General features: G+C 38.0%; 1 protein-coding gene across 4 annotated transcripts; it reads right to left on the reverse strand.

Annotated features, from left to right (window-relative positions):
• Window positions 1-11,992: 11,992 nt before the first annotated feature.
• Window positions 11,993-48,942, reverse strand: TMEM161B (transmembrane protein 161B). Of its 4 annotated transcripts, XM_062512608.1 has the most exons (13): window positions 48,857-48,908; window positions 44,040-47,262; window positions 41,102-41,205; window positions 36,529-36,609; window positions 32,303-32,400; window positions 30,507-30,663; window positions 25,111-25,262; window positions 24,533-24,593; window positions 22,719-22,859; window positions 19,584-19,697; window positions 18,325-18,499; window positions 16,181-16,277; window positions 11,993-15,321 (listed from the first exon to the last, which is right to left on the reverse strand). In XM_062512608.1, exons 3-13 carry the CDS (start codon window positions 41,173-41,175, stop codon window positions 15,047-15,049), a joined length of 1,425 nt encoding a protein of 474 aa, XP_062368592.1. In that variant the 5' UTR covers window positions 41,176-41,205; window positions 44,040-47,262; window positions 48,857-48,908; the 3' UTR covers window positions 11,993-15,046. The 4 variants fall into 4 exon arrangements, with proteins under 4 accessions (XP_062368592.1, XP_062368595.1, XP_062368593.1 ...); XM_062512611.1 differs by lacking the exon at window positions 44,040-47,262 and having other exon boundaries at window positions 48,857-48,942; XM_062512609.1 differs by lacking the exons at window positions 22,719-22,859; window positions 44,040-47,262 and having other exon boundaries at window positions 48,857-48,929.
• Window positions 48,943-72,089: the final 23,147 nt, after the last annotated feature.

Here is a 72,089-nt window from a genome sequence, read left to right on the forward strand (position 1 = left end):
CTTTCCTGGAGCAGGCAGAGGAAATCCATATGGTAATGGTGCTCCTAAATTCCCAGAAAGGAAGGTATGATGATAAGTTAAAACTATGAAAGGGTGAGGAATACCTCTGGTGATGTGGAGTGACCAGTCAACCTAAAGAAGACAAACAGTAGGAAATAATTTTGACAGAAGAGAGAAGTAATGGAAGAAGGTCTCTTGAGACTGTAATTTGTAGAACCTGTAAAGACATGATGTTGGGAGCTCTAAAGTAGCGCTGAAGAAGCTTAATTACTCTGATTTGTTGGAATAAGAGACAACCTGGCACAGCCAGAACATTATTTTGCAATGCATCTGCCCATCATCCTTAGCAGAGAGACAGCAGGAATCTGAGGGAAAAAATACCTGCAGCATGTCTCATATTGTTGCATTTTCTCTGACAGCAGTTCCAGTAAAGACCTTTTTTGTTGTCCTTGATGCCATATTACATGAATTCTCACCCATCCTGACATCACTTCTTCCTTCCCTCCCCAGGACTTGCACTGTTGTTACACTGTGTTGTGTTTCCATGATGGGAATGAGATTTCACAGTGCTATGGGGGCAGCCAGGGCACAGGGCAGGCACAAGATGACTGAATGGTGGGAAACTTTGCACACCACAGTAAAGAACAATGACCCTTCCTTGTCTTCCAACTGCCAAATCACTTGCCCCTTCAGGTAGAGGTCTTGAGAACACTTTAACTAACTCAGCAGGCCTTCCTCACCACTCAGCTCCAATGCCTCAAACCTCCTGGAATTTACAACTTCATGACTAAAATTTATGAAATTATCTGTGTGTGCATGTAAGACTGCTTAATTGTGTTTGACTTATTGCTGCTTTTCTCTTTAACACTCCTCTTAGTTAGTCCCAAAATGTCAGATGTGTCCACGGAAACAACTAAAAAGTCTGCCAGGCCAACAACAGTATTTCAAAATTATAGCTATACAGGGTATGGTGTATCTGTGTTAATTCACAAATGTGTCCTTAATATATGTGTTTTAAATAGGGAAGTCTAAAGAGACATTATTATGGATAGACCTCAGTGAATACTAATAATTTTATGTATGAATACTATTGATGCTTTTTTTGCCTTTTTCCCTTGTGTGAATGTTCCTATCAACTTTGAAGGAAGCAAATTACTGTCACTTGCTTCCAGGCAATCAACCCTTGAGAAAACAAATACAAATCTCCAAAGGGGCAAACATAAGGTTAGGGAGGTAGGACTAGATAATCCCGGCAGAGATCCCTTGCAACCTTACTGTGATTCTGTTCATTATCTTGGGTTTATACTAATACAGAAAACAAAATACAATTTGAAGCACAGCTGAGAAGATGTTGGATTTCAGAAGTTAAAAGCAACCCACAAAAAAAGGGCACGTATAATTCCAAATGTGAAATGAGGGGGAAAAGAAAATCAAGTTTTGCAATAAACTTTGTGTAAATTCTTTAGGAAATCTTACTTTATTCTGTGTAATATTGACTAGAAAACACACTATTGACAGGATGCTATTCACAAATGGAAGATCTTTATTCTTTGGACAATGTCTAGTCCGCAGTTAATGGGTTACTTTTCATGGGGGGAAACAAAGGAGAATTCATTTGTGACTTGCAGTGGGCTAAACACTATTACATCTATAACCAGTATCAAGGTGCTCCTACTTAACCAACAGAAGACCAGTTAGACACAGGCCCAAGTATAAAAATCTTAGCAAAATAAGACCAGGGCACCCACACACATTTAAGAGCTCACTCTGAGGTGGACATACTGGAACACTTCACCCAGTTAAACTCTCCCTCCCTGTTCCTAACCACGTAATGGTCTAACATTTACCCCCTAAACAAACTATTTTCATTGCTACTTCAGATTCATTGCAATATTACTTGTTCAGGAAACTTAATTTTAAAACATTTTCAATTGAATGACCTCCTAGAAGTATATTAACGTGATTTCATTATTTTAAAATTTCTTAAAAGAGAGGTCATTTGCATAGTGATAATTTTTCACATGCAAGAGCAGTGGCTATTTTTCAGCATTCATATTCTTCTCCTTCCTTCCCACCTTGCATTTAATTTTTATACCCGGTAGCAGACAGGTTGAAGAGACAACACAACTATGAAATATAATCAAGTAACTTTAAAAGAGTTTAAGACACAGTTTAAAAGTTAATTTTATTTTTTAAGTCTATGAGGCACTTGTGTGTTGTCATTTTCTCAGATATAAGATACATATAGTATGCTATATATAATCTGTATCTATAAATACACACACATATACATGTATATATATATATACACACAATATATATAACTATTGTATGTTGCAATTTTCTTAGATATATATATATATATATACACATATTCCAATAAAATTTGCCAAAAATAAACCCTTCACTCTAGGTAGTTGAATCAAAAGGTACAGAAGTAAAAACAGGATTTGTAGAGACTGAATGCGAATTGAGGAAATACGTTTTATTTAAGCAGCATATCCTGCCAACTTCAAAACATACTCCTCAGTATTTCAGGTTGATGTTTACATAAACTAATTTGTTTGTTAAAAAGCAGAAATACTACTAAATCCACTTGAGCAAATAAACCATCTTTCAGGGAGTATCTTCCTGTCCTATTGAAGAGTTGCTCCATTTAGCATAGCTCTGCATTGCAGGCAGCAGCAGCTGACTTTGGGCACATTTATCTCTATTTCATGTGCATCACAGGTACTGCCTTCTTAGCAAATGCTGCCTTCTTTGGTATAGTTTTTCAATGGAGAGAAAACATCTACAAGCTTTTCGTGTTGATTAGCAAATTAAGAGAAAACAGATTGAAAGCAATGTGATAATCAAAATATGGTAAAAAATAATGGTAAAGCATGATTGAAAGTAACTTTTAATTGTGAAACAAAAATCCTTTTTCTGTAAGTTTAGAATAACTGTGTTTTGTATAGACAAACAACAGGAACTTACAGAGCTGCCAGAGATTGGAGATTTTTGCAAAAGGAAGCAGACCTGGATTTTATAATTTCTCAAAATGAGAAAATCATGCTATTGTGTGACTTGGGTATTGTTTTAAATCTTGCAACAGCTCTTCCTCTAAAATGTCTAAGAAAAGTGACTTTTCTAGTGGGAGTGAAGAGAAGTTATAAGTAATAGAGGATAGGAGAAATAGTAACATGGAAGGAGAAAATCAGAGCAAGAAGAAAGCTGCATTTCTTTCATAACCACACTCAGAACAAAAGCAGACAAACAGCACACAAATAAGAGGAAACTTAAAAAGAATCTACAACACGAACACAGGAAAAAAGCAAAGAAAGCTGAGAACGTCTAAGGGATAACAGAAGTAAGAAGGAAAATTTATAGCTGTCAGTTAAGAAGGAAATTAAATAAATAAGTTGCTGTGATGCCTGGATGATTTTTTACCTTTTATCTACCTTTTATAAAACACTTAAGTATTCTCAGTATTCTTAACATGCATAGTTATGATTTCTTAAGTCTGATAACTTAGCATAGTCCTAGTATTTTGTTAGGCCAGGAGACAAAACATCCTAAAGGCCTCAAAGTAGGAAGCTGGAAAACCCTACACTATCTTGGGAAACCAAGGTCTGCTCTAGAAGATATCCTGCAAAGTAGAGATTTGGCCCACCCAGGGGGGAATTCCTCAGACAGGGGAATATCACACTATCCATCCAGGCTTCCCATAGGGGCATCCTTGTTAGACATACTAATTTGTAAGGTCTATAAATTGTACACTTGATTTATTGTCTGTGTGCGTTGTGGTGCACTCCACTGTGGTGAAACTGTGAAACATATGGATCCTTATTAAAATACCAAAGTAAAAACCCCTTATCCCTTAACCGCATCTGTCTCTCCATTTTTTCAGACCAGGAAAAGGCATCAACTGGAATACTCTTGTTTATTTTTCAAAATGGCAGGCTGGGATACAGGAAAAAAAATACAGGGATTATTAAGACAAATTAAATGTCTAGATACAATCAGGATTGCTTAAGGAGAGTCACTGGCTACCATGGAGTTGGTACTTATATATATCAAAAGACATATATGTAAACTTACACATGTGTGCATGTGTGCATGCACTCCTGTGATGGCAACACATTTCAGTGTTTTCATTAAGATCTTGGAGGTTGGACTAGTTGACCCTTAAAGGTTAAATTTAGCCCAAACTATTCTGTTGCTGTAAGATCCTAGTATGTTTCTGTAGGAAAAAAAAAAAGTTTAAATAAGTTTGAAGTAACTTTGATGCATTGGAGAAATGGTCTAAAACGAGTATTTCTTTAAAAAGAAACACAACAAAATGCTAAGTACTATATTTGATAAAAATGAAAACACATATACATACAAAAAGGAAAACAATTGTTTTGCCATTAGTACTGCCTAAAAGGAGCTGAGAATTATCAAATATCCAGGTAAGAATCAGAGCTACAAAGTTGTTGTGAAGCAATAAGTAAAGTTAATTGTGATTGGCATTAATAAGGCTGCCTAACTATCATTTGAGAGGTTATTATCTTGGGGGGTAGCATAAGGGGTGGCATGACAAGACCACAAACACAGTACTATTTTGTATGAGTATACACAGGGTGAGTAATGGTTCTGTAAACCTGTAATTACAGATTCACATAAGAGCATTTCTGCCTGGTGGCCCTCTTTGTGGGAAAGGATAACAAGGGAATGGGATGCAAAGATAAATGGTAAGCATGTGCCTGGGCTGGTTGGCCCGTCCATGGCAGGACACAGCTGGCACCCCAAGAGGTTGCTCCACTGAAAACACTCCTCAGCTTAAAACTGTGCTCAATGGAGTTCAATTCAGCAGCATTTAGAAAATGAATTTTCATAGAAAGTTTGTCTTTCAAGACACCGTCTTTAGACAGAGCAAAACATTTGTGTTACCTTACTTTATATGTAATTTCAAATTTATATTACCTTTTTACGGTATGTCAGGAAAATGTTTACATCTTTTACCACTAACTTTTTGAAAGCATTAAAAGCAATGCAATATAAAAAAATTACACAGTCTGTGCTAAAGAAATTAGATTTGTGCCTTTAATCTGGCAAACCAGCCACAGCTGTACCAATCTGAAATTCCAATCCTAAGAATAAACACTCTCTAAATAGTGGTTTAGTTGTTGGTCCACGGTGTCCTAGGTTTCCCAGGTTTTCACATGAAAAACAATACACACCACCTCACCCTGCAGTTTTACAGCATTAGTCCTACTTGTTCTGCAGTACACAATTATCATCTCCAGTCTGCCCCTTTTGCTTTTTAACGTGACACTCATTCCTTATACGGAGGATGGTGTCTCACAGTATGCACTGAAATGACAGATAACCACACCATACTTTCCTGTGGAAAACAAATCCATGCCCAGAACAAATGCTTTCACTTTGTAAATCGCAGTACAAATTCCTTGATAAATGACTCAGCTGATGTTCCTCCCCATGTCCCCTTTCCCAATTCTGTGAGCTCATGCTGTCTGTGAAATGACAGCAACAGCTTAATCCCACTCCATGAAGAAAGAGAAAATGGCAATCCAGAAAAAGATACAGATGTTTGGGTTGAAGATTTTTATATTGTACTCTTCTTGTCAGGCTGATACCAAAATATGTGTTCACTAAAAAATGACAACAGATTATATGACCAAAACTTGGAGGTTTGTACTATTCACAATATAACCCAAATGAATGGGAAGCAAATGGACATTGCTGGTGCTTGAAGACCAACCTAATTCCAACTAAAAGCCTGGATTCTTTAAGTTTCTGGCAATGCACAAATTCTACACTGTATATGCTATGTATCTATAGAAATGACCACTTTGGGAAGTCATACAAATTTTATACTTGATGAAAAGCTGCTTTAAAATTTGACAGGTTAGAGGAATGTGACAGGGGTTGGCTATCGAGAACCACTGAAAGTAGCTTGTAAAGCTCACAATTCAGAGAGAAAGATTATTTTCCTGTCTGCTTTAAAGAGACATGTATCATGTTCCCATTTCATGAACTGAAAAGCTGACCTTCCCTCAGATTCATCAGCACTACACCCCCTGGAAAGCAAAACTCTAATCTCAATTCCAGAGTAAGTATAAAAAACTATTTTCTTTCAATATGGATTTAGATGGAACATGAATATTCCTCTAAAAGAGTAATTTTCCAGTCCATTTCATGGTCCACCAGGTAATAGTCTATTAAGGAGGCAAGCAAAAATAATTCTGTTGCATATTATTTGAAAATTTGTCATAGAATCCAAATCCAACCAGCAACATCTTCAACATTTTCTTAGCCCTATCTAGACCAGACAGCACAGACAGGTACCAGATGGTTTTTCTCTTGTCTGGAGGATACTTCCAGGGTTTCCTCCCCCACTTGCACATACTCAGCTAAAATAAACATTTTTAAAAAAACCCCGAGTATTCCCTATGGAACTGCACTGAATCATGCATGTTGGCACATGACAGCTGAAGACCTTTTAGGTCCTTTGAGTTACACAGTGCGGACCTGGTGGATTCAAAAGCAAGATTTTATATGACTCTTGAAATCCAACGCTTGCTTTCATTCCAGAAGCAAACTGCCAAGACTTTCACTGTTGTATTTTGGGCTAAACCATTCTACTGCAAAGTCCTGGATTGTGGATTCTACAGGCAGCCTGAAAGCTTCAGGCCGCATGGAGAAAGCAGAAGCCTAAGCTGTCTTCTGAGACAAACTCCCACTGTAGTTCCTTTCTTTCCTCTTAACCATAACTTTAAACCTCACCTTTGTTACACTTTCAGGAAGGGGTCCCACAGCTCAAATGCCTTGTAGACTTTCAAATACCCATTCCAAATGTCAAGACTCTTGTCTTGTTGGCTTTTCTCAGCACCATGCCACACTTTGCTTCTGCAACGCAATTGATGGCTATTGCTGAAGAGGTCTTTGGTACCACTTTGGATTTAGGCTAAAGAAGGATGTTTTCTCAAGGATTTTTTTTTTTTTTACAGCTTTGGAACTATTGAGCAATTTTGGCATAACTCATTTGCATTCGTTGCACACATGGAAAGAAAATGCATGCGTAACCAAATCTGATATTCCAAAAATCAAATTCAAGATGTGTGACAAATCCTCTGAGTGTAAAACCAAGAATTTCCTCCACTTACCGTGGTGCATTGCCAATCCTTCTCCAGAAATGGTTCAAAAATTTAAATAGTGAAATACACAAAAATCAAAGCACTCATATGAAATCTCTAACGGTTCTTCATGTTTAAACTGCTGTTCACTTGGACAAGACACTACCTGCATTTATACTCAAAAAATTATTTATTCTACTGTGCCCAAAAGGAGGGAATAAATATGTACTCAATTATTTCTAAAAGTAAAAAATTTAGACTAGTAGCATAACTGATAAGAAGCCTGGTTATTACATGCTCTTTGGAGATTTTTCAAATTGATAAAAAGTAGTATGTATCACACAAAGTAGGAAAAAAATCACACTGGTAGACAATAAACATTTATTGATCTTTGGCTTTAAAAATTGTCCTATTTTGCATATGGGAAATACTATATAAATAATGGAAGGTTTTTTTAATCCTTTATAGTGGGCAGATGCAAGGCATGCAGGGTACATGTACAGATGCTAAAATACTACAGGAACATCACTGCAGTAGATACTGTATGTCTAACATAGGTGAACGCTTTACAAAGGCAAGCAAGTTGATGGGGCCACTTGATAAACAGCAGATTAGCAGCTTCTCTCAGCTTTGCTGTGGTATTACCATGAGCAACTAATAGACAATTTCATTTTAATAATGTGTATGAAAAATTACATTTTAATAATGTAATTATAAAAGCAGAGTTAAACTGTAACACTTCAACAAAATGAATAGGGAATAAAAAAGTATAACCTTGCTTCAATTTTGTGAAACTTACTGTTTTTAGAGAAATTCAGGCATTTGAATGACAAAACAATTCTTACTATTTTTGCATTAATAGAAAATGCTGCCTGAGTCAGGCAAAACCAGCTTCTTAAATGCTCTACAGTAAAAAATGTAACTTTTTAGAAACAGTGTAAGGAACTATTTAGCAAGCTTACTGTATCAGGTTTTCCCAGTGTCCTATATACAGTACAGATTTCTATAGCCACTTTTTAGAGCTAAAAGCTCAACAGGCTGTGACAAGCCTTCCTCAGAAGAGGGTTTCCTTTGGTAGATTTGAACCAGCAACACCATATCAACTTACAAGCACTTCACATGCAGAATGTATAATTAACTCAGGAGCAGGGGCCTGCTGCTTTCTCACTTTTTGAATTTCCTTGATTAACCAGCCATGCTCTATATTTAGCTCTTGCATTCCTGAAGTTGGACAAGCAGTTTTAAAGTAAGGATGGTTTCACTATTGAATACCCTAGCAGAATTCTACAAAATTCTACAAGGTGGAACATTTTGAAACTTTTTTGTCAGTTAGCCATATCACATTTGATATTCTTTGTGCTCCAATCCATAAGGATTTAGTGACCTTCAGGGTCGCCTTTCTGAGCCCAAGCAGAACAACTTACCTGGCTGAAGTCAACCATGTGCCTGCATAACTGGGCTATAATTAACACCCAGGTGTCACTACAAAACTTTGTAAGTCAATCCATTCCAAATCTTGTAAATACTCACCCTCAGTCATAAAGAAAACGAAGCAGAGGTGGTAGGTGGCAGGGGGAGGGGGTATTAGCTTAAATTAGGGGTATTCAATTATCAGTCAGGGCAAAATTGTTAGATTACCATTTAAGTAGGAGGAATGGAAAGATTTCTTCAAAACGTTATTTGTCTTGAATATGTAATAAACATGGACGTTACATAAGCCAAAAACCATATGAAAACAAAAATTTCACAGCAAACCCCATTTCAAAGGCTACCAGAATCACCCATTAGGCACTTTACAGCGTACAAAAATAATGCAATATTACTGGAGGTTTTTTATTAGCTGTAGTAGCTGTACCCAAGTACTATCCACACCACTAAAAAAAAAAAAAAGAAACCCAAAACAAGCAAAAAAAAACCCAAACCCAAACCCAAAATGAGCTTTTTCAACCTGTGCTGTGCTTTTCTGAACACAGATCCTAATGATCCTTTAAAAGTACAGGAACCAATTTATAATGCAGCTAACACAACACCAGATCCATATAGTGCAAACACCACTTGACACCATCCTCACTGCGAAGCAAGACAGTCTTAGTACTTGCAAAGCTGTAACTATAAAAATCATATTTTAACAGTATTGTAGCAGTGAGAGGAAGCTATAATTTACATATATAACATCAGAGTCTTTCCCATTTGGCAAATACTGAAATGAAGGGAGTCTTTTTGTCTTAGGTCTTTGTTCTAGAGTAAGACAGAATTATACGCTTTTCACTTAAATACAAAAAAAACCCCACAAACCCCTACTATTAACTGAAGAACAACACTGAATTTGTGTGTTCCCAGCAACAACGAGGCAAGTAAAACATTTAAAGTAAAATATTTACAACTTGGAAGATGCTCCCTGTGCAATTTGTAACATGTCTACCTTATGAGAAATTTTAGGCTGAAATTATTTAATAGTGTCTTTGCATTAATATTTGCTCACATAAATGGGAAGACTGAAACATTAGATGGCTTTTTTTTTTCTATTACAGAGTATTTTTCCACATGTATTCCTCCTAGAAAACCTTACAATTAGTTAAAAATGGAAAAAAAGGAATGACTGAAGATGGGAAAGATAAAAACTGCTGGCACATCATGACATGGATATGAACTGTAGTTATGGAATACAATTTTTGGTGCTTTTTTCTTCATCCTGTGTTTTTATTAAAAAAAACTGTGAATATGCATTCTGGAAGCTTAGAACACATACAGGAGACAGAGTTACTATGAAGAGAGGAAGAAAATAAGGCTGATTGATATTAAGCACAGGAATTTTAAGCCAGGTTTTAAAAAATATGTTGCAGCACAGTATAAGAGTAATGACCTACTATTAAGGAGTTTGTAAAGAGCTACTCAAAGCTCCTTTGAGATGTGTATTTTATGGATAGTAAGTTCATATGGATTGTATGTTGGTGAGAAAAAAATGCTGCAAGTACAAATTCTAATGGTTCTTGACTTATGTGTAATCACATGGAAAAATTCTGGTATTTACAGGTGGATTTTGGACTTTGATATAAAACTGCATACCTGTTAATACTTCAGCCTGAACATCAAGTTTTCTAAAAAAAAAAAAAACTATGTAGAAGTTTTTGACTTCTAGTTGCAGGCACTGATATTAATTTAAAAACCAAAAATATGATCCATGGTATTAGGATTAAAAATAATTTCCATTAAAACACCATTGAAATCAAAGGTATAAAAAATACATACACACTGGCATGCAAAACAACATCCAGTGCAATATTACTCTCCTGGCAGTCCACAGCGAGAGACTGGAAAAAGTTACGTGCAGCATATACAGATGTCAGTAAAAACAGCCTGGAAATGACATGTTTGCTTAATGATCTCATCTAGAGGAGGAAGACCTTTCAGTATAGTAGCCAGGAGTGCAAATGATAACATGCCATCCACTTCACTGCATGCGCTGCAGAGGTAAAAAAGACAGGCCTTCCTAAAGCAGTTGCACAAAAATCACTCTGAAGCATGGACCAATCTGCACCAGCCTGCCCACTGAGATCAGACACCTGGCTTCTGAGCATCTGTTGCCTGGATGCTCTTTAGAGGCGGTATCCGTGAGGTCAAAACATTGCTCTTTATTTGCCATTTGGGATTTAGGCTGCAGATGCTAAAAATAACAGTTTTACTCATAATGGGGGAGATTCACATTCCTTTAAAGTCAGCTGAAATTTCTGTACTTGCTAACCACTACACAGAGTGAGGTTATGCTGCCTAAATGTGTTGATGTCTTGGTAGCATTTTTGTTAAGACAAATTTGACTTTACGATCCAGGGAAGAATGCACATCTGTTTAAACACCCTGCAGTACTTGTGATCCAAATGAGGAGAAAAACAACTGCAACAAAAAATTTTCTGTAAGTGTCTTCTGTACGAGAATGTTCTCTTGTACTGATGCTACTATTTAATCTGTGGATCCTTTATGCAAGTGAATTCTGGAAGAGGAGAAGACTGCGCAGCTAACAGAAACTCAAAAACTGGCAAAACCTATAGCTTGAGAAGGAATCAAAAGAGGCCAAGTGCAGCCTGAGAATGTCACCTACAATGTGTAAGAATAGGCTTTCTATTATCTGTTCTCCTGTTCTTAATCAACTTCCTTAGCTCAGAAATAGCCCAAGTAATGTTTGGACCCCCCTGAACTTGCTGAAAGACTTGGATTTATCGCTATCTTAACCCTTTGTCTAAAGTGATATACATAATAAAAGTGCAGAGTTTAAACAAATGTTAACAATTTTCTTCACGTTTCAGATGGAATTTGAAGTTACTTGAGCTATTTCAAGGAAGAATCCTTCAAAAACAGATACATTTAAACTAAATGGAAGTCAAAACACGGTCTTGAACTCATTTAGCCTGCTTGGTTCTGAGTAGGGAACATAGGGAAAGTCCTGTAGATTGGCAATGGAAATCACATCACTAAGAGAGGAAGGGAGATCTGAATTTAAGAAAATAGAAACAGACATAGATTCTTTGCGAAAGGAACATTTCCTTCTAAAATCTCCCCAAAACTAAGGGAGGTCTCACTGTGGCCTCCCATTACGGGAGGTTTATAAAAAACTTTCTTGCATAGGCAGAGAGTGATGACAAGGGGGAACAGTTCTAAACAAAAAGATGGGAGATTAAGTGTTGGGTGGAGACTCTTGCCTGCAAAGGTGGCGAGGCACTAGATAAGGTTAGCCAAAGAAGCTATGGCTGCCCATCTCTGGAGGTGTTCAAGGCCAGGCTTGATGGGGCTTGGAGCAACCTGGTATTGTGGAAAGTGGTCCGTTCCAGATCCGTTCCAACTCAAACCATTCTAAATTTTTTTTATTAAATAGTGGGCAAAAAGCAAGACAAAAAAAATCTTTAAAAGAACTGAGTAACAGCTACCAACCTTTCAGCCACATTTTACTTGCTTTTCCACTTCTGCATGACGCTTTTCCCCCATCGCTAAATTCTGATAAAGGTCTCCATGAAGCAAACACACAAAAAAAACATTTCCCAGCTGCTGTTTCAAGGAACTAAATACAGAAGTGAGCAGATATTCCTTTGAACCTTACACAATATACATGGAAGTCAGGACTATCAGGGTTACTACTTAACTTTAAAACCCATTTTTCATCATATCGTGTACTTGTTGGAAGCACTGCTCACAACCTTCGCAATATGGTCCCTCTGGTTCCACTGTCACCACACACTTCAAAGGCTTTTACTGCCAGATTTTAGTTTTAAGCCATAAGCCTTCTGGACCCAAGTCAGGATTAAATGGATCCAAAGAAAGCCCATCTCCCAGTCAGTGGGAGACCAGAAGGTTCAACCGTTCAAATCTGCATAACAATGGTCTGTAGAACAATGGAACAGCACAGTGGCACAAGCAGTGATCTTCGTGTTTGTAACACCAGGTGCCTATTGTTCATCAGTGTGAAGTCTGAACAGTAAGGTGGCATGAACTCTTAGCAAAAGCTTCGTGAAGTTCAAGCTACTTTTGCTGAATGCATTATTATATAACTGCAGCTCACTTTTGCTTATGAGCTTTCAGAACAACTATGTCAGCAGAAACTGTTGTTTAACACTGTTTTGAAGTATTCTCAAGTATCCAAAATTTACTCCTTCAGATTGCAACAACAGGTTACATTTTCTATACAGTGAACATCATCAGGCAAGTTCACTATCAGAATCAAACTGTTTTGCATTGCTCTATTTTTCTGAACAAAAGATTGACATTGAACACCCAACTCTAACCTAAAGGCTGTCCTTATTAATTCTATTAGTAATTATGTATCTTGTAGAAATGACATATCTTGAATTAATACAAAAGTGAATCCAGTATTGTTGATTGCTTGTCATTCAATTATTCATGTGAAAGGCGCTTCCTAGGAATGCTTTGAGATTTGAAACTATGAGGTCAAATATTATTATTTAGGTCAATTCACAGTCAAGCTTTAGTTCGTTAGTTACAAAAAGTTGGTGTGAAAAATAACCAAAGCTTGCAACCCAAGTTGCACTGAAATACTGCAATGAAACCAGCAGCATCATGCAAGGTGTCCTCAGACATCCCAAACACATGCTGAAGGTACTAGGCTGGTGTACACAAATCTTTCCCCAATAAAAGCAACTTAATAAACTACTAAATAACTTAAAAGGCTTTCAACACAGTAAGACAGTTTATCACCAGTTTCAAATCTTGATTTTCTACATTCATTGAGTTTGTTTTCCCATATGGTAGGTCTGCTACATATTAAATATTTAGTTAAGCTTTTCCATTTATAAATGCTTATTATATGCCAAAGCTGTACACAAATTCAAGACAAAAAGAACAGTAACATAAAACTAGCAAGTATTAGTTAAAAAACCCACTGACCTCTGCGAAGTGTAATATTAACTGTTTTAAAAAGCTACTGCATATAAATCCCCATTCCTGTTTTGCAAATAGGCAAAACATCTGAAAAACTGTCAATAATTTTATGATTGGAATCTAGCTCTCCAGTTAAGCAAAAATGGTAAAGTTAATACTTTGCTCTTTTTCTTATTACGTAGCTGTTTTATTATACAGGAAATCTATTTCTGAAGCCAAGATATATTACTTATCATTATATGGTTAAGTTAGCACAGATTAAAGTGGCAAAAGATGATGATTTGACAGAGCAGAAATTGTAAAATTAACAGTGTAAGCATATCTTTTCTTCCAAGTCTAAGATCTTTAGTATAGCTAAGTACCTCTAAAGAGGTGCAAAAAACAAATAGCCCTTTCAACTGAACTAAAAAAAAAAAAAAAATCAAAAAAGAGAAGAAAAAAAAAAAGTTTCATTTCAGAAGGGATTCTTAAAATTACTAGATACACATACACCCCTCTCCCACAGCCCTGTAAGGTACATTCAGGAATTTAAAATAAGGATTCGGTAATTCACACCATAATATATATTATATATTATATATATTATATATATAAAATATTGATATATAATATTTAATATATAATATATATGTACATTACACATATACATACACTGTCAGTCAGCAAAATTAAACTGCTTTATTTTAAAGTGTTTGACTGGTGTCACTAATTATTTTCTATTCTTCTGTAAATTCAGTGGAATTTATCTACTACCTCAAAAGAAGAAATTTAAGAGATCCAAATGCAATCTGTGGATCAATACTAGCACCGATACAGATGGTCATTACTTCAAAATGACTACAGGGACTGAAATAATATATTTGCTATGACTCTCTTCTTACCGCAAAAGCACTCCTGCAAAATATTTAGGCAGCAATACCTGTCAGGTAAATATATCTACTCCTGTTAAATTTATATTTTATACAACTTTCCTTACTGTAATATACAGTATGTCTTTTGTCCTGTTGGATTTTCTAATTTTCCAAAGAGAAAACTGATCAACAGTTATCCAACAGATTTTTTTTAAATCCCCTCTCTCTCCTTTCACTGTATGGCTCAGTTTCAAGAGTTAATTGATAGGCAGCCACCATCACTATGTCCAGTACCCTCTGAATGCAGTTCAGTCGGTCACTGTTAATGCTTAAAAAACAAATTTTTGAGTTTGGCTTTCTATTTATGGAAACCAAGATACTCAGAGGTCACATCTTTTCAGCATGCTTACCACCATCTACAACACAACAATGTCAGTCAGTCCCACGACTATAACTGAATTAGTTACCTACCATCTGGGTAACAAAAATAACAAAACCAGTTGCCAATTTTAAACATTTTAAGATTATTCACCCTGAGAACACCAAGGAAGTGTTTAAAAATAATAATAATCATAATAATAATATGTTTTTTCTCTTCACTTATATAGTTTTCTTTTCTCTTCATCTCCTCTTGGTACCTGGGTTTGTATCTAAAATTTGACCTCACACTTGCTCTTTCAGCTGATTTGTTCATGCCACAGTCAGGTACTGGTGATAGAAGAGCCCAAAAAGGCTTGTAGAAAAAAGGCAAGCAGCAATCCACCAGGTGAGGAAAGACAGGAGTCCCCGGAACAGGAGAGGAGTGAAAATATTCTTTAGGCTTCCCAGAGCCATTGTTATTTGTACAGTTACTTTCATCTTTCCATCAGCAGGTGGAGACTCAGAATAAACAGAATTGGGAAGCAGACTGTTTTCTACTGGAGTGTCGGAATTCAATCCTGGGTAGATGCCCCAAGAATAATTACCTGTTAAAAAGAAACAAGTAACAGATTTTTGTAGAATTAAATTTAAGTTCTGTTAATTCAAACACTCTACAGATCATCTTTGATATATTTTTAATACATACACAAAAATGTTAAGGTTTTATATTTATAACTCAGTAAATACAAACTACAATCATCTGCATGACTTCCTTATCATAGCAGCAAGCAACTGGGATAGGATTCATCTTGTGTTTTGACATACTAACATCTACATGTGATAGAGCTGCCTTGAGACCCCTGTATGTCCTGGGTATGATTAATCTCACCAGATGGAGATGTCCACTCCAGGGCAGGATAAATCACATCCTACTAAAGCCTATCTCTACCAATCGACTTTTTGCAAAGAGAATGACACAACTGAATAGCAGGCTATGAAAGACCAGTCTCACAAGAAAGAAAAAAATCCCAAACCAGATTGACTTCAGATCTCCCAGTAACTACATTAACCTTATATCTCACAATTCCCATTCTAGAAACCTACTAAAGTTGAAAAAGCTGAAAAAAATCCTTTATAAGATGCTCATGAAGTTAATCATGCTTTATACAGTTCACTTTTAAAATACTTCTAAAAAGAAAAATATTTCAACAGAAGCAAAGTGTTTAATTGGTTGCACTACATAATTTCTCAAAAATAAATAAATTACCATATAATTGGAAGTTATCAAAAGCAGCAACAGACATAACTACCTAAAAGCCGTATACGAACGTTTTAAAGTACAGGAAACTACAAGGTAATTTAGTATTCCAAGTACCCATGAATTACAATTCTTTTTAGTCAGGTGAAAATAAAAAAAGGCCCGTGTGGAACAGAATAAACTATTGTAGATCCAACTTTGCATACCCAGTGTTTTCAAGAGTAGAGTTGTGTGAAGGAGCATTACCAATGGTGCAACATACTGCAGTGCAATTACACAGAGATAATAGAATACCCGAGCCACCTGGAAAAACGGAAGAGAATAAAGGTCATGATTGTTGTTGGTTGATCAAAGCAGACCTTTATGAACATGTCTAGAAAAAACAAATAATTTTTTTAAAAACCCAGGACTTAGGCATTACAGCTATTTTAAGAATTCTCTAGTAACTCTCATAACATATTGTCTTCAAAAGACCTAATGAAGAAATTCCCATAATGAATTCTAGTTTAAGGACATTTATAAATTTGAGATGAAGTGCTGAAAGGAAATAATTAAAAGCATCAATTCTGTTTAAAAAAAGATAACAAATTTTGCTTCTGCAAACTGCATGCATTCAGTGATTCATATTTAAATGCACCAGAATCAAAATAAATACATATGTTTAATTTTTCAAGTTCACAGTCATTTACAAACTAAATCCTATTTTAAAAATGAAGTAGTAGTCACAGTCCAAAGCCCCATAAAAAGTAATTGAAAGCTTGACTAATATAACAGTCCTTTTTCAAAAGTGAGATATTTTTAAGATTTCCAACTGGAAAACACTTGTATTTTAAAAACAATGATAAGGTAAGTTTTTATTAGATCGGTAACAGTATTTAAATGGTCTTAGTTTTAGTCATACACTATGGTTCATCAAAATCCATTACGATATGTCCCTCCCCCTGCTCTCCATCTGTTCCATTTTTCTCAAAATTGTAACATTACATATTTTATATAAGCTATTGACCTAAAAGATTAAACCAAATAAAGACAGAAAAATGTGATAAATTCAATAGCAAGCAAGCAGTGAAATAAAGCTACTTGGCTTTTATAAAAGAACAGAATGCAGGGTTGCAAAAATGAAGGCATGAAGACATGATAGTTTTGGGAGTAGCTCTCAAGCCTCAAAGGGCTTCTTAATGAGCAAGCATCAAAAAACTAACATGAGAAACAAAGTAGTAAGATACTGAGATAAGAATAAGCATGAGACAAAAACATTGATGGAATATGACAAAAATAACAAATTTTAAAGTAATGACCACTGCAGAATGAGAGACAGGAAATAATTCACTGGCAGAAGATCCTAAAAAAAGGTAAAGCAGATGTGATTAGTAAAACAAGACAAGACTACATCTAGTGACTATGGCCTTCTCAAAGAGAATATATAAAAATACTGGAGAAATGGATTTAAGAAATGTCACATGGAGAAGACATTACTGTTTTATAGATAGGAATAAAATTCCCAGTACTAGAATAGTGCATTTACAGCAATTGGCACCACTCCATTCTAAGTAACAGTTGCTACTACATGTATTTCCTAGTTTTTTCCTGGAGCAAATTCCTAGCCACTTTGTAAATAACTACTGTACAGTTCACTTATGACCTTCAGACACTTAGTGTAACTACAAGTAATAATGACAGTCCTGGAAGAGGAGTCCTTGTCTTACAGCACGCTTCAATGTTCCTCCTGCAATAGACCCCCAACTCAGCAGGGTCATTAGACAGCACTATCATGCAAGACTAGAAATTTAAGTTTATTTTTCAGACAACACACAACAGACATTCTACCTCCTCCATTTACTCAAGGTATGCTTCACTACTTTTCCTTAAAAAAAATCCTTGGAAATTTCTCCTTGTCCACAATATGATAGGCAAATTTTTAACTAGGCTGGTGCACTTCAAAGTGGTCTGATAGAATTAAACATGACATTTTATTCTAAAATATAAGCACTTTATCATAAATTTTCCCTCAACATAAAAATTATTGTTGGTAACAGTATTTTATTCTTCTATCAAAATTCAATTTTTTCTTTCCTATGTTGTAGTTACAGATCACCAGTTGTTGGAAGGGCTCTTTTATTACAACTTCCGAATAACCAAGGACAAACTATCTGCATAATACAGATGATACATATCTCCATATTTTTGTTTGCAGAATTTCTCTGTAATTATGCTATTTTTATAGGAGATACAGTCAAGAAAACTTCATTCAGATTTGAGGTCTGCTGCCACAGAAGACAACAAATTGGGAAAAAATCATTTGCACAGCTAAAGTACTACAAGTACATAACCTCAGTGCCACCACACTTACCATTTTCTGTAACTCAACCATACTTATTCTACCAGCTTCCTTTTTCATCTGATCCACGCTTTTCTGGGCTAAATTCAGATAGGCCTGTAAATGATGACGCATCATAGCCAACCGTAAAACACACAACAGGATTATAATCCATAATCTGATGGTATCAAATGTATCTTCTGACATTCTGTGGATAATAAAGAAAAGGTAATGCTGTTTTCCATAGACCACCAACGGCTCCAGTTATTTGTTTGTATCATCTGTAATCTTGATGCAAATTGTCAAAAGTAGTTAACACACAAACTACAGTTAAGAAGTTCACATGCAAGTAATAGTTACTTTTGCCTTCTATTTCTCTTTCCTACTACTTATCAGTAGCCCTATAGCATTATATCCAAATTAGTATTCATTCGTCTGTAAACAAGAACAGTTCTTAAATGCTTAAATTCTGAGTAATGAAGGCAAGACACTGAAAACCAAGGTTGCTCAGATTTACAGGTTTTCAGACATACAGGACTAGATAGTAAATAGTACTAGATTGTTAATGGGCACTTCAGTTGCCTTAGATACCCAGTTATAACTCAACTCTCCTTTTAAGATGAACTGAAGAATAAAAGATATACAAAATATGTGTATCTGTTGTGTTTTATGTAATAGCTTAATGGTCACAGGATCACTTTAGAAGCTTACCTCTAGAAAGCAAGAAATCTATCAGCCCATCATATCTGTTTCAGGTCTACTTTGAACTAGCAAGACTTAATTGTGATAATGACAATCAACTATACTTATACAGTGTTTCAGATACCACTCTTTCCTGGCAACTCTTTCCTTTTTAACATTTTAAATATTTTACTTATCAATTCAATACCACTTCAATAGCATGTAAATCTTAAGACAAACCTCCTATCTTAGTCAGGCCAAAATACTTCAACTGTTTTCAGTGAAACTACTTCTGTCCTACACCAGTGTGCAAGACAAAATGTTTCAGCAGGTAGTACTGAGGTGGCATTCCACCCCTACAAAGAACAACACATTACTGCCAAGGAGATGTCAGCAGCTTTTTGGGAACCACCACCTTAACAATCAACATTCTGCAAACAATTCACATTCTTTTAAAATAACAGAAGCTCTCTAAAATTCAGCTGCAGCTTCCACAATTCCTCTGACAGCAGATGCTAACAAAATCTTTAATGTTTCCATGACTTTCGAGGAGCTCTAAGACCATGTTTTGTTCTCAATACCCCAGAAAGAACTTTTAAAGGAAACCTTACAAAGGAATGCTCTCTTTGCCTAAAGGTGGGCTCATAATGTAGTCCTTAGTGATTGGTTTTACCCACAGTAGAACCATAAATAAAGGTGCCAAGAAGTTTATATGCAGCAATGTTCTAAAAAAAGAAAAAAAAGAGGGAACTTAGTAAACAAAAACAATGATCGTCCTGTTGAAAGTGTATACAGATTCAAAAGGAGAAATATTAACTTTAAAACAGTTGGGAGAAAGATAATAAGAAAATTACTTCCCTATTTTATAGGTACGACATTTCAACAAGACAGTAATATTACATACTGTGAAATCACACTGGATTTTGGCTTAAAAAAGAACAGGAGATACAGTTGTCAGAGGTCAGATTTCACAGTTTAATGAAGCATTTTACTTAGAAACCCTGATTAAATTAAACTTGGTACTTACGTTCAACTAAAGACACTCAGACCAAAAAAATACTACATGAAACTGCACAACAAAAATAAAGCAGTACTCTTTAGTAATCTTTGTATACAAACCAGCAGAATTTAAAAAGGGGATATGGTTTTTTGAGTTCTCCCCAAAATTAATATCCTTCTTTACCTCTAAACTTCTAAATTTTCTTCTCTATTTCTAAACCCGTTCTCCCAATCATTTTTCATTACTAAAATGAAATGAGAACAGTTGAAGGGATTGACTTGGTTTGTCAGTGTAGTATTTCCTCACTAACAGAACTAGGTTTGTCTCCACCTTCACTACAGCGGTTCTAACACTACAGAAAAAAATCATGTAATTAAAAATTGTTCTAAAGAACACAAGACCTTCCTGATTGCAAAGTACCAAGCTTCCCAAAACCATTAAAATGTTTGTATATTATGAAAGCTATCATCACACACAAATTTGAATCTTTGGTTTCAGATGAAGAAATAAGCCCTGCTGGTTATTAAGTGGTACTAGGGAACACAACAGCATCAAGGATCAGCCCAAAGCATTTCATTATATTGTAAAAGCCTTTTACCTGAGCTTCTACTTATTTAAGAAATCCTACTGAGTTAATGGACTGGAATGTGCCAAAGGGTGGTTGGAATCACTGTTTGTTTGGTTTTTAGTTTTATTTTTTTATTTGGAACAGGCAGGAAGGCTGAAATACTCTTGCTGCAGGCTCTGGCAAAGGAGGGAATGTGTATGAAAATTGCACAATTTTGTTAAGACTCCAAATATACGCAGGGATGGATACCACTGCCAAAGAAAAATAATGAAACTGGTTCTCAAAACCAAAAGAGACACCAGATGATTTTTATTCTGTTTACCCAAAAAAAAAAAAAAAAAAAAAAAAAAAAAACTTGCTTCCTATACTCAGAAAGAGCCACATTAATTATCTTGAACATATTAGTGAAGTGGTACTTGGTCATTAACCTTTATTTTTTTGGTCAGCGTTTCCTGCAAGTTAAGTGTTCCATTCCATTAAGGAATAGATTTTGTGTTGGGCTTTTCTTGATTGTTTAGTTTTGGTTCTTTTGTTGAGTTTTAAGGGAGATTGGTGCGCTTTTTTTGGCATCTTAAGGGACATGGGGGTTTTTGGTTAGATTAAGGTTTTTTCTTTGGTTTTTGTTGTTTTTGTGTTCAGTTGGCTGGCTCTTTCTTTGTAGTTGTTTTGGTTGGGGTTTTTTAAGTAGAGTATGCACTTGACTGCAGAGATAGACATTGTTTTAACATCCAACTTAGAGAGCTTTGTATCAGTGACAAGTCATCCTCATTTACAACCCCCCCTTTAGTTACTGTCAAACAACTGTAGTCAATAAATGATCTATACTAATTGACAAAAATGCATCAGCAAAGACAAGTTATGTTTTTCAGGTTTATTAGAACCTATCACTTTTAAAATATTCATTATAATGGCTTTACCTAATTATATGGATACCTTATAAAGTTTTAATGTAATTTAATGTAATTTTCACATTGTTCCAGTTGAACAGTCAAAGTACTGGCAGACTTCCGAAAATAACTGGTGGTGTTGAACAAAGTTATCCTCAACAACTAGTTTCAATATCATCTACAGAAGACAGAGAAGTTTTAATTTTCATAATCACACTTCAGTGGATATTAACTGCCCTTTAGCTCTTGACTAACAGATTTTTTTTCAGAGAGTTTATATTTCTGCCTAGGATGTCATGTCCATTGATCAAGGAAGATGTTGGAACACTTACAGAAAAGACATAAGGAATTTTAAAATACTGAAAACCATAACAATTAAGTAGTTTATCTGTCTGGAAAGAACAGATTATGAAGTGACTCAGTCACAGTCTACACACAGACAGAAACGTAACAGCAGATAAAACAAGCCAGTAGCTGGCTGCTATACATGGACAACTACAGTGAGTACAAGTGTACTTGCTTATAAATTTACCAGGACTGACAGATTCACTTCAAACAGATTAATTTTTAAGCTGAACATTCCTGAAGGGAAAGAAAAAATGGAGTTTGAACAAAAATTATTTTCCTATTGGAAAACATAATGATTCTCTTAGGACATTTACCAGACTGAGTACCCATATTGCCCTATGCTGCAGAATCTGACATTATCATGTATTGATAAACATCAACAGTCAAGACCTCTGAAAGCCACTTGGAGTTTCACCCTCTCAATCACAGAATGCTCAAGAGAAAAAAATGAAATTGGACAGAACATTTTACTATCAAATGGAAGGATGGCTGAAATTGAAAACATTCCTTTAAATTGGTATTAACATATGACCCTTATTAAATATTCTGGGTAATTTTGCATTTTATAATATGCTACATTTATTTAATGAATAACACCCAGCTGTAAGTATGGGTAGAAAAAAACAGTCTGTGGTTGACCTTCCTGAAGGTTATCTGAACTTCCAGAAAGACATGATGGGGGAAGTAAAGCTGGACACACAAACATTCATGGTGGAGCTCTTGCAGGAGGAGAGGAAAGCTCCATTAAGAATGTAACAGATTGGCAGAGCACAGGTTCAACAGGAAGTAGCAGGTGGCAAATCTGCTCAAGATATGAAAAACAGGCAGCAACAGAACTCTTAAGTCACTACCTTCTTGTTGGAATAGTTTGTTTTGTTTATTTTTAAACATAAAAGATTTAAGACTGAGTAGAATATACCTATTTGCATATATTTTCTCTTACTGTGTTATTTTTTCTGTTGCTAAATTCAGAGCATCCAGATGCATTTGAGCCAGTCGCAAGCCAGGGAATGTCAAAAAAGCACCAATAAGTGAACACAGAACAGCCAGGAACAATTTGAAGGTTAGTTTAGACACAGGGCCCCTAAAAGAAAAGAAAGGAAATAAGCATTTTCTTGGGGAGGAAGTTGGGGGAGCAGGGAGTATCAGAGACCACTTTCAGCCCAAAAGTATCTAATATTTAATAAAAAAAAAAAAGCCAACAGTATTCTATAGGCTTCCTTCAGAATACTAGCATTATTAAAAACCAATCAGAAATTAAAATTGTAAAAAAATACTTTCAAAAGCAAACCAAGTCACCTATTTATTTCCTAGAAAAACAGAAAATCTGATTTACTGACTGTGAGATGTTAATTTGCTAGTAGAGAAGAAGAAAAAATTCTATTGCAATTAACAACAAATTATATAGCAGAAATAGCTAAAATAGAATGAATTTAAAGGATTGTGTTTAAGATGAACATATGTCTCAACTGATCAAAGACAAAATGAATACTTTATTCTACCATTATCAATTAAAAATCTCTATCAAACTGTCATTGCTGCAGCTTTTCACAGATTCATTGGAAATGTACACGTGGTCATTAACATGTCTCTTCCAAATGATCAGTATTGCATATAAAAAAAAAAAACTACAGGAAAAATACCCAGGATCAAACAAATCACAGAATTAATTACATAATTAACAAACACAGGATTACACAAAGAAAAAAATCTGAACAAAACAAAACCCTCAAACAAACAACAAAAACGTCACAGTTACAGTGAAATGGAACTAACAGATTTAAGAGGAACAAAACCGTATCTAGTGATTCAAACGAGTTTCAGATTCTTTCTTAATCTATGTCACCTTAACTATCAAGACACACCACCATTAACTCAGCTGCTGCTAAAAAAAGCAAAGAGCTGCAATTGTTTATTACAGAAGTTAGTGACCTTGAAATATCTTAGTAAACCAGATTAAAGGAAGGCTAAAAAATACATGGAATTCAGTTACCAGTTCCCTATGAGTTAATTCATAAATTACACTAATCTAGTTGGAGGAAACTTCTGTTCCTCAAAAATAAAGATATACCATGGCATGCCAGCAAAAGGTACTTGAGAACTACCAAGCAAGAAATTCAATGTTGTGCTCCCAGTGGTGAAATGCTCCCTAAATTTTAGCACACATGTATAAAGAACAGTAACAGAAATCAATTTTGCAATATACAAAGACTGCCTACGGCAGTGTTTATGTATTTATGTAACTTCACAAGCTATGGCATGTTCCTTCAACAGACTATGTGGGATTTGGATGCCCTGTAGCAAGCAGATATTTTCACATGATAGGAACACAGCTACAACCTGCAATCAGGACTGAACAACACAATTTATTCCTAATGAGAACTTTAACATAAACCCTGTAGCTTTTGTACACTCATCCTCTTGCATGCCATGGGAATGACAAAAAATACTTATCTATTTAAACAATCCTTTTTGAAGGGAAATACTGTGAAAAAAGTGTTTACAGTTTTGAACTATATTTTACTAACTAAAATCAAAATGTTAACAATTATCTCCATATTAAAATGAAAACTTTAATGCAACTTCTGTTGTGGGGACTTTCAGATCTCTTCCTTAATCTCTTTACACAGTTGTACAAAATCAAAACATGCAAGACAAAGGCTAGTTAAGAAAACCCAAAGGGTTCATAAATTCACACATAAAGAGACAAGTTATAAATTCACATATAAACAGACAAGTGTATTTCTAGAAACTTACTGGGATTCCAAACCTTGTTTTTCAAGAAACTGCATAGCACTTTCTGAGAAATTCGAGAATCCTGCAGGGACACATAATATTTATTTTATTACAGTACAAAGGAAGAAACCCTTCTGTGAAATAGAATGCTGGGTAACAAGTCATTGTTTAAATAATTTTTCATATGTCTAGCAGAGCTCTTTCATGATCTAATTAGTTGGACACAATACAATAAAACTTGAGTTACAACATCTGTACTATTTGGACACTTTGGGAAGATGAAAAAAGATAACTTTCTAAATTCTTTTCCAGTAAGGGTGCTACACTTTACTATGAAGTCAAAAAGGGCTAAATCTCTAACTAGAAGGCAAATACAACTAACAAAACAAACAAGCTAGGCAAAGATTATACTGTTTAAGAGAAAGGCAGGAAAATATACAGGATATTATTTAGACTACTCATTTCAAAGCCTATTTTCTTAGAAGCATAAGACTTACACCATTCATTTTAACAAAAATTTTCACAAAAACACTGGAAATATTCTTTTTTCAGATCATACAATCACTACAGCTGTTTCAAACACTAAAGAAAGGAATTACCTGATTCCAACCCAAACTCTAGATAGTTTTCTGTCACAATGAGTATTGCCATTGCTTTCACAAAGAAGAAAAAACCAAAGGTGACACAGACTGATCTTTCACCTCCATCCTCAACTTTGAAATAATGAGTAGTCAATGAAAACAGTACCTTACTGTGTAAGAGAAAGGTCAAGGAAAATTAAGTTTGCAAAATAACTGTAACTATAACTAAGAATTATAATCTTGTATTTTGATCATCTACACCAGGGCTGTTCTATGATGTGCATTTATTCCTTTTGAAGTTAATATGTGTTCAGCTAATTTCAGGTTTAATTGCAGAACACATTAAAGCATAATAATAACATAATTCATAGCCAGGGATACTCTGCAGTAGAGTTTTGATCTAGGCTTATTTATAGTAAGAAAGAAGACACATGAAAAGATGAATTTATATTTCTCTCCTTTCAGATATAATAATTTTGCTTGGAAAAGACCTTTAAGATCAAGTCCAACCATCAACCTAACACCAATAAGTTCACCACTAAGCATTTTCTCAAGCACTTCAACTATGTACATATTTGAGATTTTTAGCTCAAAGACAGCTAAAGACGACGGAACACTGAGCCTTATCTAGGAAACAAAAATCTATCCCATGCTCACCTTAGAAAAATGAAGTCAGTCTTAAAACCCCTCTATGATCTGGCATGATACATCAAACCCTTTTATCTAGCCCCCCTGCCACAAACACAAATATTTAAGATAGTACCTGCTCTGTTATCAGAGTGTTTTAAAAATATTTATTACGTATTCTTTTTTTAAACATTTCTAAATCAGTTCTAAAGCGAAACAGATTAGAAACTTTCCATGATACACTGTCAATTCTTATTACTATGAACTGCAGCTCATTAGAATTTAAACAGTAGGCAATATCCAGTCCAGATTTTAATAAAGTATTTGGAGATAACTCCAGGCATTACATGATTTAAAAAAAAAAAAAAAAGAGAAAAAGAGAAACAAGATTTTAAATGCAATCTGCATCAATTTTTCCCCCCCACTATGCAATAACACAGTTGCATTTCCCCATTTCTAATGTTGAAATAATTTTAATATGTAGAGTACACAAAAACATTTTTGAGGTATCTATTCAGTAAAACATTTGAACAACCATCAGTCTCTCAAGAAACTATGATTATGCAATATCACACTTCAACAGGTAGCACACATTTAACATACAAACTGCTGAACTTCATGTATATGCAAAGAGATTCTAATATACATAATATCTAAGGACAGCATCTAGTAAATCTAATCTCATATAGTAATCACCTTCAGACCCCTCTATACTTTACAGAAAGAACTGATGCATCACAAGGAAGACTTAACTCATCCCGAAAAGAAGTACATAATAGATGTACATCATGCAGACTGTGTTCTAGAAAGCTTTGTTTCTCTAATAATACATGCTTAAACCAAGGCTCTTTTTACAGCTAGGGACATTAATCACAAACTGAAAACACCCTGAATTTAAACAAAGGACTTAATAACAGCTTGTGATCAACAGTCTTATCACCAGACTTATGACCCCCCCAGATGCTTCATGACTTTAAGAATGGATTGTGTCTGAAGGATTTGGAAAATTCAAGGAGGAAAAAGAAAACATACTAACAGTAAATTACAATTACAGTGCACATTAATAAATACTTGATAAATAGATTCATGATTACACAAATGACATGACTGAAACCCTCTGTTAAGTAAAAAAATCACCAGTGCTTCTGTTGTGGGGTTGGAGAAAATTGAAGCATTATGGCCTCCTTCATTACTTCCTTCCATTGCAAGACCTAATATTCTGATCTACTGAAGGAATAATTTGGGAGTATTTAGTGCTAAGTTAATAGATTGCCCGCATCAGCCTCCCCTTCCATTCAGATTTTTTTGGCCACAAGAGGCATTATAGAATTGTATGCTTTGCATAGTGCATACAGTTGCAGGAACTGTAGAATTTTTTAATTTTACAACAATAATTTCATTTTTTTAACTGCTGCCATTATGGTATTATTTAATTTTATAGTTCATATGGTAGAAATGAAAAAGATCCATCTTCTGTTCCTACTAAAACACATGAAAACTGTGAATTCACAGGAGCAGAGAACATTCTGAGTTGGATGGGGCCCATAGGATTATCCAGCTCCTGAGGCCTGCACAGCACCATTCCCAAGAATCACACCATGTGCCTGACACCACTGTCCAGATGTTTCTGGACAAGAAAAGATTTTCCTGACAAGTCTGTCAGGCTTGGGGCTGTGAGCACTTCCATGGGGAGCCTGTTCCAGTGACCAAGTGCCTTCCATGTCAAAAACATTTTCCTAATATTCAATCTAAACCTCCCCGACTTAACTTCAGGCCATTTACTCGAGTCCTGTCTCAGGTCACCACAGAGCAGAGATCAGTGGCTCTCCTCTTCCCCTCACAAGGAAGTTGTAGGCTGCAATGAGGTCTCCTCTCAGTCTCCTCTTCTCAAGGCTGAACAGACCAAGCGACCTCAGTCACTCCTCAAACAGCTTCCTCTCCTTCATCATCCTCATAACCTCCTTTAGATGCTCTCTAAAAACTGAATGTCTTTCTTCGTGCAGGACAATACCCTCCCTTGCCTGGCTGGCCATGCTGGGCCAGTTTGCCCTCCTGGCTGCCAGAGCACTACTGACTCACACTCAACCTTCTGTCAACCAGCAGACTCAGGTCCTCTTCCATGGCACTACTTTCCAGACTCCTGTTCCCTGGTCTGCCCATACAAACAGGGTTGCCCCATCCCAGGTGCAGAATCCAGCACAGAATCTTTCCCTTGTTGAACTTAGTATGGTTGTTGATTGCCAAAATCTCTTAATTTGTCAAGGCTACTCTGCAGGGCCACCCTGTCCTCAAGGGAGTCAACATCTCCTCCCAGTTTTCTGTCATCTGCAAACTTGCTTTCTATCCTCAGTACAACTTTTCACCTCTTAACACACAGGCATGAAACAGAAGAAACAGTTGTCAGCAAAACAAAATTGTTCTATATTCAACTTTTGACATATCATGTTGATTGCTTTCTGTAAAAAATATGTAGACAACCAAATTTTTCTGAATCTTCTATTATCACAGAATCTTTTCTGGTCTTGACATATTGAGTTAGCAATTAGTTGAGTAAGTTTTAAGCATTCTCTACATCCCAAAAGTCTGATGTCACAACACATGAATTAACCTCTTCTGAAATCTCATTTGACTAGGTTCCAGTGACCACAAGTATTGTTACCAATACCTCTGTATTCTACCTCCTGCACCCAAAAAGCTATAATGCCTGGAATAAATTATGTTAACATATTTATGGAGATGTTAAGATTAATACAAAATTTAGACTCTGCTTCCTGGTACTGCATCCTTCTACGCTGCCACTAACTCCTCATATAGGTACTAAACACAGCTCTAACAGATACTTGTGTATTCACACTACTGAGACAAAAATCTTGCACTGACAGGCAACTTAAATATTTTTAAGATTCTGCCCTGAATTGATGACCAAATGAAAGGACAGTGTACAAAGCCACGGTAAGAAGGTGTCACTGCAGTGAATTTTCTTACAATATATAATTCACAACTCTGTTTCACCTAGAATTGCAACTATTATATATTATTTAAAATTGACTACTCCTGAGATACAAGAGAGGAAGCAGACAGGGCATTGTCACCAATAAATTAAAGAGTACACTGGGGCTTTAGTATTAGAAGCTTGTTTTTCCATTAGTTCTATTAAACTCCCCCTCATCCTCAAAATTGGAATGAAATGTGTTGCCTATCACTTCTCATTTTTTAAATAGAAGCCACTTCTTTTTACTTTCTTCTGCAAAGATTAAACTCAAATTCCCAATTTCACACCAAAAAATAAAACAAGGGATGTGCATTAACAACTATATATTACCTGTAGTGAAGCTATAATACAATTAAAAGGTGCACAAGAGCCAAACACTGATTTTCTTCTCACAGACTAGAAAAAACACCTTTTGAACCATGGATCTGTTCACTGACATGTCAAAGGGGAAACACATGATCTGGAAGCATGCTACTGATGTTCTTTTTTCCAGCTATGAGTTGACTTCCTCCTCTAGCAAGTTTTTATACATTACAAGCAAAAACTCTGGAAAAATTCTATCCCTTATACTTCAGTCTACTAAGAAAAGAACTCCAGTCCATACTATAAAGGCAGCACACATTTTCATAAGGCAAGGACATGGCATTTATCAAGGACAGGCAAGCACGAAGCACATTCAGAACTCTTAGCCAAATGTAACCAAACATTAGAGTTCAAGGTTTTACGTAACACCACCAGCTACTGCTAATATTACAAACCAACTGAAAAAACCACAACATATTAAGAATCTCTCAAGAACTAGCATTTATAGTGGAAACTATTTTGAATATTCAAGGGCTTTATCAACTGCAACTTAGCACCTTATCTGTTCTCAGCTGCTGAAGGAGCAGAGGAGTTGTAGCAATTCACATTCCAGTTCACCTTTCTATAATCTGCACTCTTACAAGCTCTTATTCAATTCTACTACTTTATCCACTATCATACCTTTGAACTGAAACTTTCTGCCCTGAAGTGTGTCTGGATTCGTATGTGGAATGCAGTTAATTACCATGCAAGCATATATGTCCCATACTGCCTTGTCCAGTTAAAAAAAAAAAAAAGTTAACTGCTTAATTAACTGCTTTCTCCATAACAAAAGAAACATTTTATGGTTTCATAATGCCTGTTTTCACTTCTGTTTCCCTCAGTTTCAGAAGTGAGTTTAGCTTTTCACAGAGCTCAGTTCCTACAACTGTCTACATACCTTATTTTTGCATTTTAAAATTATAAATTCATGCATGCATTTTTGCAATAAACTAGTATACACATCACTGTACTATTATGATCAGGAAGTATCAGATTAAACATACTGAAAACAAAAAATGTGCATTAAATGTCTAACTTCTTCAAAAGCTGTGCTTTATGTACACATAACTATCACTGACTGCCAAACTGAGTAAAATCAAGTTAGTTTGTAACCACTAAATTTCTCCAGAGGTTTTGCTTGTAATGTATAAAAGTTACTGTAGAACCACTACATACAATAGATGAGCACTAACTATATTTGCATACATGTATTTTTCTCCTAAATGGTCTGGTATTAATGTTAATTAAGCTAAATGAGACCAGCATTTACAAAGAGCACAAACAGCATATAGATTATTCAACAACAGCATCATCTTACAGGATCCTTTATCCAAATAATAAATATTTCTGTATCCCATCCATCAGTGGCACAGAGATTTATACAAATTGCAGCATGATGTAGACTATTTGGAACAGGTAGAGGGGGATTCAACAAAACAGAAAAGGATACACTGCAAAAGCCAAGACAAGCAGACACCACACTATACTGATATTCATTTCTTGGGAGGGCTTCATAATGCTGTAATAGGCTTCAGTTACCACATACACAACTGTAGCTGCAACAGTGAAATCCACCAACCACTGATATTCGGGAAAGTAATGCAATGCTGAAAAATACAAGTTTGTGAATGTCAAAGGTATGTTTTAAGGAGATATGATGCATATAGAATGGAGTAGCAACTAAAAGAGGTTTTCAATTGTGTGTGAAGTATATCAAAGTCAAGTTAAGGTAGATCCAGATCAACCTAGTGAAATGCAACAACAATGAAAAAGTTACTCAACAATGTGAACTTCGTTCTTTACTATTCTAGTATTTTATCACCTTAGCCTTTATACATTAACATCCTAAATCCAAAAAGCATACTTAATTTAGATTCCACAACACAGAGAGTAAACAGTTTTCCAGTTGAGTCTGGCTGCAATTCCAGACAAGAGGTTTGCTTAGATCCTTTTGTAAAGATTAAAATCCCAGTGGCTATTATTGATTATATTACAAATAAACAGTTCTTATTTCATTTTACAAACCCCCACCATCTAAGATACTGATGATTTTCTCATGAGATGTTGTTCATACATCCTATAAGCAATAATGGTTGTGTAAACTTCACCATAAAAATTCCGGGGATCATACTGTGCTGCACACAGGCTGGATGTTATGGAGAGAGCTCCCATAGGTGCTGGAAACTGCAAAGAACCATTTGTGACAACGAAAATTGTCCCTCCCAAACACCTTCCCTACATTTACACAGTTTGAAAGTGAGAAAAAAATTACTGAACATCTGACTTGACTACAAGTTACCTCTTAGCAAAGACCGGAAATTGGGCAAACTTAGGTATTTCCAAGTCCCATGCTTATTTTGAAATAACAAGTTGGTTAGATTGACAAACAAATTGTATGTATTACTTTTCAAACACAGTCAAATTCTATCTTGTGTAACTCAGGCTAACAATTAAATGCTATCAATTAAGGAAGTAACACTAATTGAAACTTGTGAATGCTTTGCTTATTTATTTTAAAAACTTCATTTCTGTTATAAAAATGCTGTCTCCTACAATTTTAGCTGAGAAGTCACCTTCATAGGAATATGCATACTTTCTTTTTATATTTATCCAGAGAACATGTAAGGATAAAAATGTAGGTAGAAGGGAAATACATATCACACATACATACTCATATAAGAACTTTCTGTAACAAAATGAGTGATTATGTTTAATAATTAAAAATTAACATCTAAAAAAATTAGCACCTTCCAAAACACTTTATGCCCCATACTTCTGTACTGTCACTTGCTGTTTTTAAGCATTTTACCTGAATGTTTGGGATGCATGCTTGAAAGGGCTTAGGTTCTAATGCTACAGCACATCTCCTATTTATTTATAGCAGAAAGAATATGACTTGTCATCTGCCAATTGTTATTTTCTTGTACAAAGCTAAAAACTATTCTGAATAGACTACGATGCGATTCTTTCGGTGTAGTCTCATTTTGCTATGGACACCTGATACAACAGTTGTGCTTTATGCTGGATTTCACTACTCATCCTTTCCACAAGACTACCTTTAAATGTAACTCATGGAATGCAAAAGGAGACTTAGCCCTACTAGCTGCTTTCTCATTCATGATCAGTTTTGCTTCTCTTCATTCACTGTCTACAAAACATATATTTCAGCATTAATTACAAATAAACACTTGATAGAAAGAATAAGGATATATTGGAAATAATATACTATTATTTGTGTGCTCTTACCAATAGTGTCCCTTTCTGTTACAGATTTTGTTTCCAGATGAAGATCAATATCTTTTGGAATGGTTAAGGGCTTGTTTTCAATATGACCATTATATTTTCTGTAAAATAAATAAATAAATAAATAAATAGATAGTACAAGCATGGGTATGAAAAATTAGATTTTTTCAATACATAATGACATTTCAAATTATAGAATTTTTTTCCCCAAATATAAATATTTCTCTATTCAGAGCTACAGGGTGTTCCCAAGTTCAAAAAAAGAAAAAAAAATGTTTTGCATTACTCCTTATTGTCACAACAAACAGGTACATCACATGAGCTGAACTGACCTAGATCCCTGAAAAGTCCAACCTACTAGCCAACAAGCGAAGACAACTGAAGGCATCATTCTAATCTATAAAGATGTGTATTTAGAACAAAAGGCACTTTTCATCTGGAGCTCTCAAACTATACCAATATCATTGCTCTCCACTTTCCTGAAATTAAGTCACAGTAGTAGACTTCAAATTACAAAACCCAGAACACCCTGAAAACAAAGTTAAAGAATTCTGTCTGGTAGATCAGCATCACTAACTAATGTAAAACTTCCCTCTTCCACTATTAAAAAAAAAACAACAAAACTATTAAAGGTGATCAGAAGATGTTTTGTTAGATTACAAAAATCAAACCTAAAACTTAAAACCTCTAAAAGGCTAGACGGAAACAATAAACTGTCACATTTTAGAATATCAATTCTGAAATTAGAAAAGGAGGGATGGATTTTCCACAGAAAAACAAATTATTGGGATATAAGCATTAAAAAGAAATCACATCAATCATGAACTTAGTTTTCAGGAATGCTTTCATCTCAGCTCATACATGAGAGGCAAATACAAGCAGAAAGCATTAATAAAATTTTTCAGGTTATATTAATGTTTAGTATAACATGAAGCACAAGAATTCTAATGGACAAACTGTAGATAGGAATCTAAAGCATTACTCAAAAAATTCAGTTGTGCAAATCTACACAAGAAGTCCCAAACACTGCCCAAGGACTTGACTACCAGCAAGCTCCTCTGTACTTCACTGCCCCCACCTGTACTGATTATTTTCCTACTGCCTATTTACAGGAGTACTATCATCTTGAGTGTGATGAACATTTTTACTACTGAAGCCATTTCAGATCAATTAAAACTTGGTGTTCCTACACTTTAATTATTCCAGGGGCCCCACAATCCAAGAGGCAGAACATACTCAAGATCATTGAATTATTTAGTTCAAAGTAATTCACAGTAGATACGGACCTTAACAATTATAACACAAACTATTCTGAAGCAGAAAACCTGCCTAATATTCCTGTGCTCCTAAAGCCTCCAGCATTACTGAAGTGTAATATGCACTGAATAAAATTAACTAAAATTTCATACTACAGCTGTTTCTACAGCAAATTTTCAAGCAAGCTCCTTGTATCTCCTTTAATAATTTCTCTTTAAATTAGTTCAGACTGAAAGTGTATTTAAGAAACAGGCATTACACTTTTCAAGACAATGGGCTTGACAAAGAAAATTCTTTACCTTGGAAATTATTCTTTATCATGGGGCGATATCAAACAGATGCATCCTTATTTCTCCCATATTGTTTCTCATCTCCTTTTTGAAATTACTCACAAGATGTATATTACATTTTGTGCAACCTTAATCAGTAAATCCAAACCAACTCAACAGGAACAATTCCCACTTAACTATGGTTCTTCCTGAAGAGTCACTTCTTTCAAGAACACAGACGTATGTTTATTCATTAAAAAATAATTTATTATTCATTCAGCTGATAAACAAACAAAGCAAATGTCATTTAAGCCTCCACATTGCCCCTTTAGTTTCTTTGAAGTTTTATATTCTCCTACGATTAACATTCACCCTGGTACAACCACCTACTACTACTATTGCAAAAGACTGGCAAGGGTGAGGAAAGGCAGTAAGAGCAAAATACAGTTATTATTTGGCAGTGCAATTGTGGTTTTCAGTTTAAGGTTTATACAGGTGGACTTAAGCTTGCAATTACATAATTAAAGTTATTTCACATATGAATAAATATCACTAGTTAAATGGAAAATTACAAATTACGATCTTATTCACAATTATTTTTTCTTTATTTTTTGCCATAGAAAACTGCTAAGATAAAAAAAAGATTCTTAATTTTAAGGAATGTTGCAAAAAAAATAAAATTACTACTTTACAAGGATCAACTTAGTCCAGAGAATGGCAGTGAATGATACTGCATCCTGTATTCCATGAGGCTTAGTACTGGGCCACATCCTTATAGATCTTTACAGATCATCTGGACAAGGGGATGGAGGGCACTCTCAAATTTCCAAACACTAAGCTGGATGTGAGTGTTGATCTCCTGAAAGGCAGAAAGGCCCTACAGAGAGATCTGGACAGGCTGCATTGATGGGCTGACACCCATGGGCATGAGGTTCAACAAGACCAAGTGCTGGGTCCTATACTTGAGTCACAACAACCCCATGCAGTGCTACAGGATGGTGCAGAGCCACTTGAAAACTGCCCAGCAGAAGAGGATCTGGGGCTGCTGGTTAACAGCTGCTAAACATAAGCCAACACAAATCTACGGAGCCAGGAAGACCAAGGGCATCCTTGTCTTGACAGTGTGGGAAGCAGGACCAGGGCAGTGGCTGTACCCTGTACTCTGCACTGCTGAGGTGACATCTCAAATCCTGTGTCCAGTTTTGGGTTCCTCACAACCAGGAAGACACTGAGGTGCTTGAGCAAGGGGAGGGCCATGGAACTGGGGAAGGGTCTGGACTACAAGTTTGATGAGGAGAAGCTGAAGGATCTGGGGAAGTCAGCCTGCAGAAAAGGAGGCTCACAGGGAACCACCTTGTTCTCTACAACTGCCTGAGGCAAGGATGTAGCAAAGTGGGGGATGGCCTCTTCTCAAGGTTAACTAATGACGGGATAAGAGGATCTACCTTCAAGCTGTGCCAGGGGACATTCACCATGGACCTCAAGAGGAATTTTGTCATGGAATTGGAACAGTCTTCCTGGGCCATGTGTTGGAGTCATCATCCCTAGAGGTCTTCAAGAAATGACTGGATGTGGCCTTTAGGGCCATGTTCCAGTTGACATGGGATCAAAGGTTGGACTAGATGATCTCAGAGGTCTTTTTCAACCTTAATCAGGTAAATGAGACTGCTAATCATGCTGCTTAAGAGCTAGGAAACAGGAGGAAAAATCACATTACAATTAACAGATTATATCAGCAGTGCAGAGATTAATTCAAATCTTAAGATTTGTAAGAGCTCATACTGGGATGAAGAAACCAGAGCTAGAGCAAACCTCCTGTGTTGCCAAGAAAGAAAACCAGAGTGGATTGTCTGGTTCTAAAAAAAGCCAATTTAGAAATATTTCATCAACATGGCCAGCTCTACCACCTCAGAATGTGTCAGTTCTTGATGCAGCTGTACTTCTGGTATGGCTGTTCAGAATTTCATGTCTGACTACCAGAAATCTACTTCCATCTTAAACTGATAGTCATTCTAACCCCTCAGTTGTCTTCAAATAGATACAACCACCCCAGCTCCTTTAGGTTCCTTAAGTATGATAGACTTTGTTTCCTGGATGATCCTAGCAGCTCTGTTCACTTGTTCACACATAAAATTATTTTTTCTTGAACACAAGTGATCAGACCTGTATACAGTAATCCAGATTAAGTTCTACACTGGTGTCTTGTCCAAGAGGACTAATATTTCCTTCTCTCTTCACTAGAAACATTTCACATAATACATCCTAGGAGCCCATTTACCTTTTTCAGAGCTGTGTTAAGAGTGGCGGCTCATAGTAATCCTATGTAGAACTAATATACTCAAATCTTTCTTCTCTTGCTTCAAGATGAAGAGCTACTATCCTAAAAATTTGTTTCCTCAGTTTTTATCTAAATGCACACATTCACTCAAAATACTTGCCATCAAATTAACATTTCACACACTATTTTGTGGATGGAAATTAACCAGTTCTGCACAATTTGGGAATGTCCAACTTTGTTAAACTCACAGAACACATTTTGGTAAAGAACTGCAGCAGTTAATGCAAGCAGGGCAGTTATATGCAACTAGAACTCTTTAACTCACACTAAGACAAAAGTAGGCTGGCAAAGTTATTAGATGAACCGTACCATGCTGAAAAAAAACCCAAAAGGTGGGGGAAGACAAGCTTAAAACAAGTATTTACCTATCTTTTTTACTCTTCCCTCTTTGCTTCCCTGCAAGAATCCGAAGTTCTTCTTCAGTGGGGTGTTGATACCACCGTAAGCTAAAGAAAAAGAAAATCTCAAGTAAAACAATACCATTATTCACAACTTAGGGCATGGCTTTCAAAACGCTGTATCACAACACACACTTACTAAGACACCTGTCATTTGTTATTCCTAAGCAAGGAATGACCTCTGTCTGACAGTACCTACCCTGCCTGAACTGAACAACAGCTAGAGCTCAGTTCTTGTCAGCAAATGAGGCATTTATACAAAATTAGAAAGCCTTGTCACTTGGTCCTTCACATGAAACCCCTTCAGTCCTCAAAACACCAACTTAAGATATCATCAAATACAGCAAACACAATCATACAAGGTAGGAAAGTTCACTAGGAATAATTGTACCACTACAATTACTTATCAGAACCATAGTCTAAATAACTTAATAAAGTATACTATATCCCCTCCAAACGAAGCAATTTTCCAGAAGCTGAAATAGCTATTATCTAATAATCATTACCAGTACTTTTTCTTAAGCAGAGCAAACCATAACATCAACATCCCTTTCCTTAAATACCTCCTCAGTGATATCTTCGACTTTTATTAGAAAAAGTGCTATTAAAAATCCCACTAATTTGCATAGAGTTGACCTACAAGTTTTTTCACTTTCACAGTTCAATGCACCATTCATTGTTCATTCATTTTAAAGGCAAGAAATTGCATGGAAATTCTAAAGAGGACAAACAGAGATGGTTAAGTGTCTAAGATGGCATATTTTACCTAAATCTCTAAGCACAATAAAAACCTTAGTAACTGAAACAAGGCCTTTTCCACATTCAACAGGCAAGGTTATTGTCCAGATGCAGGAAGGCTATCACTAGGATCTCCACGCTGAAATGGTAAGGCAAAGGAGACCACGCATTAACAAGAACAGATTTGAGAAACGCGTGTGGAAGTAGAAGGCCACTGACAAGTCACACATAGTGGCACAGGCCAACACTGAGATAATAAAGGAATCCACAACCATCACCACACAATAAGAAGACTTCATCAAGTAGGACCATTCAAATCCATGTTGGTGAATTAGAGATCATGTTAGATTCATTTCCAAAAAGTTAGCAAAGGCAAATATGGAAGGCATCAGAACTCAGTCTCAAGCCACTTGATAACATTTGGTTCCCAGCTCTATTTTAGAAAGGCTTCTTCATTTTGGGAACTCTTCAAGAGAAAAGAATGCTAGTACCAGCCAACAGAACAAGAAACCATTGCCCACTGCAAGTTTCCACTGAAGGAAATCACTGCCAGTTCCAAAACTGAAAACAGCAAATATAACAAATTTTGTATTAACAGTTTTTGATGGGAAAGAAGGAACTGAATTTTGTATAGGTAAGAGTGAAAGTTACGTCATTAATTCTTTTTTTTTTTTTTTTTAATTATGTGTCGTCCAGTTGAGGAATCTGTGATTTGCAAACTTTGCGGCAAAAGAGACTTTAAGACGGAGACATAAATAAACCAGAGAAACAAGCTTTTCATACAAGAAGTCAAACTGCTCTGGAGACGTTAACTGCTATCCTTTACACAACCCAAGGCAACCGTGAAAAAGCAAATATATAATGTGGTAAGTGTTTTTTCACTTACCACATTACCTTGATCTGAACTTGGGATACTAATGATCAAAGCCACCTATGCAGTAAAGAAATTTTTCAAAATCTTTCCTGCACAAACAGAGAAATAATACCTAAGACAACAGAACAGACAAAATTATTGTTCTGTGTAGCATGCCAACACAAATCAAACTACAAATTAGACCACAATTTGTTCCTAATTATACTACAAAATGACTTGGCAAGTGATACCTAATTACAACTAATAGGATAAAGAGTTCTGGTATTTCTCAGTTGATAAACACACCTTGCATTTAATATCTCAAAACCAAGAGATTTGAACAAACATTTTCATAAAGAGAGAGTTAATAAAAAGTAGTTTATATCTGTTTTAGCTTACATATGCTTAAAAGTGAAATCCCACAACTGATTGATTACCTAATGGCTTTGACATAGCCAAGTCAGTCTGAACAGCAACAGACACATAGACATGCCCTAGTTAATTTGAATAAAGGTCATTAATGAATCCACAACAAAAGATCCATTTTCTACCGTCTTCCTTATATGGCCTAAAAACATAGTGACTGATATAGCTGAGCGACTTAAAAGCAATGTTTTGGTAGAGAATGTTTTATTAGTTAAAAATAATGCAAGGCCTACACAGATATTTAGGCTTCAATAGGTCTATTTAGTTGCATTCAAGCTCTGAAAATAGCACTGACTGAAAAAGTTTGTATTTCTTAACAAATTTATGTAAATTGCTTTTCAAGACTCGATAGCTATTTATTCCATTAACAAGTAATTACCTTGAGTCCCTCTACGCTAACAATTCTTTTAGATTATGAAAAGTCTTTGTTTCCTTTTAACAGATTTCTCATAAACACATAAGAGACACATAGACACCTTTAAACAAACTGGTAACTTAATGTTTCGGTCTTGTCTGATATCAAGCTTATCCTCCCTCTCATTTAGCAAGGGCTATCTACAGACATTTCAAATCTGTCTTGCCTGCCAATCCTTCAGAAGCAAGACATTCAAACAAAGTCACTTAAAAACCACTACTGGATACCAAAGTTGTTAGCAGTAGTTAGTAGTTAAGTCTACTAATAAAGGAAAGGAGGAGCAAGTGGTAATTTTTTCTTAGACAGCCAGACTGCTTTAAGAGTGTGCCTGTACCTGCACACTTACATGTATATACCACCCCACCTCACTCACACAGGTCTGTCAAATACCACTGGCAAAAAGACAGCACTAAGCAAAATGTATTAAAGATAAAAGATAGTTTCTTAGTTAACCTGACAGACTAACTGCTTTTATTTCTGCCATTAGAATTCAGGTTCTTGTTGCAGTGAATCTTCTGACTTATTTTTATTTCAAGAATACAGGATTATTTCTGAGTCTTTATGCAATTCCTGTATTCAGGGAATTATTCAGAGTTACGGAGCTCTGTATTTCAGAGCCTGAAATTACAATGCACTAAAATAGTTAGCAGATAAATAAAGGAAAGCTGAAAAACAACGAGTTTTTCAAGGCTACTAATATGGAAGGCAATAAGACTCTCACTGACTTCATTAAGAGCAGAATTACCTAAGCACAAGTGCTGAAATCCTGCTTGAGATATTTATCAATCTGCAGATGTACAAAGATAATCTGAGAAATTGATTTGAAAAATACTTGAACAGCGAACTTCTCCCTATCACTGGCACAAAGCATGCCTTAAAACAAGGATACAGTGAGTAAAAACTTCACAAGAATGAAGAATATGGGCATAGCTGACAAATTATTTTACAAGAGCAATTACACATTTAAATTTTCAGACAGAAGTTTAAATCAATCTTAGACATGAAAGGTACAATATATCATTCGGATGATTGCTGATAAAAGACTCTCATGGTGACAGACCTTAAAAATAAATGGTAAGCAATTTCATATTCATTAGTGTCATCTTCTTTTTAGAGCACAAGAAATGTGATCAACACCCTGCAAATATGGTTAACAGTGAAACTTCACCCAGTAATAAAGAGTATGATTCCTGTTTGTGTTATCCACATGACAATTACTGTCTTCTGTTATACCTAACAGACATCTAAACAACATTTACAGTCACTTCACATTAGCAACTTGATGGGTGATGAAATCTGGGATATTAAAAAGGAACAAATTGATAATTATGAGATGCAGAGAAAAGAAGTCAACAGAAAGACTTGTTGATACTCCTATGGAGTGCATTATTATTCAAGGATACTCCTTCAGAAAGCATGCAGTAAGGATTTGATATTCTCAAAATTTTAATGGTTACAAAAGACAGCACAGTACCCGCTAATCATACAAAGTGTTCTTCTTACTAAATGTAAAATCTCAGTTATCTATGATTCCTTTTAATATTTAACATACTGATTTATATTCAAAACAGCTGCTGCTTTTCATTGTTATTATGGATACAGCCACACAGGCTGTATCCACCCTTGCAACTCATTATGTCTGACGAATTGTTAAGGAAGGAAGTAGTGTACTGAAATTTACACCAATCCTGTCCTTCAACATATTAAAAAGGAATTATTTTTTTATAAATACCTAAGCACTCTTCATATACAAGGCTAATCAGGAGGAAGACTGTCAACAATACAGAGACAGTGCAGACGAAAACAAAATCCTTTAATTCTTCAGTATCTTGTACTCAATTTAGCTTTTGAATAATAAAGGATGCTTTTTGTACCTTTAATATAACAGCTGAAAAACAATTAATTTTATGATATAATTAATAGCAACAAATATGTTCATTTACAGCAACACTGTCTTTTTGCCTTGAGCCCACAAATAAGCTGTAACAATGCTATGGTAATAAATGTACTATAAGCCAATTACTTTAAAAAAAAACAAACAAAACCAGTATGTTTTACTGTTACTACTCTGATGCGTAAGTGCAGTACCATATACACACTTATCTTACCTGCCACTACAGAGAAGCCAACGAGCAAGAGAATAGTGAGGTATGATCTTCTGTATGACACTAGCCATTACCATGGTAACCACCAACTGTACACCTATCACACCCTGTAGAGAAGTAAGTCAATAACAAGACAGTCAGTATGTGTTTTAGAAAAGTGCTGAAGTATCTTTAGAAAAAAATAATTTAATAACACTGTATAACAGGCACAATACACTGGGGAGGAATCAGGGGAGGGAGAGGGCAGAATACTGTAGTAGTTTAAAAGAAAAGCTCTCTGAAACTTGCTACAATCACTTACAAACTTCATCAAAGGGAAAAAGCATTCCCAGGTCACCATAGCTAATCTCCCTGAAGAGGTCTATGATCCTCCCCCTCATATTGCTGGTCTCATTATCTATTTCCTCTTTGTTTACCCACATGTGTGGGTTTCTATCTTCTCTGATTAGTCGTTTTCAAGGACTCCTCTCCACATCATCCTCATGCTCATCTTACCAGCTCAGTCCACCTCTTTTTCCTCTTGATTTGAGGGTCATCCCCTCCTTACTCTCTTAAATCCTAGTCTAAACACCAGTTTAACCAGACTACTGCCAAATATACTCTTGTCCCACTTGGTCAGGCAGACATTGTGCCATCTTAGCAGTCTTCTCCGCACCACAAGAGAGTCCCATGGTCATACAAGCCAAGTCCCTGCTGTCAACACGTGCTATGCAATGAGCTATCAACCTACAACTCTTCATCAACCTTCCCCCTCCCTACCAGCAGTATAATCTTTCATCCTAAATACTGCAGTAAAGAAAGTATATGCACTTCAATGCTTTCTCCTTTAGTAAAACACAAATTATGTCAATACTGCTTTTATTAAAAAACACAGGCAGATAAAATGTTTTTGGACATGCATTATTATCTGTAATTCAACATGACTGAGGGAGACTGAGACAGCACAAATTATCCTTTAAGCATTTAAAAAGACTTCCAATATGTTACAATGTCTCATTAAAATGTGCCACTTTTCAATTAAAAGTAGGTGCTACTCCTTTATACTCTGTAGCAACACCTTTGGAGGGGGGGGCTCGATACCACCAAGTTTCTTTGGTGTTCTAAAGTCTCTTCGCCTTTCTCCCCTATTCTCCCCTACTTGGAATTTCTACTGCTTCTACAGTTTAGCACCATCAACTCCTTGAGGTACCTCAAAAAGTAAAATCTCACTTTTGTGTATGTTCTATTTTACTGATATCAGGATCAAGAGCTGTATGTATTTGAACACTCAACCTTTATTAAGGATTATGCATAGTTCTGTGCACAGATTACTCAAACCAATCCCACCAGCCCCCTAGCTAAGGGAAGTGTACTTCTAATGAAAGGAAGTCTTACCAACTGCATGCATAATACATATGCTATACTTACATTACTAAATTGCTAAGACAGCATATACTTTTTGGGTATAAAATAAACCATTTTAAAATCAAATGTTTATTCTGACTACCTCGCACTAAACCCTAACCACTTCCACCCAATGTAAGAGAGAAATCACTGTCCCTTCATCTAGCCTCTCTACTAAGCCATTATTCTCAGATGTCTCTCTCTCTCAGGGTGAACTTACATTAATGTTTTTCTAGAATAATGTTTTTATTAGAAGCACAGCCTAATCAAGTGCTAGTATGCCTCTTCATTTGCTCCTAGAGCTTCCTATCTGTAAGGGAAAGAAATTGCCTTAACTCAGGACAAGAGGAAAAAGATGCAAACCGAGGCAGTGTTTTTTATACAGGGCACCAGGTCCACTAGGTGAGCTAAAATACAATTCAAGAGACTGCTTAAATGTTCAGCAACAGAAACTGATTTCCTTACTCAAGCAAATGCTACAGATTGTAACAGAATTCATTACGAATAATTTCTGTTAACTACTGAATGTCTTTCTGCACCCTATATTCCCCTTTCCAGCAGAAATTTCTAGTGCTCATTCCCAAAAAGTTACCTCTGCATTTGATAAAAATAGAAGGACCTACAAACCTTTCAGTGCACAAATTAAAATAACCAGGCAAGTTTTAAGCCACTTGAAAAAGCAACAAAAAACAACCAAACCTAAAACCCAATGGTATCACTAAACTTAATTTTGACTTTGAGGAGGAAATATCCTAACATCCTTCTGGTATTTTTCTACACTTTAAGCAAGTAAAAAATGTGTATATATACATATATATGCCATATATGGGCATTTTTCTTCATTTCCTGAAGGTTAGTAATCAATCACAAGCAATACTCTTAACAGAGAAAAACCTGTCACAAGAATTTTTTTTTTTAAAATACACTGCATTAATGTTCTTGCAACCAGCCAAGAATACGAGTCACAGGAACACAGCAGATGATACAGTGAGTAAAAATACATGCTATGTGCATAGTACAACTTCTTGCCAACTCTATGTTTTTGCCTGGATGTGTTTATACTCTACTTATGTTTACTAACACACTCCAGAATAACTATAACATCCAACTACCCCATATTACAACGCTAGAACACATTTTCCCTCCATCCCCAAATACAGGGCTCAGTTCAGGCTCTGTCTAGATCCAGTCTCCCCCATACTTCTGAGTCTTTACACTGGTATCACTTTGAAATCAAAACCACTCATTTCAGAAACATCAATGAAGATTAGGTGTTTGTTTCCACCAACATCTTACATCCTCTACTTGCATATTCTAAATTAGAAGACAAAGCATTTAGATTTTAGTCAGAAATCTGCAACTCTCAAAATCTGGAGTATGAGAAAATAGAGTGGTGTCTGTTTGAGGGAGAAAATGCTCAATGGAAAAGCTGACACCACAGGGGGTTTTGAGGACCTCAGGTAAACAAACCCTGGAACCCACCACCTGATCTCTGTTGAAGCAATTAGCACACAATCAGTGATCAAGTTGACTCAAAACTAAGAGAAATACTACTCACCTGTTAAGAGATGAGGAACTGCTGCACAGGTTCAATAAAGTATCTGCAGTTACAGAATAGTTTGTGGAACTGAAACCATTTCATAAGGTCTTCAACACTGATTCCACATGCCTCCATGTCCCTATCATACTTCAGCTTTGCAGCTTGAAACTTGAAATCCAAGTTAAAGACACTAGAGAGAGAGGTCTGTATTCTGCTGATCAAAGACATTTCTGTCAATCTCTAATGCTGGGAAGCATGAGAATCAAAGCCGACTATGTAATTTTTTCTGCAAAACACAGGCTGGCAAGAAACCTCGTGGTCAAAAACAAGACTGAAATGGTACAGCCATGCAGCAACAACACAGTCTGATAAACTGCAGTCTGGCTGTCTTCCTTCCACAGAGGAAGATCTCTGATGAGAGGTTTCTCAGACGTCTTGAGCACTGTGGTCACTTCCTGATCCTACAGCAACCATGGCATTCCTACCTTTGTTTGAGTAGCATAGCACACTTTACATAAAAGCTTAAAATAAAGCAGAGCAGAGAACACATTAAGTGGTCCACAAGAATAGTTTTAGCAGTCACATTAAAGTGAAGACTGACAGATTTCTTAAAATTGGTAGGAAAAAAATGGCAGGCCAAAAAGGCAAAAGTGTAAGACTGAATAAAGTATAACCTGGACTTTGGTTTTCACAGTCTATTATACTACATACCTGGACACAGAGTTGCTGATTACTAGAAGGACAAAAACCCAGAATAGGCAATTAAGATAAAGTTACGATACTCTTATCTACACAGTAGGTGTACTTATAAAACATCAAAAGCCATCTCAGAGTAACAAAACTAATTCCAACAAGTTTTTAAAAGTATTTCTACCTACAGAAGAATTTTCTTTTCATCATTAAATGATTGATAGAACATGAAGTACAAGGATAGAAAAGGCTGACTGCATTATGCAAAGACACCACTCCAGTTTCCTTATTCTGACCTTGCCCAAGGCTATTCCTCCTTACCTGCAGTAAAAGGGCAGGGATTTCCATCTCTCCTTCCCTTTAACACCTGTCTATATATTACAAGCAATTCAAATGCCCAGCTTTACACAGGACTTTGAAACTACTTGTTCTCTGACAGTAACTATCTCCCCTATTACAAGATGAGGGCCTTGAGCTGAAGGCAACTGCTCTATGCACCAGGACTGCAGTAGGGATACAACTGTAGGACTGATAAACAGCTGGCAGAATCCCATTCACCATTTCACCTTCAGAAATTTAATGCCCACTGCTTACTTTCTGATGTGGCAAGTCTTGTAAAAGCAGGATTTTGACACAACTGTATTTGAGTATTCCACAGATATTAATACAGGGCATAACAATATATTTCCATGGTAGCACACAAACATACTAACACAGCTGTGGTTTTTCAAGGGTGAAATTGAAAAATTTCTGCTGTAACAGTAGTGGCCACCAAGATTTCTAAGAGAATGTAACAAATGCTCCTATCTCCAGCAATTTTAAAACTGCAATCAATGATAGTTGTGAAGTCTGGAAGATAAATTAGTACAACCACTTTGAAATGCCATTTACTAGCTGACACATTACTGCTTTTGCTGTAAATGAGACTTTTCACTATATAAATTTTTTTCTCATATGCAAATTTTTCTTCACATGTTTGTGTCCATCCTAAAGCTCCAGCTTGCAAAAGCAAGATTGCGTTCTCCTGAAACTTAAATGCAATTCAAAATTGTTTTCTAAACAGTAGGAAATATTATATAGGATGGTGAAAGAAAAATGAGCTTGTTGTGCAACATCTTGAAGTGAATGCTTCCTATGAAAAGGACTACTTTCATAGAATTCCTATAATCGTTATGATAATCAGCAATCTGAGACAGTTCAAATCCTATGATTTGTGAAAATCAGACATTCATACAGCTAATTTTGGAAAAGAAACCTATGCCAAGAGAGCTCTTTAATAAAATCAGATTTTTACTTTTTTTTCTATTCTCATGACTAAGGCTTCCCTGAATTAGAATTTTCATGCACCTACCATTGTTTTCAACAAAAGATGTATAAAGTGGCACGAAGAATATACAAGGTCTTCAATACTACCACCCAACTGCTCACCCTCACAGAATCTTTCAAAGACAAAGTAACTTCTCTCTTGACCAGTGTATTTCCAGAGCCAAAGAAGAACCATAAACTGCTGCTTGGAATGTGCATGACCCCCTTTGAAACAAGGTGATTTGTTTGAAACCAAAATTATGCTTTAGTCAGTGAACAGCATTTTACCTGACAGTCTTGCTTCATTTACCACTGAGGCTCCCTGAGCACAAAGATTACAGAACTAGTGGTCATTAGGTAAATCAAGTTATTGCTTTAGAAATCTCATGTATGGAACAAGGGCATTTATAAAAATGCAATTTTATCATTATTACTGAAGAGGCAATATCGAATACCTGTTGCAGTGAACACCAACATATATATATATTATTAAATTATAAAAAGACTAGTTCTGAGAAATTATGTATGACATAGGGAAAAGAAGGTTATTTACATTTCATTATTATTTTCCCAAGATATTCAAAACTTAGTTTGCCCAATATTTCCACAAAAAAGACAAGTAGGAACTACAGAAGTTCCCACTCTCTAGAAGACTTGCTTTTTAAAGAACAGGTTCTGCCATTACAGGAATCATTCCAAGTATAAAAAAAAGAAAAGTTTTTAATGCCTCCGCTGAACAGTCTAAAACACCATGGTCTTCCCAAGTATTAAGACACTTGTGCAAAGCTTGAAGTCATGACCTAACTGACACTGCAGCTGCACTGATGTGTCTGGACAGTCCCAGCCTGGCAGCTGTTGAGATTTAAAACTTGATTTCTAAGCCTCTTGGTAAAAGAGAAACTGATGAACATTTCATTCTCCTGTCACTTTGGAAGTGGAAAATACTGCTTCCAAACAGCACAGAAGTAGATCACCATCTTTTGCCTTTGCTTACGTCACGGAATCACACACAAAGATTATTTGCCCACAGTACAGGCACCCAGCAAAGAAAACTGGACATGATCTTTCAACCCCATTAGGTAAAACAAGCAAGCACTCAATTAATTTATATAAGGACCAACACTGAAAGGAAAAAGTTTTTTGCTTGCATTTTTCCAAATGTAGCTTCCAATACTAGACCACAGCACTCATGGACTCCTACAAATGAGAGGAGCATTTCAAGGCCTTTTGAATAAATATTCTAACCCTTGTGGAAGGGAAGGAAAAAACAAAGAAAAGGAAAAACAAAGAAAAGGAAAAACAAAGAAAAGGAAAAACAAAGAAAAGGAAAAACGACCAAAAGGAAAAAGAGAAAAAAAGACTTTATGAGAAAAAAAACCCAAAACAACACAATTCATCTCATAAGCCAAAATTTACAGTATAAAAAGTACTTTAGTGGACTAATATGATTAAACTTTTAAGTATGAGAACAGTTAAAGGCAGATTTTAGCCAAAACATACTTGTAAAGTGAATTTCTTCAGACTTACGTGAATGAACTAACACTGGTACCAGTTGAAATGACATATTGACACATTGATATAGTCATATGGAAGAGAAATATATTAATGGCACATACAAAATATATTTTTATACCCACAGACCCTGTTCCTCATATCTTAAACATAAGTATGTTAAAATCTAATCAACTCGTGTTTTAAATGATAACTATGACCTAGATACAAAATCCAGCATATCTCTATAGAGATGTATTTATATATTATTTTATATTCATTAAATACTTAGCCTGCTCTATTGAAGCAACATATATCCAACAAGGTTAGTTACACCTTTAGCAGGAATTACACCAAACTTTGCTCTTTTCCTACTATGTTACAAAGTGATTTATTGGGCACTACATTTTGCCCAAAAAAAATTGTAGCTGTGCTGAAATACTTGCTGTGAAAAACAATTTGAGGTGGGACTTTTTTTCATGAGATCCCTTCCAGCCCCAAATGCTCTGTGATTCTACGACAGTCATGTGCTGCCACACGGACACAGGGCAGCTCTGACATGACCCAGAGCACCAAGCCTGAACTTGTGGCAACAAATGACAAGGTGTCTAGCAAAGGTTTCTGGATATATCCGAAATCACATACAAGCTCCATTTACAGGGGATTTAAGGAGATCCAACAAGACAGTCGTACTCATAGAATCGATGTTTAAAAAGAGCTTAAGATCAAGTCCAAATGTCAACCCAGCACTGCCACTGTAATCCCTGAACTATTAAAACACATCACCAGCACCAGGCCCAAACGTTTCTAAAACATTTTCAGGGACCGTGACTACACCACCTCGCTGGGCAACTTATTCCAATGCCTGACCACCCGAATAATGAATTTTCTTTTTTTCCAGTATCTAATTTCCATTTCCAATGTCTTAGCCTGAGGTCATTCCCCAGCATTTCACTGCAGGCACGGAAGAGACCAGTACCCACCCCACTACAACCTCAGTCAGGTAGTTATAGAGGGGCAGAAGGATCACATGCATTTATATAGAGACATCCTAACCCCGTTACAGAGCACCAAGTGCAGTGGCTCACTCTGCTTCCCAGTGGAAAAGCAGCAGAGATGGAAACAACCATTGGGCAGCGGAACCGTGTCGGTGTAAGACCGCAGAAGGCAGCAGACGCCGCGGTGCTCCGTTCACAAGCGCCGATTGCAGAGCTCTATAGTGTCACTCCGCTGACTCCCTACCCCCAACGCGCCCAAACTCCCGAGCTGTCCCCATAGGCAAGGACCGGGACCCGCAGCAGCTCAGCCCCGTGCCAAGGGAGGCGAGCGGACCCGACCGCCCCGCTCACCATGGTGCCCGCGCTAGCCCCGTCAGCCGCCGCTGCCGCCCGGCACGGCCCCACTCCCGGCACATAAAACCGCCCACCCGCCGCTCCTGCCCAGCGCACGCCGCAGACACGCCGGGATCCCGCCGCGCGCAAGGCCCGCCTGAGCTGTCCCACCAGCTGCCTGCGCGGGCGGCACCCCGGAGCACTGAGACCGCGCCGCGACGGACAGCCCCGGCATCACCGCTCCACCCCTGCGGGCCGGCGACAAGCTGAGAAGGTAGTGGCGCCCGCCGCGGCGCACGGCCCGCGGGCCCCTTGGAGGCAGCCCCGTCAGGCGCCACGGGGCCAGCCTATCCGGGGCAGGGCACCGCCGCAACCCCAACCACGTGACGCACACCTAGCGCGGAATTTCCCCATCCCCCGGACCCTCACGTGAGGCTCCGGAGCACGGGGAGAGAAGCCCGGGCAGCGAGGAACGGAACGGGCCGCGCGCCCGCCCCGGCGGCAGGGCCGGCAGAGCGCGGCGGAGTGCGGGGGGGGGGGGGGAGGCCGAGAAGGGGGGGGGGAGGGAGCGAGCAGTGCGCATGCGCCGAGGTCACAACTCCCGCCCCCGCCATGTCGGCCCCACGCATGCGCAGCGGTGCGGTTGTAGGGCGGAAGTGTGGCTGGGCCCGTGCCCCGCCATTGCCGCGGGCGTCGGTACCCGGCGGCAACTCTCTGAGCAACAGAGTGGAGTCGCTTGGCCCGAGGGAAATAGGTGTCCTCCTTGCAGAATACACAGCGCTGTGCACCGCCTGGATCTGTCCGAAAGTCTGTCCCAATGGAGAACGGGAAAAAAGTCGCGTCGCTCAATAGTTTTGTCGTCAATCGTGCGGTTTTAAATGCATCACTGTGGGCCCTTATGTGTGAGCTGGAAAAAAATAGGAGCATTCCGCATGAATTGATAAATAGTATATATGTAGAAAATACTTAACATCTGTTCATATTTTGTCAAGCTTTTCTTGCCTTCTGAGAAACCCAGGAGAACAATTCATAGAATCACAGAATGGTTTGAGTTGGAAGGAACCGTGTGGATAACCTCATTCCGAACCTGTACCATGTTGAGGGATGTCTTTCATTGGAGCAGGTTGCTCAGCATCCTGTCCATCCTAGCCTTCCAGGAGCATCCATCTAGTTTCCCTGAACAACTTGTGCCAGTGCCTCACCACCCTCACAGTAAAGAACTTTCCCCTAGCATCTCATCTAAAGTCTCTCCACCTTTGGTTTTAAACTGCTTGTCCTGGTCCTTATCAGTATCTGCCTGCAAAAACTCATTCTCGCTCTTTCTTATAACTCCATCCTTATAGAAAGGGACTCTGATGTCTCCCAGGAGCTTTCTCTTCTCTAGACTGACCATTGCCAACTCTCTCAGCCTGTCTCCTTAGCAGGGGTGTTCCAGTCCTGCAGTCAGCTTTGCAGACACAAAACCCCAGGTGGAGGACTCGGGAGGTCAGAGCAGAGGGGCAGAATGACCTCCATCAATCTTTGACTAAGCTGGTTAGGATGCAGCTCAGGACATGGCTCTCTTTCCAGGCTCCACACGTACCTTGTAAGCTCACATCCAGCTTTTGTCCACTAGAACCTTGAAATCCTCTGCAGGACTGCTCACGGCGAACCTAAATCTTGCTCCATACACAAATCTCTAGGAAAGCCTAATTTAGTAGTCTCAACCACTATCAGGAAGAGTTATAAACTCTGTCATTCTGATATTTTTAAATTCAGAAGTTGTTCCTTTGAAATATGTCACAGCTAAAACAAAAAAAAACAATAAAATCCACTCAAAATTGCATTTCTAAAACAGTAGAACAAATAGATTTCAAATAGATTTTTTTCCTTTCAGATAACAAATCAGATTATAGTGCCAAATACAAAAGTATTTTAACCTATTCAAACTATTTCATTTTAGTCAACAAGTAGGTTGGCCTCCCAATTTCTTAATGCTAATTTGGTCTCCCAAATTATTAATGCTAATTTGGTGACATTTATGGCACCTGTAGCATGTCAAGAAAATAAAAAATTCTAAAGGCATTTGTTTGACCCATGCATTTCTTGCAGACAGAATAATAAAGAAAACTAATAAGCTCTTTAAAAAGCAAAGTTACAACACAAAGGTGTCAGTCTTATTTTAGAGTTGGTAAGAGATGAGATGAGATGAGATGCGATGCATTTGGAGAGTAACTGATTTGAGCTGTTTACTTGTAGAGTAAGAGTCTCTAAAGGGTTTTAAGCAAAACTCTTACTTGTGGAGCTCTTTGGCATAAGTTTTCATCACTGATATGAATTGGAGGCATTTTATGAAAAAAATCAAATTTGGACATGAGTAGAACTGTTTCAACTGAAACAAGAACTGGTCGGCTCGAACTCTAGCAATCATGATTTCAGAGCTGTAGTATTTTAATTCTAGTATTGTTTAAATCTGTGCTTCACACAAAGATAAGGCCAAAGTTGTTCTAATCACGATGGAAAAATGAATTTTGGATGGATTTACACAGGCTGAGTGGAAGTTTTACAGCAGCAAGGTAAAGAGACCCTGTCCCATGTATTACTGCCACTCATACAAGAACCACCTAACTTGTGAAGTTGCTCTCTGGAGCCCTCGTCTCAAACAGCGGGTAAGCCTTAAGAAATACATTAGAGCAGACACATTTTTACTGCCTATGCCAGCTGGGTACAAGGCTGTCTTAACTTGGATGTATATGCCTCATTATACAGAAAACGGGCAAGGTTCCCTAGAAACAGACTTACAGACAGTCAAGTGTTATCAACAGTGGGAAGCCCGAGGGATTGTACACACTACTGCTGCATCCACTGGTAGATGCTAAGGAGAAGAACTCACAGCTTTGTTTCTCAGCAGAGCAGAAGCTTCCATGCTCACAAGAGCCCCTAGGAAAACTGCTGCAAAGTGCTCATCTAGGGGTGTCATGTCATCCAGGGGCTGTTAAAGTCATGGCAACAAATTGAAGAAGGTTCTGGTAGTGGTCTGATGTTCTTTACTGTTTCACCGGCACAGAAATATTCTTTTCAATCTTTAGTTTCACATTGGCTCATTGTCCTTGGGGGTCTTTTGATGCTGGATGTCTCTAATTTGCATATAGCCTTGGGCGCACAAACCCTGGGGAGCAGTAGAGGTGATACCCGAGGGAAGGGGAGTAAGTGATGAGTAAGTGATGGGAAGGAATACAAATACAAGGTCAGCAGAAGATGCCTTAACTTATCAAGGGATATTGACAGTTAACAATGGCAACAAAAGGTAAGTTTTAGAATTTTAACACTTAATATTCAATAGCAAATTAACACTTCAATTAATAACTTATTAACACTTAATATTAAAAAGTAAACTGACACCTTAATCAAGTGTTCATGACTTTGGGATTTTATTCTTCACATCAAGTATAGTTTCAGCAGCCACAGCTGAAGCTGTTGAAACATTTAAAGATAATTAAGAAGTCTTCCAATGTAATGTTAAAGGCAACTGAGCTGCTGAAGGAAAATTTATTACGACACTGTCTACAGTCCTTAAATGACAAGATAAGTTTAGATCAACAAAGGGCAAGTCACCTAATACATGAAAACTTGCATCTTATATCAGTAAGAAGTTATTTATTAAGTGAACAACAGGAACACATCATTGCCATGCATTATTCTGTCTATTTCTAACTTTCTATTGTTCGAGATACTTTTTACTTTTGTAAGGTGAAGACTATTAAGAGATCAATTTAAAGCCTAATTTAACACATGAGAGGATATTGGAGAAAAATAGTGGCAAAATCATCAAAGTGTGTTCCAAAGAGGGGTCATTAATTTCTTTTTTGGCAAAGCAGTGTCAGGCTGGAAATTTTCCATTTACATGTATAATTCTAAATCTTCCAACTACTACAGAAGTATTTCCCGGCATTTTAAATATAGTGGCAAAACAAGGGGGACTGGCTTTAAACTGAGAGCTTCAGATTAGATATTAGGAAAAAATTATTTACTCTGTGGGTGGTGAGACTGGCACAGGTTGCCCAGAGAAGCTGTGGATGTCCCATGCCTGGATGTGTTCTAGGCCAGGTTGGATGAGGCTCTGAGATCCTAGTCTAAGGGAAGGTGTTACTTCCAACCCAAACTATTCTATGGTGACTTTATGATTTAGTATAAAAATATAAAAAGTAGGAATGGGTTTGCTTCATGGTACTTTGGACTTACACAGCTGAGCTTATTTGAAATAATTCCATGAATAGTTGGGCTAATAAAGTTCAGTTTCCTGTGGACTTCTCTTATATTGTTGTTAGAAAAAAAAAATAGATTTCTGTTTTACAAGTGTGTCTGTTTGGGTCATTTATGGTATTTCTGGCGTGCACACAGGCAGTGTAATTATAATCAATAATTTCCGTATATAAATGCACTTGAAACAGGCCGGGGGTTCCAAATTAGGTGAAAAGTCACTTGCCAGGCATAGAAGCAGACAGGTTCACAGATGCCTAGGAATTTACGTACAGCCACACTGCAGTACCACATGCCTTATTTCTCTAAGTCATCAGAACAAAAGAAAAACGCTTTTATCTGTGCCAGTAGTGTGTTTTGTTCACCTGTTTTACCATACCCTAAGGCAGAAAGTTGTGACTGCGAAGGTGTGGGTTCATTTTGGTCTGTATGTCTGTGTTTACTAAGTTGCCTCAGGATCTAAGTCTGGCCTGAGTTTTCTAGATATTAATCCTTACTCCTAGCCACTCTATTGTATTTAAAAATATGACCAAGTTATTTTAACTACGTATGAAAATACGTATTTTTAAGACACTGGTTTACACAGCTAAGCCATACAATATTCACACATGCATATACATTTATATGCATAGAAAACTTGTGCTGTCTAAATACACCATTTCAAATGGAACACAACATAACACAAATCAAATATATCACTGCTAAAACTAGGCACTCCTCATTTTGTCTACTATGTGACATTTCTGATGTCATTACTGTTCTGTTCAATTAACTTGAAATATGCTTTCTGATTGCACTTTTTTTTCCCCAAAAAAATCAAGTTACTGAGCAAGTGCCTTCTTGCTGGACAGTTCAGTAGTGCTAAAACGACCAGTGGTGTGTTGTGATTTCCTTTAACCACTATGGGTTTTTTAAAATACATGGGATTTATGGGTTTATTTTAAAATACTTATCTCTGATGGCAGTATTTCCTTTTAAAAAGCACTGAATGGTTTTGATGCTTTTTTTCTCTGTATTGTATTTTGAAGTTTCATTGTTTTAATATACAATAAAGTATTGGAAAAACAAAATCCTAACAGCATCATCAGAACATAACTATATTATCAATGGGCTAGTACATGCTGCAGTTTCCCAGAGTGGCATTTGTGTGTAAAAAATCTTGTCATGTGTCAGTGGGCTACAAATCAGCAAAGCCAAATTCCAAATATGTAATGTGAAAAAAGGGGAAGTTCTTTGGTATGTTGGTATTACAGCTAGCAGGAGATGATGATCAGTGGACTGGAATCTGCAGTGCAGTTGGGGAAAAGATCTTGTGCTTGTGTGCAGGAGCTGGATCACTGAAGGTCTTGCAGATCAGAAACAGAATTTTAAAATTAATCCTGTGCTTCTCAGAGAAGCAGTATAGTGGGCAGAGTAACTCTGGTATGTTTGTGGGCTTGGAAGCAAGCTAGCAACCTGTCACAAACAGTCTTTAAATGCTGGGGGACGGTGCCACAGGCCTCTACTCAGTGTCTTAGTTCCTTGGGCATTAGGAAGTATATTCCAAGCACCTGTAGGTATTACAAACATATGTTAAAAAAAATCAAACAAACTAGCAAACAAAACACCGACTAGAAGAATGTTCTTCTTCTTCTAGAAATCAGAATATAAATACAGCACTTGTAAGAGTCAGGACTAGGACTTCTCCAGCCCCTCTTGGTGCTCTGATCACATGCCTCTCTGTTCCTAAAAAGAATTATGATTTGAAGAGCTCTAAACCATAGCAGGGGCCCCGAATAGACTGATCATGAGTGGCTGGTGATCAGGTAATTACTTATTCTAGTCCCATGCTGTCAAAGGGGAGATAAAAGTCAAAATGCAAATTCTGACCCCCGCCCCCCCCCCACCCCCCCAGTCCCTCTGCTATTCATCAAGGTCACTGATGAATTTTTTACTTTCCTATGCTGTCAGGGAAGGGAACAGGTCAGGCTCAGTCAGCTTTGTACAGAGGGCTGCATGCACAGAAAAGCAATCAGCCCCTCATATTTATTTGTTGTCTCTGTTTACCTTTCCAACACATAGACAAATCATATGTGCAATCCTTTCTTCAGAAAAGTCCCCAAAAGGCTAGCATTGGGCAAACTGTCACACAATGGGCTCTGAAGAAGTTAGCTGTTGTTGTAATGAAAAGCACTACTGCTGTCTAATAAGTGAGAGTTAATAAAATGAAGTGTTAAACCAACATGTGAGTTATGAAGATCTTTCTTCACTAATGGGAGTTATCTAGTGTCCCCATAGATGCTCATTATGTGTTGTTTATATCCAGTAATAAAGTCTTGTATTGCTTCAGTGGCATTAACTGGAAATGGTGCTCTGTGATCATAATAATGTGAGAATAAAAGCTGTCAAGGAATTTTCTTGCCTGTACTTACTGCTCTCTCAATTATTTTCTTGCTCTTCTCTATGCTTCCTATCACAATGATATTTATAGAAGCAATTCTTTAATAAGTTTAAAATAAAATCTAAAAAAAATCTTGATACAGGCTTTGTATGAAGATATTGGGATGTTAGTATATCAGGCTAAACTAATCCCCAATGTAAATCTATTTTTTTCAACACAGAATAAATCTGGGTCAAAAATGTCCAAAAGAAATTTCGTCAAGATATAAGGTTCAAATTAAAAAGTGCAACAGAGCAACACATCTGTTGAGTGTTTTCAAGCGTGTCCTTGTATGCCCTATTGTGATTCCAACATAGCCCTGGGGTAAAAATGTGAAGAACTCTCCCATTTTTCTGTGATGTGAAGTGTCACAGGACCAAGCTAGCATTAGTTCTCTGGTATGCAAAGGAGACATCAATTCATTTTATAAACTGGTTTTGGATAAATGATGCTGCAACATTTTTCAGTGTTAATGGGGATTACAGTTGTTAATGGGGATTCAGTTTTGAATGAGATCCTTAAATGTTGGGATATATTGGAAAAAGCTGAATATTTTCAATTGTGCCCTTCTGTTTCTCTGAGATTAAAGGAAACAGTAGGTTAAAAACTGAAAAATATTTATAAAGAAAAGAATTATTATTCTGTCATACTCAGCTGTAGTGCTCTAAAGTGATCCTCTACTGTGAGGAACAGGAGGACTCAAACAAACTGGAATTAAATATGGTTTCACATCCTTAAACATTTCAGTATGTTTTCTAAGGAATTCTGCTCTTTTTAATAATTCAGTTTTTGCATGTGAGTGTGTGCATGATAGTTTCATAGTCATTCTACCTGATTACTTCAGGCTTTGTTGTCCAATTCCTACCTAATGGGTCTGAAAGATACTAAGTTCTTACAAGTCTGATGAAATTGTGAGCCCTGGGGATTGTCAAGGGCTGTGTTAATTTTGAATGACTTGATTTTTTGGTGAGGAGGGAAGAAACAGGAGGCAGGAGGTGCTTTCAGTGTCAGAGGCTGGGATTCTTCTGCAAGGTGTGGTGAGGACTATAACACAGCAAACTGTTTCCCTGTAATGAATGAAGTGAATGGGGGGATGCAGAAGTCTACCTGCAGCCTGTGAGAAAATGTGTTCGTGCTGGAGTGCATGGATGTTGAAAAGCTGTAACCTAGTGGAAAACGTGAACAGAGAGAGAGAAGATAGAGAAAGAGAACCTTTGCTTTCAAACTATAACAATTCATCCTTTAAAAACTACATCCCATGAACTAAAGTGACCCATGCCATGTAGTTCAAGAATTAATATTTTGCCTATGAGAGGCACTCATGTTACAGCAGGTTAGGCAGGACTGCTACTCCTGAAAATTAAAACCACATTGGAAAAGTTCACAGAGAACTGTCTCCCATGGGAAAGACTCCATGGTGTAAGAGAAGAGACTCCTCTCCCTAAGCAAATGGAAGAAAGATTTTAGAAATGACAAACTGACTAAAACCCCTGTTTTGTCTCTCTTCACTATTGGTGGGAAGGAAAGAAGGGTGGGGGGGTTGGGGGGGTGGGGAGAAGGTGTTCTAAGGGTTTATTTTAGCTCCCATTATCTTCTTCTAATTCTGTTAATTAATTTTTCTTTATACCTTTTAAGTTTTGAGCCTGTTTTACCCCTTAGGTGTTTTCTCCTAATCCTTATCTCACCCCATGAGTCTCTTGGTTTTTCTTTCCTCCTCCTTCTGCTCAACTACAGCAGAGGAGAATGAGTTAATGGTTTTCCATGGGTCCCTAGCTTCTAGCCAGTGTCAAACCCAAACCCTGACAAGGGGAGACCCTCATTATTACTACAAGCAGGGATAGTGCTAAAGTGTGAACCTCCCCCACCCTTATTAAAATCTATGTCTAAATGCAGACAAAGCATCAGCTGGCCCACATATTTTATTCAGACAAGAGCAAATCCAAGCACAAGACCCAGATACAAAGCAGATCAGGGCTCACTAACTCCACTGCTGATGTGAGATTTGTATTCAGTAAATTTTGAGCCTCTTGATTAATAGCACCCTGGACAAGAAAGCTGTTTCAAAGTAGTTTTGGAAACTTATGCACTGTTTTTTATGCAATAATATGTAAAGTGTTCTTCACAAATATTAAAGACAGATGGCACTGGCCTTGCAGATACTCAGAAATACAGAGAAAAACAGTATATATATATATATATATATATGTGTGTGTTTGTGTGTGTGTGTATAAATGTACATATATTTGAAAAATCTTCACATATATTTATATATGCACACATATCTAAATATGTGTTCCTGTATGCATGTATGTGTCTATGTACTATATATGTTGATAAAATGCTGTTGCCACATTGTCAGTTAACATTCTGAGAATAGTCCTCAGTTGAGGACTTCATATTTAGACTCCAGTGAATACTGGTGAATTTAATATTTTAAAAGTTAGACATTTAGGTGACCAAAAAATGGATTTACCAAAATTATTTTATCTATTTCTTGGGCCAATATCAGTATTCGGGCAGAGGGACTGCATCAGGCAAGGCCTCCCCTCCCCTCCCCTCCCCTCCCCTCCCCTCCCCTCCCCTCCCCTCCCCTCCCTTCCCCTCCCCTCCCCTCCCCTCATAATCTCTTGTGGGCAGCTCAATCCCTAAACTCCCTCTGTTAAACTTCCTCCTTCTTTCTTCATCTGTCACATCCAATCATCATTCTGGTATACGTTTAAAAAATCAATTTTCTGTGAGAAAATGGATACAACTAGAGCAAACAGTTGCCTGAAAGTTACACAGTGCAGGAGAAGTGAAGATGACATGCTGCCCTTTTAATATGTCTATTCAGTATTTACTGTCAACTTCAACTAACATTTATATATATGAATATTTTAAAACAAGCTCATTAATACACCCAAGTACTTACTTGATTAAATATGCTACAATCAGCTCCGTCATCCCATATTCCTTTAAATACTAGTGATTTGTCTGTACAAGGAAAAGCAGAGAATGAGGATATAATGGAAAATGAAATTGTTTTGATAGTTCTGATTTGACATATTGCTTCTTCATAGAAAGAATTGATCTTTGATTATCAGCCAAATATCTTCAGTATTACCTTAATGGTTAGAATTGGCACTTTTATGATATTATTATGATAATACTACAGTTTTTATTTGGATTTCAAATAAGGCATTTTGGTATACAAGTAGGATAAATTCAAAACAGTAGAGATTACCAGCTGTCACAGTGAGATAGTTCCATGAATATATAAGGCTGTACTTTCAAAGTACAAGTGTACAAGTCGTAGTCAGAATAAAGTTGGAATTATAAATCCTAAATCTTATAATATGTACCTAAACCAGTTTTATGTTCTTGCATGTATTTTTCCTCTTTTCTTGTGTAGTTTTTTGTTTGTTTGTTTTGTTTTTGTTTTTGTTTTGCTTTGTTCTGTTTTGTTTTTTGGCTATCTGAGAGATGGGGTGGCAGCTGACTTCTTAAATTTAGCTTGAAGATTATGTTTCACTCCAATAACCTGTATTGACCAAAACTGTTGTTCTTACTATGGAATATGCTATTGTTATCTAGAACTAGTGTGTTTAGCAGGTGTCACTGAGACATTCAACATTAGGCCATCTTCATATATTCATTCATTGTTTGTGTTTGTGTGTGTATGTGTGTGTGTACAAATATGGAGCATTATTAAAATAGGTTGGTTAACAAGAGATATGCATGTAACCATTTTGAGGGCAGTCACTGATCATGAACAGGCTCTTGATACATTTCTATGAGTTTACAATGGCCATGAATGTCTGCTACCGTTTTTCCCCACAGTGAAAAAGGAATACACAGCCTTTGCTGTGGGACAAGTCAGAAATCCTCAGCTGATAGTATAAAAAGCAGGGAAAGGTAAGTGTCAATTTCTGCACTGGTCAGAAGGAAGATTGGGAGCTAGGTAAAGCTGCCAGGAGCCTACAAAGCCCACCAAGAGACTTCTGGAGATGAGTGTAAAGTAGCTGTTAGTGTTTCTAAGACAGAATGAATTTATTTCATTTGCAGTCTGTTTACTGGTCCTGGAAAGCTGTTAGCCAAACAGCTCTCAGGTTATATTGAGAAGAATTACCTGTGTATCTGCTCAAATGGGTTTATGAGGTTGCTGCCGGCGGGGGACTCCCTTGGTGAAAAGACATGCTCATGCACTGTTGTTTCCTCTGACTGGACATGGTTAAAGCCTTTATGCCATATTCTTCAAAACTGCAAATTATGGAGCTACTGCTTTGTCATCTCACTGTGAATGATTCAGCAGATCACTCTCTTTTTTTAAGTTTCAAAAGTTAATGTGTCATTTTGGTTACATGTACTTATCTCATTCCCCCAACCCCAAATTGCCTAAGACCATCAGTTGCAAATAAAGGAAATGCTTCTAATAGAAGGAGGGAAAGTTGCATTGGACTAGGACTGGTGAAACATTACTGCTATTTAAGAGGGTTCTAGTTACGTTTATAAGGTTACTGAGAAGTTAAGTAACTTTTAAACCTGATGTCTTCACCTGGGAAGAAACAGAGGAAACACCACAAAATTATAGAGCTAGAGATGTGTATCATTATTGGAAGTGAAATAATCACATACTCCTCATTCTGTTCTCAAAGTATATAGGAAAATTTGAGTTCAGATGCAACCTAAGGAACTTTATCTGCAATGTTTACAGGGCTCAGAGACTTTGTGTGGACAGACTTCTGATTGAGAGGATATCTTTCAGGGGTTCTCTGCTGCCTAACTGCACCTGTTACAAAAAGAGAGCCAAGAGATCTATCTCCCTGCACAGGGCAGGAAAAAAAACCCAAACAGACAAAAAAACCTCAAACCAAACCAATAACAAGCAAACCAACCAATCAAATAAACAAAACCCCTAAGGTAAAAGGGATTCTGGAGTGAAGCAGTTTTAATTTTTAAGACTCTTCAAGAGACAGCTGCAGCACCTGGAGGATGCAAGCATCTCCCCTGAGCCTACCGTGGTCCTGCAGCAGCTCTGACAAGCTGAGCAGCCTCCCCAGTCCAGGGGTCGGGGGAGAGCTGCCTCGTTCCATCTAGAGGGAACACGATCTGAAACCTGGCTCCAGGGTATTGATTTGCAGAATTCAGCCCTGTTCCGGATGGGCAGAGCTTGTTTTTCTCTTACAGCGTGAGTTTTAAAGACCAGTGCAGCAGGGAAGGGTCGGAGCGGCTTGGGGTAGGAATCAAAACGGAACAGCACAGAAAACAGATTACTGAAATGCATTCGGGATCCTTTCACGGCAATAATATTTACGAGTCACCAGGATGCGTTGGTACCAGGGGGTCCAGGACCCCACTTTTGGGTGTGCCTGAAGGAGATGTACTGGGGGAGGGGGGTGGTGTTTAAATGTTTTTGCCAGGCAAATGCTTTCCTTGAAGATGCCCTTTGTCAGGCGAGGTTAAACTATCTGACAACGGTGCTGAATTCATAGCGGAAAAGAGTGGATATTGTGAGCAAAACGACCGATACTCACTATTTGCCAAATTCTGATTTGCTTTTAGGGTAATATTCGTTACTTCTGTCACGGAAAGGGCCGGGGCTGAGGCACGAGTGGCCGTGGACCGGTGCCTGGTGGCAGCCGCTGTGGAAATACAGGATTTTGAGGTCGGATTTACTCGTCGCGCTTTTGGCCCTGCCCACGCCTCCTAAAACCTGTGAGCGGAGTAGGCAGAAGGAGTGAGGCGCGGAGGGAAGGGGGAAAGGAGAATCTGGTGTTTCCTTACGCGCAGTTTGCAGAGGCGGTTTGGTTTGGCTCTGTTTTCCGTCCGAAGGGGATCTCGAAGTCCTTCCCGTCTCGGGCCTGGGCTGCCTGCTACCATCCTCCCTCCCTTCGCCCGGAGTGAGGGAAGCGGCTCAGCTCCCGCTGCCTCAAACTCTGCTTCTCTGGAGCCAAGTGTTGTTTCCCGTGAGAGGTTTTTATCCTCCGGGCGGGGCTATTCGGGCTGTAGGTCTCCTCTTTGCCCTGCCCACGGGGATTTGCTCTTGCTGGAAATACTTTTTTTTCCTGTTTTGCATTTATATTACCGTGTGTATTATATTTACAGGGTATGGTCTCGCACTATATACTTGATACGGATCCCCTGGAGTCGCCTTTGGATTTTTATGGGCCCTTTCACGGCCTTATTGTTTTTCAAGGTGGTATTTTGCTCCAGCTTCGTCAACTTAATGGAAAAGCAGGCAGAACAAACCCTAAAAACTGGGGAGTAGACAGAGGGAAGATTTCAGTAAGGGGCTTCCTTGGGATTTTCTTGAAAGCTGGGAGGAATAGGTGAGTGGGCAAGGGAGACCACAAAAACGTCTCCCCTTGGGGTGGGGCAGGGGACTGTGGGGACACCGCAACGCCTGGAGGACCGTCCACTGCAGACTTTCACCCAGGGCCGTATCCATATCCTTGTCCTTGTCCGTGTCCGTATCCGTATCCTTGTCCATGTCCTTGTCCGTATCCGTATCCGTATCCGTATCCGTATCCGTATCCATACACGTACATGCACACGTATGTACACATATACATATACATATACATACACATACACATATGTACATATGCGCATACATATATGTGAATTTTCGAAGCACCCAAAATTATGCTTATCCTGCATTTAAATATACATATATATATATATGGGGTTTTCTTTTCCAGTTTGTTTGGTCTTTTTCTGCAAAAGGCCGGCTTTGAAACCATTAAAGTTGTTTCATCAATTAGTGTGATTTGAAACTAAGCCTATGTTGCGTTTTAGCCTGCCCTTAGCAATTAGGCTTTAGATTAATGAAGTTTTGATTGTAGAAGCTGCCTTGTTTGCATTTATGTGGATGAACCAGCTGCTGAAACATAAAGAACTGCACCTGACACAATCACTGAGTTCAGGATTAATACAGGGAATCAAGAATTCACTGTGCTACATGGCAATCTCAGCACTACATTAGAGTCACTCATGCAAAATGACCCAAATTTGCAATGAGCACAATTATCAATCCAAAGATGCATTTTAATTTAGGGGCTGACCTTTTCTTTCATTTCACTTATTAAATATAATGATTATGTGCTCCTTAGTATGCAAGGCTGGAGAAGATGAGCTTTTTTACTCCCTTGTGAGCCTTACCAAAGTGTCCTTACTACAATCCTTGATATTTAGAATAGACAAGAAATTCTGTGCTCTGTAACCTGAAAGGGCTTGTTTCTTTCTTTTGTTCAGCGTTTACATGAATAAAATAGAAAGGATTTGGGAATTTTTTTCAATTTTTTTTTTCTTTTCTCTCTCATTAAGCAATTGCTTCCAATTTAAAGGACAAATATTATGTATCTCTCTCCCCACCCGCCAAATTGTTCAATGCATTCTCATACCTAAATCACCCACCATTCCTGTCCTTGGTTGAGGGGTGTTTCACCAAACTTAAACTGCTCAAGTGAGAATCTAGCAAAGTAGTTTCTCTCTTGATCGCTCCTGACACCCAAAGATCGTGAATTCAGAAAAGAAATAAAAATTTGAGCTCTATTTACCTTGCTTTTGTGTATCTAGGTATTGAAATTTTTACCTACGATGTGGGGAGGAGGGCTCAGAGGGGACAGGCAGGAAGTGAAAAAAGTGTGGATTAAGTGATAATTTGGAGCAAAGAGCATGCAGTTCAAAAGCTAAAGCTCCCATTGGAGAACAGAAAATTTAATGAGCTTTTAATGGATGCAATGCTCAGAGTAGTAAATTATTTGCTAGTTGACGATGTTACCAGCATGTTGATTAGGGTTGCTTGGTTTTTACTAGACATTGACTGAATCAAAACAGTTCTGCTTGGGGGTCTCTCATGGTGCAAATGGACATTCGGAACAGAGATTGTCAGTAAAGGTGAGTGTGCTCCAGGTATCGTTTAAATGTGGCGATAAAATTCTTCTGATAAATATTTTCAAGCTTTTTAAATCCACAGTGTTCACGTAATGTATTGTAAACTGTTTAAAGAAACAGTAGGCCTAGAAAGACCTTCTGACAATTCTTGTTTCTTTTTGGATGGTAGATATGACATTTTAGTCAGTAATTTTTTAGCATTACCTTCAAAATTACTTTAGGACAAAAATATAGGCAATAAACGGAATCTGAACACTTAATGTACAAAAATAAATAAAAAATTACATACAGAAGTTATTATTTCCAGATACATTAGTAGCGTAATTAAAGTTTTTGTAAATCCACATTAAATATTTGTGCATTTAAAACTAGATTTTTTAAATATCAGATGCTGTTTGACTTTTTTCTTATCATCATTTCTTTATAAGGACATCCCTTTACTGTGAAATGAGACTGCTTTTTACTTCAGTATGCTCCAAGTAAAGCAACAAAACAAAACTCCATTGGTATTAACACCACAATGGGGAGGGTGACTATTTTTCTTCTGTATATGCTGGCTGTAAATATTTAGCCTATTGAATGCTCAGAGAAACCTTGGATTGCAAAGTTCAGTTCTCTTACTTACTTGATATGTGCCTGTTTTAAGACAATGATATCGTTTTGATTGCCTGTCTGTTTTCAACTGTATAGATTATCAAGAAAAGTGAATTAAAAGAAAAAACACAAAACCCCTGAAGGCTTATAGGCCAGAAGCTTTGCATTTTATTTTAATGACAGAGTTCCTTTTCTGTAAGTCCCAATTACACTGAGTTACTCACTCATGATGATCGGATTCCTTTAAAATCCAATAAATAACTATCTATGTGTTTTATCTATTCCTGTTTATGACCCAAGAGGTTAAAAGCTTTTGACTGGCATTTGACTTCTGACCTCACATAAATGTTATCTTATCAGTTCCTGCTTGTTAGCTTGTATTGATTGCTCATCCATGATGGCTTTTAGATAAAGGGGGTTTTATTATATTTCCTATTGAAACTGAACCATTTGCATTGTTCTTCATCTGTAGTCTCCATCCCACAGAGTAACCTTGTAACCTACCGATTTTTGCTGAATAGACTAAAATCCAAACTATTTACAGCTTTTAGGAGGCCTTAATTTTATCCAAAAAATTGTTGCTGGACTTGTAAGATTGATTGGTCTTTTTTTAGCAACTCTGTGATCCAATGTTGAATGTTATCTTTATATCGTTTCCATAACTTTTAATAATAGTGCATTTTAACCAAGAGAAAAGGACTTAATATACTCATACAAAGTTGTATTTTCTACTGGATTTGAGAAGCCTCCCTAAAGATACACTATATTCATACTATATTTTTTTCATCTGAGAATGTTGTAGTTGTTGGATAATCTATGCTAATTTTGCCTAACATATTGAAGGGATTTCTTTTATGTTACATATTCTTCTGTGTCTTTCTGTCGTCATGCACCCAGACTTATCAGTGTGATGACTCAGGTGCAGGTGTTCCTCCAGACAAACTTACATGATGTTCTGCTGTGAATATAAATTTAAATATGTTTAATATGTTTTGTTACTCTTTGCAAGGGTGTTAGGAGAATGTAACTGTAGTTCCTCTATCAGATTTGCTAGAAGACATTTTCCATTAATTTTCTGTAGAAACTGGTCTATAATCATAGACAAAGAATGAAAAGGCAGCCATCTTGTAGGTGTCATATTGCATTTTTCTCCATGGTTCTTTTCCATGGAGTGTTTATGTTCTACTGCTATTTTATTTGCTTTCACCTTGTTTTACCACTGTGCTGGTTTTACCCTGAGGGGAGGGCACACTAGGACATTTTTCTCCATGGGAATTTCCTCTGTAAATTGATGGGACCACTTGGAGGCTGGTTTAGATGTTGACAGCATGAGAAACCAATTGGAAAAGTCGGTTTGCTCCGTGAATCCCATTTGAAGCAAGTAAACCCCGGGAAAGCTCCCTTGCATTGCCGGCCTTTCACAAGGTAACACTGACCTGGCCCGGGCCCGCTTCCAATGTGGCCAGGGCCAGGCGGGAGCGGGCTCCGGAGGCTGCTGGGCCTCGTTTTAACCAGGGGTCCCAGCGGCCAAGGGGAGGAGAGCCCATTGCTGGGATTCTCGCCTTTTCCCGGTGTGGCCGTGCTCGGCGGGGCCCTGCCCAGCCGCCCTCACGGCCTGGGGGGAGGCAGCTGGGCCCGGTTTGGGAGAGCCCCCCACGGCTTTGTGTGCTGGGCAGGGCAGAGGGAGAACCCCCGGCCCGCGGCTGGAACTGAATGCAGTCAGTGCGGGAAGAAAGCCATGGAGCCAAAGGCTTGTCACCCATTTCTCCTCTGACTGGACTAGGTAGTTTTCATCCTGCCCCTCCAGCGTGGCCTGGGCGGCCTGAGATCCTGACACAGCTCCAGCATGGCCTGGCCCAACTCCTGCAACTTCCGTGTGAGATTTTAATTTTCCCAATGCTCAGATATCACTTACAGACCTTCCATCCTTCCTTGGGTGAGAGGAAAAATAGCAGAAAGGATACACCAAAGTCAATGATGTAAAAGCTAAGTTTCTAGATAGATGGAAAATGAAGAGATGCCATGAAAGTTGGCTGAAATATCTTTTTGCAAGTTATAGGTGTGGACTGTACTTCACGAAAAAAATTCCTTTAAACTATGGAAAAAAAGAAAGACATGGGGGGTGGAGCAAGGTGTAAAGTGTTTGAAGAATCCTTTGCCCTGAGGAAAAGGAGGGGAATCTCTCTTCCTGGGAATGAACTATAAACAGAGAGAAGTGAGCAAAAGAGAACTTTTGCCTTGGAGTAGCTCAACCTTAAAAGTAATACCTGATGACTATTTAACATGGCCCGCAACTCAGTTCTGGGAAGACTGTGAAGTGGGAGGAAATTCATGATAGCAGATCCCAGGCAGCTGTTAATCATGAAAAAGTGGATTCCAGAGAGAACTGGGAATTTCCTCTCTTGATAAAAGATCCTTATAGCTAAACAAGAAGAAGCTCCTCTCCCTAAAGTGAATTGAAAAAAATCATTTAAGTAATGAATTGACTAAAGTGTCCCTGTATGTTGTTCAGCTGTAACAAAGGGAGGAAGAAGAACTGGTCTGAAAATCTGTTCTGAATTTATTATTATTATTCTTTGTGTTGTTAATAAAGTTTTTCTTTATTCCCTTTTAAGTTTTAGGCCTGCTTTACTTTTACTCCTAATTCTATTTCACAACAATATTACAGTTGGCAAACCCAAACTATTACGACCACATAGTACTTGATATGCAGAAAAAAAAAAGAAAAAAAATCCTTGGTCCATATACTAAAGAAAAGTAGTATTCCTCTTTTGCACTTCAGGCAATCACCATCTAGTGGTAACAAGGAAATTACACCTAGTAATTTTTGCATCCTGTGGCACTTTGTGGAAGTGTATTTGCAAAAAGCAAAAAGGAAATATATAAGCAAAATGTTATCATTGTGAACAAAATTAATTTTCCTGCATACTAACATGTGGCAAATGTGCCATTCCAGACTGCTAAAACAGGAAATCTCCTGGATGCACCCTCCCCTAAATTAACTTTGTTCTGGATAATATTTATTAAAAAAAAAAAAAGATTGCTGTTTTAATTGTTCACATTGTCACTATGGAAAGCTTAAGGATTTGATTCTTGTTAACATTGCTTTTATTTCAACAAAGGAAGTATTTAATGCAATTCTTATTTTTGTACTTAAAATATTGTGTATTTTAAAGATGTAGGCTCAAAAATAAAATGTCACACCCCCCAAAAAATCTGCTGAATTTTAATTTAGTAATTTTATAAATGGGTATTATGATGTTCCTACCTGGTTAGAGCATTTTTAAAGGAAAGCTGAAATTTGAATATTCACAACCCGGCCATCAGAAATGTGAAAATAAGGGTGTGAACTATTTGCCAATGAAATAAATGCTGTCAGCAGCACCGTCATTAACATGCAGATTGTTCAGTTCAGCATTAGCTGCTCCAGATGTAATTGATTAAGCCGGTATTGGCAATTTAGTATCAAACCTTTAATAGTAGTTTGAACATAGTGGGTCTTGATTTGTTTGAAAACTTGCTGGAAACCAGAAAACTTTTCCCTTCCAAAAGAAAAAAAAAAGAGAGGCAAGAAAAGGCTTGAAATGTAAAATAAAATCACAACACTAATTAGTCTTAGTGTTTAATTTTGTCAGCTTTTTGTTAAATGTAAAGCATATTGGAAATGCTAAGTATTATAAATAACTCAGAGGACCCAGATAATTCATTACTGTAGTGTTTCAGAATAACACCCATTCATGCATCCATGAGAAGAGAACTTTTCTTTCTCTTGTGCACAGCATAAATCAAACTTGTTTCTTCTGTTTCTGTAACATTTTTATAAAATCTTACTGAGAATAAATGGTGAGATCAGTTTTCAAAATGGAAAATAAATACTGATCAGGAGTGTACTGGTTTGAACAACAAAACCAGTGAGACTTCAAGTCAGTAATACAATTTTTAATAGGGAAGAGGAAAAAAAAGAGAAAAAACAAAATACATGCAATAATAAAAATAAAACCACTGACAGAGTCAGAATACAACCTGATACCCTGTCAGTCAGGGTGCTGGTGCAGTTTTCCTCCAAAGGGTCCAGCGATGATGTCGATAAAAAACTGGTTCTTCCTCTGGAATCCAGTGGAAAAAGGCTGCCTTTGGCGTTCTAAACCTCAGTTTTTATCTAGGTAGGAAAGGCTTGGCTCATCATCCTGGCTGGAGCATCTCCCAATGGGATGATGTAATCTTATCAGTTATACAGTAGGACTGAATGGCCCATTAACAGAAGATACTTCCCACAGAGATAAGAATGATCACCCTTATCAGTTATGGCCCATCAACAGAAGACATTTCCCACAGAGATAAGGATGATCACCCTTCTCAGATGGTAATAGAATATGTACGTTGTATTGTAAACCAGGACATAATCCACCCCTTATTCTATTACCATCTACATTATACCCAAACCAATACCCTATATATTTACATATAATACAGAATGAAACCCTACACACAGTTCTCTCTTAAAATAAGGTTTCCTTGCGGTACACAGCGGGTTTCCCCATCTTTCTGCATTACCCACCAAGTATAACCAGGTCCTTGAGCAAAAATAATCCCACTGATTGGTTTGCCTTTGCCTGTGGTGAGATTGATCCAAACAGTCTTTCCTAAAATACCTTTCATGTGTACCACAGGGATTTTGTCTCCATCCACTGTGTGCAGGGGTTCAGATTGGGCAGGACCAGCTCTATTGATGGACCCTCGGGTACTGACCATCCAGGTGGCTTTTGCCAAGTTCATTTCCCAATTTCTGAAGGTTCCCCCACTGAGTGCCTTCAGGGTAGTTTTAAGGAGTCCATTGCACTGTTCAACTTTCTGGGCAGCTGGCGTGTGGTAAGGGATATGATATATCCATTCAATACCATGTTCTCTGGCCCAGGTGTTGATAAGGCTGTTCTTGAAATGGGTTCCGTTGTCTGACTCTATTCTTTCAGGGGTACCGTGCCTCCAAAGGACTTGTTTTTCTAGGCCCAAGATAGTGTTCCGGGCAGTAGCATGAGGCACAGGGTAGGTTTCCAACCATCCTGTGGTTGCTTCCACCATGGTCAGTACATAGCGATTGCCTTGGCGGGTTTGGGGAAGGGTGATGTAGTCAATTTGCCAGGCTTCCCCATACCTGTACTTTGACCATCGTCCACTGTACCACAGAGGCTTCACCCGCTTGGCCTGTTTGATTGTGACACAGGTCTCACAGTTCTGGATGACCTGTGAGATGCTGTCCATAGTAAGGTCCACCCCTCTGTCACGGGCCCATCGGTATGTTGCATCTCTCCCCTGATGACCAGAGGCATCATGGGCCCAACGAGCTAGGAATAATTCTCCCTTGTGCTGCCAGTCTAGATCCACCTGTGATATTTTTACCTTGGCAGCTCGGTCCACCTGCTCGTTGTTGTGATGCTCTTCATTAGCTCGACTCTTAGGTACGTGCGCATCCATATGTCGAACCTTCACGGTTAGCTTCTTTACTCGGGTGGCAATGTCCTGCCAAATCTCAGCAGCCCAGATGGGTTTCCCTCTGCGCTGCCAGTTGGCCTTTTTCCAGCGATCCAACCATCCCCACAGAGCATGAGCTACCATCCATGAGTCAGTGTAGAGATAGAGCTTTGACCACTTCTCCCGTTCGGCAATATCTAAAGCCAGCTGGACGGCTTTTAATTCTGCGACCTGACTCGATCCACCTTGTCCCTTGGTAGCTTGTGCAACTAGTCGTGTGGGGCTCCGTACTGCAGCTTTCCATTTTCAGCTAGTGCCTACAACTCGGCAGGAACCATCAGTGAAGAGGGCATATCGTCTTTCAGTCTCCGGTAGCTCATTATATGGTGGGGCTTCCTCGGCACGTGCCACTTGCTCCTCTTCTTCAGAAGATAACCCAAAACTCTCATCTTCAGGCCAGTTTGTAATTATTTCCAGAATCCCAGGGCGATTCAGATTTCCAATATGGGCGCACTGAGTGAGGAGGGCAATCCATTTGCTCCATGTAGTGTCAGTGGCATGATGTGTGGAAGGAACCTTTCCCTTGAACATCCAGCCCAGTATCGGTAGTCGAGGTGCCAGAAGCAGCTGTGTTTCGGTGCCAATTACTTCAGAGGCTGCTTGAACTCCTTCATAGGCAGCCAAAATTTCTTTCTCTGTGGGAGTGTAGTTATTTTCAGACCCTTTGTAGCTTCTGCTCCAGAATCCCAGTGGTCGGCCTCGGGTCTCACCAGGTACCTTCTGCCAAAGGCTCCAGGATAGACCATGATTTCCAGCTGCAGAGTAGAGCACGTTCTTTACCTCTGGTCCTGTCCTGATTGGGCCGAGGGCTACAGCATGAGCAATCTCTTGCTTGATCTGGGCAAAGGCTTGCGGCTGCTCAGGGCCCCAGTGGAATTCGTTCTTCTTGCGGGTAACCAGGTAGAGAGGGCTCACGATCTGGCTGTACTCAGGGATGTGCATTCTCCAAAAGCCTATGGCACCTAGGAAAGCTTGTGTTTCCTTCTTGTTGGTTGGTGGAGACATAGCGGTGATCTTGTTAATTACCTCTGTTGGGATCTGACGACGTCCATCTTGCCATTTGAATCCTAGAAACTGAATTTCCTGAGCTGGTCCCTTGACCTTACTTCGCTTAATGGCAAAACCAGCCTTCAGCAGAATCTGAATAATCTTCTCTCCTTTCTCGAAGACTTCCCCTGCTGTGCTCCCCCATACAATGATGTCATTGATATACTGTAGATGTTCGGGAGCCTCACCCTTTTCCAGTGCAGCCTGGATCAGTCCATGGCAGATGGTGGGACTGTGCTTCCACCCCTGGGGCAGTCGGTTCCAGGTGTACTGCACGCCCCTCCAGGTGAAAGCAAACTGAGGCCTGCATTCTGCTGCCAGAGGAATGGAGAAAAATGCATTGGCAATGTCAGTGGTGGCGTACCACTTTGCTGCCTTGGACTCCAACTCGTACTGGAGTTCCAGCATATCCGGCACGGCAGCGCTCAGCAGTGGAGTCACTTCATTCAATGCACGATAGTCCACAGTCAGTCTCCATTCTCCATCAGACTTGCGCACAGGCCAGATGGGGCTGTTGAAGGGTGAGTGGGTTTTGCTGACCACCCCTTGGCTTTCCAGTTTACGAATCATCTCATGGATGGGAGTCACAGAGTCGCTGTCGGTACGGTATTGCCAACGGTGTACTGTTGTTGTGGCAATTGGTACCTGTTGCTCTTCAACTCTCAATAGTCCCACAGCAGAGGGGTCATCTGAGAGACTAGGTAAGGTATTCAGTTTTCTGATGTCTTCCGTCTCTACAGAAGCTATCCCAAAAGCCCAGTGATATCCCTTTGGGTCTTTGAAATACCCATTTCAAAGATAGTCTATGCCGAGGATGCATGGGGCCTCTGGGCCAGTCACAATGGGGTGTTTCTGCCACCCTTTCCCAGTTAAACTCACTTCAGCCTCTACTACAGTCAGCTGCTGGGATCCTCCTGTTACCCCAGAAATAGAGATTGACTCTTCTCCTGCATACCTTGATGGCATCAGGGTACATTGGGCGCCAGTGTCAACCAAAGCCTTATGTTTTTGTGGGTCGGATGTGCCAGGCCATCGGATCCACACAGTCCAGTAGATCCGATTGTCCCTCTCCTCTACCTGGCTAGAGGCAGGGCTCCTCTATTTCTGGTCTTGGTACACGTTTCTTCCTGTAGATAGGTTCTTGAGGTCCCTTCAAGAGGATCAGTCATATCATCGTTCTGATACTGTTTGGAGTTCTGTGCACGAGAGACTGGAGCAGCGTTGACTCTAGATGAGCTTCTTGTGTTCAGTGTCCCTCTTTTCAGTTCACGTACCCGGGCTGCTAAGGAGGAGGTGGGTTTTCTATCCCACTTTCTCATGTCTTCTCCATGCTCCTGAAGGAAAAACCAGAGGTTACCTTGTGGAGTGTGTCCTTTCTCCCTGGCTGGGAAACGCCGGCTCCTAATGGCAGAGACTCTTGTTGGTTCTGGTGAGATCTGGTAGTTTTCTGCCTTAAGTTCTTTTTTAAGCTTCTGATGGCCATCTTCAATCAAGCTCCGGACTTGCTCAACCAGCCTTATTTCCACGGTTGAGACATGGGTACGAAAT

Source organism: Cinclus cinclus, chromosome Z (assembly GCF_963662255.1).
Source record: "Cinclus cinclus chromosome Z, bCinCin1.1, whole genome shotgun sequence".
Taxonomy (NCBI): domain Eukaryota; kingdom Metazoa; phylum Chordata; class Aves; order Passeriformes; family Cinclidae; genus Cinclus; species Cinclus cinclus.

Coding starts and splice junctions, on each gene's coding strand:
- TMEM161B (XM_062512611.1), bottom strand. Junction 32,401..36,528: donor GGGAAGAGTAAAAAAGATAG/GTAAATACTTGT, acceptor TTTATTTTACAG/AAAATATAATGGTCATATTG. Junction 19,698..22,718: donor GCAACAGAAAAAATAACACA/GTAAGAGAAAAT, acceptor TTCTTTTTTTAG/AACATTGCTGCATATAAACT.